Here is a 72089-nt window from a genome sequence, read left to right on the forward strand (position 1 = left end):
CACGGCTGGGCCACCCGTCAGGCTTGGGGCGGGCGACCCCGTCTGGCCACAGCGGCTGTAGCAGCCGTTTGCCTCCTGTCGGGGTCCCGCGGCGTCAAGGGCAAGAGGCGTTTTGTGAGGAGGCAAATAAAGCCAACCGCACAGAAACGGCTCGTTCTGTCTCACATCCTCTCTCGGGTGACCGGGTTTCCTCGGAACCCAGTGACCCTCCGTGTGTCTGCGGGCAGGTAGAGCCTGCCCCACGCGGCCCATCCTTCCCCTCCTCACAGCCGCGCGCTCCCCAACGCGCGCAGACCTGGACTCGCCGGTACCCAGCCGGCGCGCGGAAGGACACGCCCCCTCGCGGGAACACGCGGCCATCGCACGCACACTTCGCGCGCCTCCCTGCAAGCGAGCGCGCACGCGCACGTGGGGCGGGCCTCCTGCGCGGCACCCACTGAGCGCCCGGCCCTCTCACCCCACCCCTCTTCCCCCGCTGCTCAGGCTCCGCCTCCGCGACGGGACAGCCGAGAGGAGGCGACCGGAAGCCACTTTAAAGCAGAGCTCCCGGTGACAGGCGAGAGAGCTGGTTCGGCAGTGCGGTCGCGGCTTTCTGCACTCCCGGCGGCGGAATGGCCCGTGCGCTGCTCGTCGCGTCTCCGGCCTGCGACCCTTAGACGCCCAAGCCCGCTCTCCGCGCCAATCCTCCCGCGCGGACGCTACCAGCGAGCCGGCGGTGCGGCGGCGACTCGGCTCCTGCGGTCGCTTCTCTCAGGCTGCTCGATCAGGTGAAGGGCTCCGGGTGGGCTCTGAGGGGCGGGCGAGAGACCCTAGCTGGGATGGCGGGCGCGGACGGTGGCGCCGGCCTCGCAGCCTTTCGGGGGATCTAGGGTGATTGATATTTAGACTGTGCGTTTTCTTCCTGCCGAATTCATTCGGATCCAGTCAGTATCGGGATGGGATTGGCTTACACTTACTAATCACTTACGACCTCGGGCAGGTGTATAAATCGGAGGGAGACACTGAAGGGTTTAGTCGCGGTCGCCGGCGTCTCCGGGTTCCCACTTGGTCTGGGTGGGCGCGGGGGGCGCGTCTATGCGGCCTCCCCCGCCGGGCGGACCCCGAGCGCTCTGAGGCGGAGGAGCAGTTCGCAGATCGAGGGGCCGGGCACGGCAGCTGAGGGGAGCCTTCCGGCAGACCCGCATTCCGGCTGCAGCCCAGAAGTTTGCAGGCTGTTTTCAGATCAACTTTGAAGGCGCAGAAGTGTTCGCCTGTTTCCTCGCCGCCACCCCGGGAGCCGCCGACCGCGTTTCCCCTTGCACCTCTCGGCTCCTTTCTGCGAGCCTCCGAGACTGGCAGGACGATCCTGTCGGGAAGGTCTGTTGAGGAGGCGAGGAAGAAATTAACTGTGGAAGGCGCCGTGAGGGGCTTCTGGGATGGAGGGAAGCCTGGGCGGGGCGGGGGGCGCTCGTTGGGACCAGGCTGCAGCGAGGGTTCGGGGGCGCCCCGGTGCCTGCCGAGGGGCATTGAGGGGGTGGGATGCTCGGGAACGCCGGGAATTGGCCGAGCCGGGCGGCGCCTCAGCTGCGCTGCGCTGAGCTGAGCGGAGTTGGCCCGGCCCGGGGGGCGGAGCTGCGAAAACCGCCGCGGCCGGCAGGAGGCGTCTGTCGGACCCGGGCTCCGCGTCCCGGAGTCGCGTCGCGGCTGGTCGACGAGGAGTCCTGAGTTTGCAGATGGTGGTGTCCGCGCTCGGTGCCAGGGGCCGGGAGTCCCGGAGGACTGGGGACATCACGAGGCGAGGGGTGGAGCGGTAGGTCGCCTGCAGCGGGGGACCGGAGGAAGTGTCCTTCCAGTCTATTTTTCTGTTATGCAAACTAATTGAGGAACTAGGTTCTAGTGACTTCCCCACTCCAGCCACTCCTCAGTTCTCTTTCTTTCAGAGCCTGGCGGAGGGCAATAACAAGAAAAGTTATAGTGTGTGTGTATGTGTGTGTGTATATACACCTCCAGTGTCTCTTTTCCCTTGATTGGAGGTGAGAGGAATGGCGTGTGTGTGTGAGTGTGTGACCGCGCGCGTGCGCGCGTGCGCGCATAGACACGCGAGGGAAGACACAAGCGGATTTAGTGTGGTGGAGAGGGAATACCACAATCTGTGCCAATTGTGCCTTGAGGCAAGATCACCAAGTGATGAATAATAACGCCTGGCTTGGCTGCTTTCCAGTTGATTTATGTCTTATGTCAAGTCCCTCCTTGTGAAGCTTTCCCTAACAATGCCAGCTCACACTGAACTCTTTCTGCCTTTTTCTTTTGTACTTACCGTGTGCACTAACACCTGGTTATATACAGTTGAGCATTGAAGAACAGGGATTTGAACTTTCCAGGGTCGCCTATATGCGGAATTTGTACAGCGGAATTTGTACAGTACTATGAACATGTTTTCTCTTTCCTGCAATATTCTCAATAACATTTTCTTTAGCTTACTTTGTTGTAAGAATACAGTATATAATACATATAACACAGAACGTGTTAATCAACTGTTAATTCTGATCGGCAGTAGGCTGTTAGTAGTTAAGTTTTTCGAGAGGCAAAAGGTTAAAAGCGGATTTTTCCAGGGGTGAGTTCCCTGAACCGTCCCCACTCCGGCCTAGTTCAAGGGTTAACTGCACTGTGTTTTTGTTTATTTCTGAGTTTGTTCATTATGAATGTTCTATACATAGATTCATGAATCTCTCCAATGAGAACTTTAATACTTGTTATTCTGGGTAGTCAGTTTTATCATTCTGATGTTGACCTATAAAGGCTAACAGAACTACTCATTTAACAGGTGCATTTTCTTCAGTGATTCGGTTAAAAAATATTATAGAGCACCCACCGTGTGCATTGTACTCACATGGTACTGATCACTTGGGAGGAGTATTTGATGAAGTCATGGGCCCTAACATCAATGATCTCTTATTCTTTTGGTCAGTTGGCCAAGAGAGAAGATTAATTGCTCATCACCATCTCGTACAATGCTTAGTAAATATTTTCAGAATTGGTTAATGAATGTTAGACTGTGGAGAGAACTGTCATTTTACAAACTTTTCTTTGCTTTTTACTTTAGGTTTTAGTTTTCTGATTCTTTGAAAACAGCACTTTTTTTGGTCTCAGGAGTTCATTAGGAAACACACATTTGGTGTGTGTTTTTTATTCTTGTATTATTTTTCTATAACATGCCTTCATTTGTTTTAATAGATAAAATCATATATGTAACTTTTCTGAAGACAAGGATAAGGAGGCCCTTTCTAAATTATGAAGTTGTGTTTTGGTTTCTAAGACAGCGTGTAGTGTTTGCTGCTGATATAGCTTCTGTTGCTAAACAATCAACTGGTATTCCTCCAATATGGTAATGTTTGGGGGATTGTAAAAGTAGACCCTTAACATCCTTGGGGAATATATTGGAATTTAGAAACACTTCAACATGCTCCTGGCTTTCTCCTGTATAACATTTCAATTGAGAGCCCCTGTTTCTTGACTATATCCTCATGCTTTTAAATTCACTCACTATTTAACTTTGAATTTTATCCTTCATTTGGTGAACTTTTTTTAAAAAAAAAAAAAACAAAGAAACAGGTTTTGTCACCTCCTAGGATTGGTGATAAAGAAACAACTGTGAAGAGAACCACAAAGTAGATATGTGGTTTCCCTGTTGTCATCTGTTAGCCACACTTATTTTTACCCCTCACCCCCCCACCACACTCTAGACTTACAGTAAAAATTCATACCCCAGCAGAATTACCAATTGTATATTGTCCACAAATAAATGTCAAGAGCCTGTTGGAAGGTTTACCTTTACCTGCTCTGGGTTTTTGAATAGCCTTAGCTTCTTTGGAGCCTTAATTTCTCAATAAAATTTAAAATTAACTCATAAAGATGAAATATGGTATAAGACAAGTGACCTCATGGACTTAGTCACAGACTGACACAAAACATTTTGATGAATGAATGGGAACCAGTTGTTGTCAGCTTGTAAATGATCATCTTCTTTTCTTTCCTGGTAGGATTTTTAGACTCTGAGGAACAATTGGAGCTAATCCACACCATGGAAATGGAAACCACCGAACCTGAGCCAGACTGTGTAGTGCAGCCTCCCTCTCCTCCTGATGGTTTTTCATGCCAAATGAGACTGTCTGAGAAGATCACTCCATTGAAGACTTGTTTTAAGAAAAAGGAGCAAAAGAGATTGGGAACTGGAACCCTGAGGTCTTTGAGGCCCATTTTAAATACTTTGCTAGAATCTGGATCACTTGATGGTGTTTTCAGATCTAGAAACCAGAGTGCAGATGAGAGCAGCTTACATGAACCTATTGTGAAAAAACCCCTGGAAATCAGTCCATCATGTCCACCAGCAGAAAATAGTATGTCTGTTCTGATTCCTGATGGGACAAGTGTTGGGGGCCAAATACCAGAAGCCCATCCTTCCACTGATGCTCCAGAACAAGTGGTTCCAATCCAGGATCACAGCTTTCCACCTGAAACTCTTAGTGGGACGGTGGCAGATTCTACAGCAGGGCACTTCCAGACTGACCTTTTGCATTCAGTTTCAAGTGATGTTCCTGCTAGTCCTGACTGCATAGACAAAGTTATGGATTACATTCCAGGGGTTTTCCAAGACAATAGTTTTACAATCCAATACATTTTGGACACCAGTGATAAGTTGAGTACTGAGCTCTTTCAGGACAAAAGTGAAGAGGCTTCCCTTGACCTTGTGTTTGAGCTGGTAAACCAGCTACAGTACCATACTCACCAGGAGAACGGAATTGAAATTTGCATGGACTTTTTGCAAGGCACTTGTATTTATGGCAGGGATTGTTTGAAGCACCACACGGTCTTGCCATATCATTGGCAGATCAAGAGGACAACTACTCAAAAGTGGCAGAGTGTATCCACTGATTCCCAGGAGCACTTGGAAAGATTTTACTGTAATCCAGAGAATGATAGAATGAGAATGAAGTATGGGTATGTATTTATAACTACTTTAAAGCTGTTAAATTCTATAGAGAAGGTCAAGAGGCTAAATGCTTAGTAGGGTGGTTTCTTTAAGTAGTAATCTGACAGGTTTTATTCTTTTGGCTATTTACTACCCTGATTTTTCATGCTGGTTGAATGCAGACTATTTACCTAATCAGAAAATGAAGGTTTTATGATTTGACCAATTCATATGTCACCCTGTGCAATATGTATATGCCTGAGAAGTTGCATATACATTGAATACTGTGAATCAGATACTGTTAATTGCACAAGAGAGTTGGCTTTTGAAAGAAAGTCTAAGGTTAATCTTATAATAGCATAAATGATGAGTATCAAATTTGTCTGTTTTAAATATTTGCATATTGAGTAGCTTCTGTTTTTTAAAGGGAAATAGTATTGTTTGGAGATTATTATGGCACTCTTTCCATTTTGAATGGCACAATTTTTCTGGGAACTTCTTCCCAAACTTCTGAATCATGTCCAAACATGTTAACATTTCTTTTAGTTTCCTTAAGCCTTTTTACCGTTAAGTTTATTGTTCTATTTATCTTACAGATAAAATTTTTCTGCAATTCAGGCTGTTTTCTTAGACCTGAATAATGAGTTGAAGGGAAAAATTGTTAATAGATACGTTTATCATTTAAATAAAAAAGTTATCCTCAAGTTTTTGTATGCAAGGCATGTACATAAATAATCTACTTCTTTTAAGTGTGGATGCCCAAGCAGTAGTCACTTATAGGGAATTGAAATTTCCACATCTCAGTTTGTATTTAATTGAACATAAAAATGAAGAGGAAAATGATAGTTGCCACTTGTGAAGTTGCTAGTGTAATAATTGAGGTATAGTAAGCATTAATTTTTATTTCTAGTTGTTTCCCCTGTAGTATAGGAGTTAAAATATGTGATATTAATGGCTATTTGTCTATGACCAAGAGAGAGGGTTAAAATTATATGATAGGAGAAGAATACATCTGTCTGTGCTACCTGACTTGGGAGACAATGAGGGCGACCTGACAACTTCACAGATGATGAATGGCCTAATGATGATGAATGGCCTGATGCAGTATGGGAAGGCATGACCCATAGGAAGGAAAAATACGCTGGTATCGTAACCCACAAGTCCAAGAGAAACCCTTTTTCCCTCTTTTAATTATCTCTTTGAGAGAGCAAGCATGGGAATGGGTGTGGGGGGGTTGTGGGGGAAGAGGGAGAGAGAGTCTTCAGCAGACTCCATGCTGAGCAGGTAAGGTCTGGAACTCGTGACCCCACGATCATGACCTGAGCCTAAACCAGGAATAGAGCATTTAACCGACTGCACCAGCCAGATGCCCCCAAGAGAAACACTTTCTTCACAGTCCTCTTTGTCACTGTTCACAGATAACTTGAGTTACACTAACCCAGGTGTCTGTGTCTGGAGAGTTAGCAATCAAATGGTGTCAGTAAACCATTTCTAAGTTGTTTAATTTTGTTAGTCTTGATGTTAACCCGTGTTCAACATAGTACCCGGGCATTGCTGACATTGTAGAAACGAGTTTTGTGTTTTATTTTTTAAACTTGCTCCCTTTTAATATTAGGTAAGTGTTTTTCTCTTAATATTACATTATTTCGATTGTATAGTACACAGGATCTTTGTGTGTCTTTAGCAACTTAATTATCATGAAACTAGAACTCTGCATCTTGTGTTTCAAAAGGAATGCATGGAATAAGATAAGAGACAATATAAGATCCAGTTTTAAGGCATTATTATATAGGAGCCATTGGGATAAAAGTAAGATAATATCAAGAATGTAGCTTAAATCATGGGTAGCTCAGTTGGTTAAGGATCCAACTCTTGGTTTCAGCTTAGGTCAAGCTCTCATGGTTGTGGGATGGAGCCCCCACATTGCGCTCTGTACTCAGTGTGGAATCCACTTCAGAGTTTCTATTCCTCCCTCTTTCCCTCTCCATTCCTTTCCTCCCCTGCCCCCCAGTAAGTAAGTAAGTAAATAAGTAAATAAATAAATGAATAAATAAAATCTTATTTAAAAATGTAGCTTTCTAATCATTAATGTATTATTTTGATAATATCAGGTAGTCAAGATTCTGTCTTGCTTGGGTCACAAAATTCTTATGTCCTGTAATAAAACTAAGTACTTTTAATTTTTTTTTTTTTAAAGCAAGCATTGGAGAAGAGAAAGATGTTTTCCATTTTATCTCAAAAATCTTTTAAATAAGGTATTGTCCAAAATCTGTGTTGCCCATGAGCTAGCAATTCTAATTGTTATATCAGGGTAATTAATTTTATATATACTTTCAAAGCCACTGTAATCCTTCCATCTCCAGATTGCAAAACTGCAGAATAGTGGCCTCCCACTTCACTCTTATGAAGCAAATTTCCAGTCCGCTGAGTACTTCAGCATCTTGGTACATAAAGTTACTTTCTGAATTGGTCTGGAAGAAACTAGCTGGATTATTGTCCAACACATTATATTCTGTTGCCATGAGCAAGGCAAGACAGGTATTTCGATCTCAAAAGAACTCTTAGGTCAGCAGCATGTTGGGTATTTTATTCTTTAGTAAAATTACTAGGCTAAAGAATTAGGCCTAGATATAGGCCTATCAGTGTACGTTGTTGGATCAGTAATAAAGTAGTTTGGAGTGAGTGCTTGATTTCCAAATCTGTTTTAACGAAACTAATGTTCATTTGACACTTGAGAGGAAAAGTGTGAGTGAATTATTGTAATTACTAATGCTGCTGCCACATTGTTAGTGGTAGTGGTCCTGCTCTGATAAAAATAGCAAAAAGTATTAACAGTTAATTATTAGTAAAGTGAAGTTCTCAGAGACAACAGTAAGAAATACAAGATTGTAGATAGCTAAGTGTCAAAAATTAGGCTTTTGGGAAGTTGACCTGTGGTCATTGCAACCTGGTTTTCCTTGTATTCCAAAGCGATGTTGTGTTTCCTGGCAACAAGATGCAGATAACGGCATGTTGAGCCTTGCTGAGAGATTCACAAACAAGCTGGAGCAGCCCAGGTTCACATGGTTACCACATTATTTGGCTAAAGCTATTAATCTCTGTGGTCAGGCCTGTAAAGCTGGTCTATCTGTACTGATTGCACATAACCAGGAAGTGTGTGTTCAGCTGTGTATATGCCCAAGTCTGGCCCAGCAGTCTTTGGATTCAGAAATAATGAATGGCAATTGTTTATCCCATTTGTTTTCAACAGTTTATATGACTTGGAAAATGATTATATACCATATCCCTGTCACTTCATTGTGTGGAACTTGGGGAAAGTTCAAAGTTCTGGGTCTCTAGCAGAGACAGAAGTTCATAGTTTCAAACTGTACAGATAAAATCCTTTGTTTTGCAAATGTATTGGGTTTAACATCTAAATTAATCCAAATTAGATCTGCAATATTCATTTCACTCCCAAGAATGAAATTAGGAAGTTGAGCTACGTGAGTTCACAGGTCTCTTCCAACTCTTTAAGATTCTTGGGTACTAAAAACCTTAAAAAAAAATAAAAAAGGATTTCAATAGTAAATGCTTATTTGGTTCGTTGTAATGAAATAATTTTAATTATTCTTTGCAATTTTGTCTTTAGCCCAAAGTATGATACAATCCCACTGTCCTTTCTCACTCTGCCCTTATATATCTCCAGATGTTTATTGCTGACATCAACTGGAAACTAGTTGTATGTATGAACTCCCCATATTCAGATGCCAAGGCTTCTTTTGCTCACGGGATGGGCTTTGGAGAACTTCCAAATTCCAAATACACAGTTAAGAAAACAACATTGGATGTTGTGTTTTCGATTAAGAAAACATAGTCTCTGACAATTTAGGCAACTCATCCTTAGAAAATGATACTAAATGGCAGGACTAAGCAGTTTTGAAAGAGCTTTACTAACTGTGTAGAATACTGTTGTGGATAATTGAAATTGTGAAGGATATGCATATTTCTCTTGAGCAACTGAGATCACCACTGCTTTTCATATTACATTCATGTTAAAGTGTGCCTGAATACAGAACATTCTTCTAGTTATTACCACCCATGAAGGAAAGGCACTCTGCAAACTTCATTTGTAGGTAATCTGTAGGTGAAAATAAGTCCCAAGTTAAGTGATTATTTCTAATCCTGAATTCCTAAAAGAGGGGGAGGGTGAAGAAGAAAGTACAAACTAGATACCATAGTTAATTTTGCTTGGAGGCCAGTGTTCTTTTTCTCCTCTTTGGGAATTAAAGCTTATCAATCAATATGAGAGGGAGTTTTACTAGGCTATATGGTGTTACAGTCTTACTTTGGAGTTCTTTTGATTGTTAATTGCTCTTAGAAGGTTGTTGATTTTTTTTTTTTTAATCTATCCAAGAGACAATACCATTAGATGCCTTCACAGGAACTTAGTGAAAGAAGACAGAAGTGTTATTAATGATAATATAGAGCATATGCTGCTATTTTCTGTTTGACTTGCAGAGTGGATTATCTATAAAGTAGAGCAAGCTCCTGACTGAACTATACTGGAATAGTTAAATTAGCCAAGTTAGCTCTGGCCTGCACAGCTGTGATGATATAGGAACTAACTCATTATGTGTTATTGATAACACTGGAGAGAGGAGAACAGCTGAAACTTACTATGCCTTGTGACTTTTTGGTATTTCTTGAATATACACAGCTGGATGAGTTTGAATTTATTTTAAAAATTCCTGCCTAAGAGAAAGAGAGAGCTCCATAAGCAAGAACTGTGTTTGAAGTGACTTTCAAAATGTGTGCCTTCTGCTTTAGGATAAAGCAATCCAATGAATTATTTTTTGTACCTCTTTGTGCTCTATTTACATATGAAATAAAACTAATTGGCTTCTGTCTGTACTAATCCAGCGAAGTTACTGGATCTGTGTAGAGCTATCATGGGGATCAATAGCAATCATCCATTTATTCCCTTTCTGGGTGTTTTTTGTTTGTTTGTTTGTTTTTTGTCTTTTTGTCAATAAGCAGATTAGACTTTTTGAAGCAGCTGTCACCTGACTTCAGGTTGGGGTCAGTCTGTCTCTGAAGTATTTACTAGAATTAAAATGAACCTTCAAAATGTCAAAGATGTATAACTTTTAAATCAAATAGTTGAAGGAAATAGCTTAAGGTTACCTGGCCATCCCTAAAAATAATTACATGATACAGTATGCATTTTCTTGAGTTGACTCTAGAGTTTTTATGTTTTATTATAAATGGAAAAAATAAGTGTGCTCCATTCATCATTTAAGATTTCATTCTGTGCATATGGACATGCAAACACTACGATTTGATCAACTCTACTATGTTCCTATAAATCTGTTTCCTATTGTTACACTAGAATTTCTAGATTCTGGATTCACATTCTACCATAAAGCAGGTAAATTTATAAATTCCACCGGTGTATCTCTGATCTTAGTTGGTGATCCCTTAGTTTTATATTGGGCTTGGAGGCTCTTTCTAAAGGGTTAAACAGTACGTAGCTCATACAAACCTGGGATACTCAAGAAATGCTACTAAAATCCAGCCATTTGAGATTATGACTGATTTCCTCTGACCTCTTTTTTTCTTATCCTCTGATTGGAGACCACTAGATTTTGCATCCTTTGATTGTAATAATTTTTATCACATTAGAACCTGAGGTCCTCTTAATGTAGATCAGTAACCTTTAATAATTACTAGTGTCTTGTTTGAGAGTTGCGCTTTTCTTTTTGTGGCAGGAAAACTTCAGTATATGTATCATTTTTGCAAAGGAAAAAACATATTTTGAACTATAAGATGATTCTTGATTATTCCAGCACAACTTTATAAGGCTGGTTCTGGTAATTAGATACTGGTAAGTTTTACAAGAAATTCCCTTCATAAAAGCAGCAGAATTTCTCTTTTAAAATAAAACTGGGAGTCTTAAACTGAAGTGAAGTGAATATGAGTTATTTTATATCTTTTTGGAAGATAACAAAGTGCAGAGGGTTTAGTTATGTTCTGTTTCATTCTGGGTTTGAAATTTTTGAGTAATAGCCTAAGGTCTTCGGTTGAACCATACTTTGCAACACCATAAGCACAAACTATACTAAAGAATAAAATACTTCTGAAGTTTACCATTTCTAGGAGCAAACAAATTACATTTTAGATATGAAGAACCTCTTTAATAAAATGTATTATTATATTTATAGGTTACTTATGATAGTGCTTTCTAGGGGCCAGGAATTATACTGCACAGACTTGTGTCTGTTTAAAATCCCTGTAAGTGTTAAACCTAGTCCAGCCCAGTCCCTGACACTTGAACTATAAGCCTTGATAATTCCTTGTTAATGGGGGAATTAGAAATTGCAGTAAGTTCTGAAATACATTTTGAAATCTGGGGGAAAAAAGGATTTTGTGCATAATAAATTCCATTTATTCAACTTGCTAGTTTATAAGGTTTATATTTGATTTGTGCAAAATTATAGTTGCAGTCGTATGCTAACTATAGCCACTTCTGTGATCAATAACTTAAATTTTAGAAGTTGATGATATTAATGAACCTCTAATTGTGAAATTTAAACAATTTTCCTTGCTTACCTAACCTGTTACTGTTGCTAAGACAAGCATAGAAGGGAGTTAACTAAGCATTCCTATTTGCTGTGTCCACACAGCAAAATGGTGTCTGTCTCCTTGATCTTTCTCTGCTATATGCTGTATACTTTTAACACCCGCTTGGCCAGTAAAGAACCTTTACATGGTCATCACAATGAAAGGGTATGCTCTTAGTGAGAATGCCAGTGACTCTTCCCTTTCACATTTTACAGAAACCAGTGATTTGCAAGTATGTGTGCCACAGAATGTGCCAGGAGTATATTAGAATCTCCCATGACTAAGTTATTTGAGAAGGAGTTCAGGAAATTTATACTATTTATGCAAATGGATGTCCTTTATTTTGGCTCTATTGCTTCTAGGAAGGATTTGTTAATTCTCTTTATGTGAAACATAGCACTTCTCATATGACTGGAAAATATGTTTAGGGCAAGCTTAGAGGAATTTCTCTTTGTTAACAATTTTTTTTCTTTTGGGGGGTGCCTGGGTGGCTCAGTCAGTTAAGTGTCTGCTTTTGACTCAGGTCATGATCTCAGGGGCCTGGGGTCAAGCCCAGCATCAGGCTCTCTGCTCAGTGGGGAGCTTGCTTCTCCTTCTCCCTCTGCTCTGCTGCTCCCCCTGCTTGTTCATTCTCTCTCTTTTTCTCTGTGTCAAATAAATAAATAAAATTTTAAAAAAAAATTTTCTTTTTGGACTGAGATTTTTTTTTTTAACTGTCCCTTCTCATTTAACATATAGCCATAGAGTTTGGGTGACCTTTGCTTGAAATTTTTATCAGCACTGAAGAGTGGGGGAAGAATGGCAGGGATAGAGGCCCAAGGGTGAATTTGCTTGCACTGTGTATGCTCTCAGGATCTTGCCTGCACCTTGTGATCTTCACAGCTCCTGCAGCTGATCAGGGCGTAGAGAGGGCAAACGGCACAAAATACTCTAAATAATTTCCTGCTGCGGTTGGTCTTTGGTTTCTGACTGCCACCTGGCTTTGCTCTTTCATTTCATTTCCAGGCGTTGAGAGAATAAAAATAAGCACAGGAGAAATAGATTTGCCTTCTGAGGTAATAAAAAGAAAGATATCCTTGAATGGGGGTAGAATTTATGAAACACAAGGCACTTTGCTTGCTTAAGACGTTTGATTGTCCAAATGCTGCCACACATCAGAAGCCTTGTATAAAGGATTCTACAATTGATTTGTTACCAAAAATTTAGGCTATCTTAACTATTGATAAAACTGAATCTGTCAGAGAAACAGATTGGCTTCATAGATTCCTCTCCCCTAGAAAAAGTTACTGGTTTAAAGCCATATTGAAAGGTTTTGTGGTCACAGTTTATGATATGTACACAAGAAAAAAGGTATCTCCTAATATGTTTTCTGTAGGAAGCCTTTTTTTTTTTTTTTTTTTTTTTTTTCTTTAAGAAATTTGCTTAAAACTCTCAGGAAGTGTTGAATTCTCTGTATGGTTAGTCTGCATATATTCAAATCTCTAGTCTTGAGAGCTTCTTAGTCATCTCTGGGTTTCATAATAAGCCATCGAAGTGTATATTTTTAATTTGCTCATTTCAATTAGTTTATCTGTACTAAGTGGGGAAAAAGATAAGGCTAAGTTGAGAAAATTCTGAATAAAACCCTTTTATAAAGAGTTTGTAGTTTCAAAAGTTGATCTATAAATTAATAGCCTGTATTTTCTCCTGGTGGTTATTAGAAGATTTATTTTATGATAGTTGTTTATAATTATAATTTCATTTATGTGTAAATGAGTTCTGAGTTATTTGTGGTTATTTGAAAGCAATTATTTTAAGGTAATTTGAGCATTTACATACAATTGATTTTGTAATCAAGGAGGAAAACTGTATAAGCAAATATATTTTAGCCCTCTTCCAATGCTGTTTAATTCTATATTCACAAAATTTAATCAATCAGTATGGTGCCCTGAGTACATGGCAGTTTATATTGGCTACTTTGAGGTAAGATAGAAACTTCACAGTTCTAAAAATATTTCACTTAACAAATGGGATATTCACTCATCTTCATAAAAGGCAGTAACTGCATAATTTAAGGCAGTATAAGGTATGATACACATTTAAAAAAAAATCTGTTGTGTGCTTTCTATCCCAGCTATTGTAGAAATTAAGTTTCAGTTCCTCTTCAGGCCATGGTTGAGAAGTATGTCTCACTTAAGTTACCTTCTAGGAGCCTCAGGACATGTGACTGAACTTGGCTAAAAGTTAAGGCTGTATGACATTTCTGATGTCTTCAGAGTGCAAAATTTAATCCCATGCCTCTGTAAATAGATAGCAGTGAGATTTTCTGATCTCTTAGGTGTAATTTTTATTTATGAAAGATTTTTAGGCTTACCACATCTTATTAGAAGGTTCTTTTGTGTTCTTTCCTTTGATCTGGTAGTTTTGTAGTAAAAGCAAACAAAAAGCCCAACATAACAAAATTTAGTAGGTTCTTTTCCTCAAGTAGATATTATAATTTGCTTTTAGTGGTTGCATAGGGCAGAGGGGACTTCAGTGTATGGTATTTTTTAGGGTTTAGGAAGAACTTAGGTGTACTCAAATGTGTCTTGGTATAAAGGTTTTTGAGAATAAACTATGTTATGTGTTTGTTTAGTTCTTCTCATGCTTTTGGGGAATATAGAATTACAAAAGCTTAAAAATGATATTCGTTCATGTAGGGAATCTGCCTTCCTTTTGTCTCCTCTTATTTATCCTCTCATTTTTATTTCACAGTGTTCATTTCTATAATGACTTTAAGACTACAGTTAGGGGGTGCCTGGGTGGCTCAGTGGGTGAAGCCTCTGCTTTCGGCTCAGGTCATGATCTCAGGGTCCTGGGATCAAGTCTCGCATCGGGCTCTCTGCTCAGCGGGGAGCCTGCTTCCCCCTCTCTTTCTGCCTGCTTCTCTTCCTAGTTGTAATCTCTCTCTCTCTCTCTCTCTCTGTCAAATAAATGAATAAATAAAAATTTTTTAAAAGTAAGACCACAGTTAGATGTCTCACAATTTGTAAATTAGCCATGGCATTTAACACACAACACAGATCAATGTGATGCTAGACAGCATCCACTCACTAACTTGGTCCCTTCCCATTCACCTGTTTCCAAGATGTCTCAGGAGGCACCAAGGGAGCAGTCAGAATTTTGTCTTAAAATGATCACCGTTTTAAGAATTGATTCCTGGAAACTCATTGTATCTTAAAGTGAAGAATATTTTTGCAGGGGGCCTGGGTGGCTCAGTGGGTTAAGCCTCTACCTTCAGCGCAGGTCATGATCTCAGGGTCCTGGGATGGAGCCCCGCATCAGCTCTCTGTTCAGTGGGGAGCCTGCTCCCCCCCACCCACCGCCTGCCTCTCTGCCTACTTGTGATCTCACTCTCTGTCAAATAAATAAATAAAATCTTAAAAAATATATATATATTTGCCTACCCAAAATTGTTTGAGATATTTAGAACGATGAGCTAAATCCATGATCCAAGTTTGATGTTAATTGTTTTACAGAGTGAGCTAAGCCTCAGCAATCCTGTCTTGATTTGGTCAGGGTCTCTTTAGAGGTGGACCGATTTAATTGTCAACATTTGATTCTTAGCCCACGCACAACTACTGAGGGTCATATGTGTAATAATGGAAACTTCTAATTTTGATCTGTAGGCATGTCTGTATTTATAGCTACTTCTGGATACAAAGAGGGAAAATCCAGTTGGTACTAAGACCCATGTCATAGTGTAGAAGTTAAATATAGAATTTTAACCTCTGCTACATATTGAAAGATGTTGCTTATAGAAAATTTTTTATTGCCCCAGTAACTCTGTATTTGAGTCGGTATTAGCAAAAATCTTAATAACAGAATGAATGACAGTTTACTATGCTTCTGAAGCATAAAGTTAGAATACGTAGTCCTCTGAAGTTAAATAACTACACTGCTCTCACAAAATACGTTGGTATTTTATATGCCATGGCTTGATTCTCATCATCTTGTAACATATTTGAAGGGATATATAAACTGCTAGATACTCCAACATTGCTAAATGAGTTCTGGAAACATCAAAGCCAGGTATCAAAAGCCAGCTATATTTTGTGTGCCTGTGAAATTTCTTTAGCAGCAGCAAACATGTCCCATCTGTCATGCCTGTCTCAAGTCCATAGCAGAAGAGCTTAAATACTCTATATACTTCATTTGATCTTTATCCTACTATTGTTAATGACCCTCAGTTTTGGGAGAAATTTTCACTCTACATCACAGTAATAAAATGAGAGGACCTATTAATTGTGTCTAGTTAGTCGGCTGATTAGAGCAGGTGTGAATTAGTTTGACATCACAGATTTATCCTTGTAGGAAAATAGTTAACTCTTAGAGGATGGAAGACAAATTTCTGAAATCTAGCCCCTCTGGTTAAAACTGCTCAGAGTAGGGTCAAAAAATTTAATTGACCATTGCTAAAGACTGACTTCTGTATTTTAGTTCCATCATCTTCCCACTTAAACGTGTTCCACCTCCTATAATTCCTGTCTCCTATAATGGCACCTTACCCAGTCATCCAGATCAGAAAAATGGGACACATCCTAGACTCTACATTCCCTTCGGCCTCACATGTAATCCCTATCTTGTGCAGTCAGATTTTGACTCTTTAATAACTTTCAGAGTCTCCCTGCTATTGCCTCCTTAGTTCTCTATCATCATTTGTCTTGAATAGTTCTAATAGTTACAGATGGCTAAGTCTAAGAATAATAAGTAATAATAATAATGAAAAACATGCTGATAAATATTTAGCAAGTAAGTGCCTGTCTCCACCCTTTCCCTCCTTTTCCCCACTGTGTCCTACCTAAGATAAACAAATCAGTCCTCCACACCATCATTGTTGGAGTAGCTTTTTAAAAGGCGAGTCTGAACTTTCTTGAAAACAGCCCAGTGATTCCTACTGCCCACAGAATCAAGTCCTGACCTCTTAACCCAGCATACAAAGCTTTTCATTATCTGGCCCCAGCCAACATATCCAGTCCAGTCTTATCTCTTATCATCCCCCTCACACACATAACACTCTGACCTCTCACATGAACTGTATGTACTGCCCACTCTTGGGTCTCTTGTGCCTTGTTTGGTTGGCTTCAGCACATGTCAGTCACTCTGCATGTGATGTCCTGCCTCCCATTGTCTGCGTGGTGGCCTGCCAGACTTGATTCTCATTTCATCTACTCTAGGATACCTCCCATGAATACCTTTCCTGACCCCATTTCCAGTAGAGGTAGGCCCTCTGCCTTTGAATTGTTCCCAGAGCACCTTTGTGCCATATTTCACACCATACCACTGGGTTTGCTTGTGTGTGTGTGTGTCTCTCTCTCTCTCTCAACTTACTGACTCTGGCCCATTTCATCTTATCCCCAGCACACAGTCCAGTGCTTAGTCAGTGTGTCTACTTAGGATTTTTTTGTTTTTCACATTTCTTTATTGGTTTCAAACAACTTATAAATACAGAAAAATTGTCTAAAATGGTTATATTCCTTACTGGGCTCCCAAATGCATAATCCCAAGAACTATTTATCTAACAAAGAGATCATGTTCTTACTAATTTCTGTTTCATTAAACTTAAAAATAGTTTTGGGTTTTCATTATGGTTCTGTTATTTACATCATGGTCCCCGCTTACTTTCTTTTGTATTTGAAGTGTACACAGAAGAAATGATGGTTGTGGGACATTTCTTTCTGACTTAGGTAGGTGTAGGTGCTCCATGCATAGATAATAAATAATTGAAAAATGTCTTACTTGGTATGTCAAGTTATTTGTTGAGTAGGGGGAGAATCATTGTTATAAAGCATCTAAATTATGAGAATGGGTGTTATTTTCAGAATTTTAGATTAGTTTTGTATCTGGATTCTTACATCGGTATGTGTGGTAGTGTGTTTGTTGGTGAAGCATACAGAAGCAGAATTGTTAATATTTCAGCAGTCCTAGTTCATTCTTTTGTAGCAAAAATCATCAATCTGTTTATAAGATTTTTTTCCTGATTCATCTTGATAGGGTTATATCTTGGGGAAGTCAGTACTGATTAATTTAGCCACATGATATATTTAGTTAAATCTAAATCCTATATAGTGGCCATCTCCCATACTCTCTCTTTTCTGGCCATCCCTCAGTGGGGGATGTCTTTAGGCCTTATAGAGTTCTCATCTACCAGGATTATTGCACCCTGCTTTACAGAGCTTCCCTCTACCTCCGAATCTCTAGCATTGTCTGTTTTGCTCAATCTTCACACATCCAGTATTTACTGCTTCGACCCTTTATCACCTCAATACTCTAAATTTGTACTCTTAAATTTGAGGCTCTGAGATCCTGGGCTTACTTCCTCAGTTCATGGCCTGACATCTTTCATGTTGCCTATTTTACGCTAGTTCACGTGTCCTTATCTGCTTTGTACCCCTGTTTAATAGAGTTCCTTTTCCAGCTACTTGCATTTCTCCTGTCCCTCCCTGTCCCTACCCTTCTTCAACAAGCAAAATGCTTGAATTATTTTTTTCTTGTTCTTTTACACAATCCTGGTATTTATTTTCTTTCTTTACCGGTATTTTTTCCTATTATTTAAACTATTCCTAAAATCCTTTCTCTTAGAAAAAGCTATGTTTGATACAGTAAAGCCTCTTAACTTTTCCTGACTTGATCCATTCCTAGACACCAGTAACCACCTCTTGTTCCATAATGCTGCATGCTAATTCTTTATCCTCTCATTCCCAGGATGTACTTGCGACTGATGAGTTTAGTAGGCAGATTGTACGGACTCTGGTTTTATGTTTTGTTAGTTATTTCTCTCTTGAAGCCCCTGTAAGCCAGGAACTACATCTGTTTAATTCTTTGTGTATTGCCTAATACAGCCCACCATCACCATTACCACACATACATGACTCATAAATGCTTTCTCATAATAGGAGACAATGGTTTGATAAAGAAGAGTGGTGTATGTTGAACATTTGGCATCTGTATCGCATGCATTTTTTACTGATGCAGATGGAGGAGAAAAGAAATTCTTGGCTTTGGATTTTTTAAGCATTCCCTGTTTAAGGGAGAGCAGGTGGTAAAATTAATCTTATAAAAAGATAATTTAATGTTTTTCAAATTTGTTGTTTTGTCTCTGCAAAGTCTAGAAAAGCATATTGAAAATCAAATAGAGCTAAAACAGTACTTTGATACATCAATCCAAAGAACAGTTGATTGTAGTAAATTAGGATTTGTCATAGAAATTTCATAATATCCAATGGACTGAAATGCATAGAGGATGTGGCAAAAGCTGCAGTTTTAGATGTCTTTCTCATGCAAATCATTATCTATGAAGTCTTAATAATACAGGCTTAAACAGAAATTGCTAGAGTGGTGTCCAGAATAAAATCTGGTACTTTAACAACAAAAAGCATTGGCTGTTTATAATGCATATTAACATAATAACTGCTGTTCTACGAATTCCTTAAAGAAAATACTGAGGATTTAACTCATAATTGGGAACACTTACTGGGAAGTGAACTTAAAGCAAGAAAATCTGTTTAGATCTGGAAATTATGTTAAGAGGGAGAAACAGGTTAATATCTCTTGGCTCGATATCAGATTCTCCTAAAATTAAGTGAAAAACGTTTAAGCAACTTGATGTGAGGTTTAGTTTAGGTATAGGAGTTCCGGTTTTCAGCATTTGTTCTACTTTTTTAAAGAGTTTTCCAGAAACACTTTTTCCTTTTGAATTAAGTCCCCTTATTTAACATAAATAATTTTAAACCAAGAAGTGTCCAAATGTAACTTTAAACTACATTTTATTGTCTTATTTCCATTTCACACTTAATTAAAAGTATATGGTACTTTTAAGATCATATCCTCCTTCCTTCTTCCTTCCATCCTTCCTTCCTTCCTGTCTGTTCTCCTAAGCAGGGAATTAGGGTTTGGGGAAATGCCTTAGGAATTTTTAAAGGAACATACTGCTTTTATTAAGTTACATGCTTCATTGGCACCATTAGTTGGATATATGACTTGAGGTGGTTTTTTTCCCCCCCCCAAATAGAATCTGTTTAAAAAATTATGAACATGAGGATAGAGGATGGTAGATTTGCCAGGGGTGTTTATTGAGAAATGTTAATAGGCATACATGGAAAAAAAGGAAGAGAGCGTTGTGACAATTTTGGAAGGATACTTTATAGCCCTCATCATGGTGCTTCAGTATTTACCTAGTATATTAAAGGGGCTGAAGAGTGGCTGCAATAAGTAAATTGTTTAATTTTGTGTAACCAAGTTTTTTTCAAACATTTGACCACAAAATGCTTTTTACACAGAATACCTATTAACAGTCCTTGAAACAAGTGTTCCTAGAGCAGAATTTGGAAAGTGTTGTACTAACCAACAAAACCCCTAGGTCAAAATTAATACCTTTTCAAAATTCTAATTTACAACAAGGAAATAAGTTGAATATTGGGAATATTTGTTCCAACACCTGGATTCACATGAACCAGTCATTTTGAGTACACTATATCTGGAGTATCCTGTGTATTATAGACCTCCATTTAGAAATCTGTGGTGGATGGGCTCCTGGGTGGCTTAGTTGGCAAAGCGTTTGTAGGTCATGATTTCAGGATCCTGGGATCAAGCCCATATCAGGCTCCCTACTGCAGGGAGCCTGCTTCTCCTTCTCTCCCCTGCCCCTGCTCATGCTGTCTCTCACTATCCCTCTCAAATAAATAAGTAAAATGTTTTTAAAAAAGAAAGAAAGAAAGAAAGAACTCCATTATGAAAAGGGTAGAAAGATGAAGGAATGTGTCTGGAAACTTTGTCACTCTGCTGATATCTATGATGTTACTTTATGATGTATTTTATTTTTCATATGTTCTTAGGGATATCTTGAAAAATACACAAAAAGAACAATACAATGAACATTTTTCCAGTTATTTAAAATAATGGTTAAGATATTTCAAACACTAGATGAAGTTCCATTAGAAAAGAGATTTTAAATGGACCACCCATTAGAATTCCTTAAATGATATTGATTCATATAATGGGATTTTCCCCCCAAAGTATTGAGATATTTATGAAGTGCTGATTCAGCAGCAGCAGACAAGAGATAACAAAATGACAAAAATATTCTCACAGCCAAACTTCATAATAATCCAAACTATCTTGCTCTTCATGTTTTGCCAACTTCTCCCCCTCCAACCCCCGGGACAAAAGATAGTATTGATATTGGGTAAAATAGCAATACTGGTCTCATCTGGGGTTTGGTGGGTTTTTTTGTTTTTCTTTTTTTCTCTTTTCATCAGGCAATATTGTGTATTTTGTGTTGATAAGTAAACTGATAACTCTGGGAAAAAAGGCAAGCTTTAAGAGAAGTTTCTTTTGTTTCTCTGTCAGCTTCATCTTCAAACTGACTCCCTGATTGGCTGAAACCCGGGTTTGGGGGAGGGTGGGATTATGTTGATTGGTTTAGGTCTGTGATACTGTGATACTGTGGGATAAACATCAGTCAGTGTGGTACCATAACTCCATGGCCTGGAACCTTTGGTCTTGTTAAGAAAAGGCATGTAGGAGGGGCGCCTGGGTGGCTCTGTGGGTTAAAGCCTCTGCCTTCGGCTCAGGTCATGATCCCAGAGTTCTGGGATCGAGCCCCGAATGGAGCCCCGCATTGGGCTCTCTGCTCAGCAGGGAGCCTGCTTCCCTTCCTCTCTGCCTGCCTCTCTGCCTATTTGTGGTCTGTCTGCCAAATAAATAAATAAAATCTTAAAAAAAAAAAAAAAGGCATGTAGGAAATGGAGAAACAACCAGTAGTGTCCTTTTTACTCCAAATAAGTTTTGAAAATTCTACAGCATGCTATACTACATATTTTTAATGTCTGATGAGATGTTTAGATATTTCTATTTTGCAAATATATTAACAGTTCTTTTTTTGGGGGGGTCTTTTTAGAGGACAAGAATTTTGGGCAGATTTGAATGCCATGAATGTGTATGAAACAACTGAATTTGACCAACTACGAAGGCTGTCCACACCACCCTCTAGCAATGTAAACTCTATTTACCACACAGTCTGGAAGTTCTTCTGTAGGGACCACTTTGGATGGAGAGAGTATCCTGAGGTATTTACAGGTTCTTTTCCCCAAAAGTGCATTTAAATTTGTCTTATCTTTCACTGTCCTTTCCTTCTAATCCTTTACAACAGTGACTAAACAGAACAACAAATATAAGAGCTTACTGATACAAAATGGAGTCTGTTGATATAATTAACATTATTCTCAATTTTTCTGAGGATGTATTTCTTTTCACTGATCTGGAATCCATAAATACCACTGTTATCAGAGAGGTAAAATGCTTTCCTCAGTATCATAATACTGTAGAGACCAATATTTACATGGTAAGTACTCAGACATAGTGCTCCTTTAGAATAATTTTAATGAGATGAGCACTAGTATATTTCTAGCTGTTTCTGGCTCCTTGGCTCATGTTCACTGAATCATGTGTTATACTTAGCATCTCGGAAGTCTAATGGGAAACAAGCACTCTTAAGCCCCTGGAAGAAATACTTGAAAATGTTTATTGAGCTGTGGTCAGGCAAATCAGTCATTTAAAATTGTGTCATATGTGTACATGGATCCTTAGTGTGAGATGGTAAGAATAGCTTCTAAATCAAATCACAAAGTAAGGTTTTAAAATGATGATGGGTTTACTTTGCCTCTTAATGAGAATTCAGAGTCAAATTTTAAAACAATGAAATGGACTTTAGAGATTAATTTTACATTCCAAAGATCTGACTTCTTTGATTTGATTAAATTCATTTCCAGCATTACAAAAAGGGATAACTGACTTCTTTACCCTTTGGAATTTTCTTTTAAGGCAATAGCAAAAGAAAACTACCTAAGTATAATATTAATTGGTTAATAATACATAATGGAATTAAGATTTCTGAGACTCTTTTAAGTAATCACTAGTATCTAATACCTTCCAAGGAGAATAAAAGACTATTTAAAATGTATTCTCAGAATACATGTCCCTGTGTTTTTCCTCTGAAAGATTTCTTGGATTTGGAACTTAACTAGTTTCTTTGAACTATATACACTACTATCTTTGATCCTCTTCTGAAAATTCCCTTAAGAAATATAAACAAATTTCTAGGACATTGTTAAAGCCTCAAAATAGAGTTGATCCCTGGGCCTCACATGTTTCATAATAGAAATCCATGCTCTTCTGAAGAAGGAGCATCTTTCTATTCTGTTTCTTTCCCCCCTTGCCCCTCCCCAAAAATCCTGAGTGTAAAGGGAATTAATTTGACTCTCTGCACTTTATTGAACCTTTTCTGATGTTAACATCAAGGTTAACTATTTTTGCCTTTAGTTACAGTAACATTTTTTCATATTTCCTAGTGATTGTTTTTTTCTAACTTCTTTTTCCTTTACCTTCTATTTTCTACTCCAGTCTGTTATTCGACTGATTGAAGAAGCCAACTCTCGAGGTCTGAAAGAGGTCCGATTTATGATGTGGAACAACCACTACATTCTTCACAACTCATTCTTCAGGAGAGAAATAAAAAGGAGACCCCTCTTCCGCTCCTGTTTTACACTGCTTCCGTATTTACAGTAAGTGTCAGTGGAAAGCCTTATCTTTACTCTCATTTTATGTAAATATACAACTGAATGACAAAGAGTAAAAGATTTTAAATTAAGAGGCCAACTTGGTTAATACTTCTAGAATGTGAAATTTTGAGTTATTCTATGGGTTTAATTCTTCAGAATAGAGTTCAGATAAGCTACAATTAACCTAACTAAAAGAGTGATTATCCAGTTGATTTTTTTGAACTGAAAAGCAAAGAGAAGTAACATTTTTGTACAACAAAAAGTAATTATATCGGGGATAAGGCAGTTTTTTGCATTTGCTTCCTGAAAGATTGAGTTTCCTGATGATAACCATCCATGTAATGGTGCTGCTTCCCAGAACAGGTAAACTGCAAGGTCAAGCAGGGAGAGCCCTTCAAGGTGGCATTCTCCAGTTCTTCTTCCTTGAGTGAATTTTAATAGGAAAGATTCTTCTCAAAGAATCTGCATTCTCATTTTCTATGTAAGGCCCACCTTCCTGTAATATTCCCTAAAATTACCTGTCATACTTCTAGGTTGAAACTGATTTTAACCTTCTGAATTGTAGGTGAGCTCTTCCATTTTCTCAAGTCCTCTTCCCCACCCCAGATAGCCCATCAGTATATCTCCATAGATGCAAAAAGGTGGAGCCTGTTACCAGTAGCATGGCCATCTTTGAAAATTAGGAACTCTAGGGAAATCTTTGTGTACTCTCATCGGATATACCATATTTAGAGGCTGCTTTTTAGAAATAATGCTAGATTTACTTGGTTTTATGAACTGGGGAGGTCTAGAGTAATACTGGTTTTTCTCTTCTACTTATCTTAGAGATGCTGTTTTTATATTCTGACTAGTTTGTTTGTTTGTTTGTTTTTCAGTCTCAAACTGTATTTTTCCCAGATCATTATGACAGAATTTTAATGATTCTAATTATGAGATTGCAAAAGGAACATTAAAAACAAAATACAAATGAATAAAAATCCCTGAAATGCTCAGTATCCAAAAGCAATTTTTAGTAAGGCTGGTTAAGAAATATATGCTGGCTTTGGGTAAATGTGTGCTTTCTTCCTAGTCCAAGTGTGAAAAATTTTACCTTGTAGGGTTTTTTTTTTTATTAGAAACTAATAAAAATGCCATTTCTGTGATTTCACTAGCACAGCTGGAGATAGTGTCAGCGTCCAGTAGTTAGGAACATATTGTCCTCCTAGTGAGATGGTAGAACTCATTAGTGAGACCAGCAGCTTGGCATGCTGAGCCAATCAAGCAAGATGGAGCTTCTGAGTGAGAGTAAGAATGCTCATTCGAGTGCTGCATTGATGGGGGACTTTTACAAAATGGTGAACATTGATTTGTTTCAACCCTAAGACAAGTAATTATGAAATAATCCCTCCCCCTCTTTTAAAATTTAGGCTTATTTTGTAAAAGTACGAACTATGAAAATACTATAAGCAGTATTAGAATTAGTGCCACAAATTTGGCACCTTACTATAAGGTAAACCTATAATGTAGGCTTATAAGAGAACAAAGAAAGTCAGTCTGTTATTTCTTCCTTTTTCTTTCTAAAATCTCCTGTTTAGTCTTTTTGTCTAAAACAGCGTTAATCAGGTATAAAGTAAGAGCTTAGCAAATCAAAGAGATTACGCAGACACTTCAATGAGAAAAGAGCAGAGAAACAAGCAGCAAGTTCACCAGGATGGAATGGGTAAATGCAGCCCTTCAGTTCCTATCTGCCCTAGAGTCTGGGGCCCTGAGGCACTCAGACTGGCCTAGTGGAGAGTAGAGAGGGATTAGTTTTAAAAAGCAGGCTACAAAACAGATTCCAGAGAGACTATGATTTTAATCTTAGCCAGGAAGAAAGTTTTGTTTTTAAATGTTAGTAAATGTAGAGGGTCAGATTAAAACGTAAGTGTCAAAAAAGGCTATAGTAATCATGAAATAAGAGATGCCTAGAAATTGGGAATGCCAGAATAAGGGAGCTGAGGAGAGGGGCTGGCTGACTTAATCTATGAATTTTGACTCCTCCTAAGTGAGAATTTCCCTGGTGCTTTTAATTCCTTCCAGTTTCATTGAGCTATAACTCACCTACAACTCTGTCAGTTTAGGTAGGGTGTACAGCTAATAATTTGACATACATATATTGCAAAATGATTACCACAATGGAGTTTAGTTAACATCTATCACTCATAGTTACAAAGAAAGTATTATTTCCTGGTGCTTGCTGCTTTTCAGTGAGGTTGATAAAAAAGCTTATTCTTTAATATTCTTAGAATATTTAAGCTGAGGCTGCATAAGCAAACAAATCTCAAATTTAGAGGTGTAGGAGTTCATTTCAGCCAAAAGGACATCTATCCTGTGCAGTCACTCAGTGGTCATGGGAAAGCCTGATAGGGTTTTACTTCTCCCCCCAGAAAAGATAAAATGAATTAATTTTTACTTTGTCACTGAAAGTGGGTTAGGAAACATCTTCTGAAATGGCAAGGAGAGGGAAGGAGAGTGTAAAAGATGACCTTGAATTCTGAAAATCCATTCTTCAGAGGTCCTTGAGTGCAAGTTCTAGACCCTTCAACTTTGCCTCTTTGGAGAAGGCTGGTACAGCACTGTGAAGCACATGGTATGTCATTGGAATACCCATGAGCTAAACACAAACTCAGCAGCCTCAGAAAATAAAGCCACATTTATAACTGTGCTTGTAATATGTATTTCTAATTCATGGCAAGTGTAGTGTGTAGAAGTTCATCAGACAGCTGTCTATATGCATTTTAATGTTTTAGCCCAATTAAGATACTGGCTTATTAAAAGTAAGCATCTATAGATGGGAATGTATGATAATTATGAATATTAAATCTAATCTTAATGTTTTAGGATGGTTAGGATTTACTTATACAGGCTCATCTTCAAGTATCTATGAATCTTTTTTGGTCAGTGCCAGGATTTCAGTACGGCTGTGACAGCAGCCTAAAACCTGTTTTGGGTAAAGTGGTTGGGAGAATTTTTATTTTCCTTCCCCAACTCAGAAAACTCTTTGGCAGACGCCTGGGGAACTTAGTAGGTTAAGCCTGTGTCTTTGGCTCAGATCATGATCCCAGGGTCCTGGGATTGAGTCAACACATCAGACTCCTTGCTCAGCAGGGAGCCTGCTTCTCCCTCTGCCTGCAACCCCCCCTGCTTGTGCAAGTGCGCGCGCCCTCTCTCTCGCTCTTTCTGACAAATAAATAAAATCTTTAAAAAAAAAAAAAAAGAGAGAGAGAGAGAGAGAAACCTCTTTTGGTAACTTCAATTCCTAATAAACCTGGAAATCTGGTAGGCTGGAATTTACTCTTTTTGCAGAGCAGGACTAGAAGGAACAGCTAAAAATAGGGAACTTACACTCTGTGTTTCCTGCCATTTCTCCAGAATAGTGATGGCTTTTGAAGGAGTTACCTTTCAGAATCTGATTAAAGCAGTGGGGCCTCTCTTCAGAAGAATGTGCCCGTGAATGAAGGCTCCAGAGGAGTCTTTCGGGGCTTTATGAAAACGCCTCAGAGAACAAGAACTATTATGCCTCTTCCAGGAAGGTTAGAGAAGCCAGTGCCCCCTTTAAATTGACCCCTGAACTGTATGGATTCTGTAAGTCCTGGTTCCTCTCAGAACTCCTGTCTCTGTCTCCCAAGGGATCTTGAGGCATGCTAAATCGTAGGCACAACCACTTGAAGGGGGGCAGGTGTTAGAGAAGGCAGTTGTGCCTCTATAGCTTTTTAACTTCTTATCAAGCCATCTCTTAAAAGTCAAAAGACTGTGTGAGATGGAGGTGGTGGTAGTGGGAGTCAGGCAAACCTGCATTGCAGCCCTAATATACATCCATCACTTTCAAACCTTGAGGGGAAAGAGAAAGAGAGAGAGAGAGAGAGAGTGTGTGTGTGTGTGTGTATGAATTGTGAAGTATATAGCAGTGGAAAGAGTATGCATCTAGAAACTATGTAGATAGGCCTGGATTTAAATCCTGTCTCTGTTCTTTGCTACTATGCTAGCAGTTTCTTTATTTGAAAAGTACAGATATCCAAGCCTTATTGCTGGGTTGTTAGGACAGTAACTGATAATGTATGTAAAATGCCTGTCCATAGTATGTGCTTACTGTAAGGCAGCTTGATTAATGAGGAGGGTAATGGTAAGATATGCTCTTGCAGATGAGATGCACAGTCACTTACGGTTGTAACTTCTGTGTTACAAAACTCTTTTTGAAAATTTTTAGTTTAATCCATTTCACAGACTTACTGCTTCCTTGTGACCATCACTCTATGCTGAAGAGTGTTACGGTACCCTGGCCCTGAATCTGGGTCTCAGGGCCAGGAATTTCTCTCTCTGATCTTCCTTTTTGTTCTGTTTTGAAAATGGCCAAGAAATATAATTTAAATTTAAGCATTTAATTGAACATTAAATGCTTAATGTTCAGCTGCTACTTAATAGAAAGTCACCTGTCAAAGTGACTAAAACTAAATTTAAAGGTTCAAGGATACACATTCTGTTGTCTGAAGCTTAAAGTAATTCGTTTCATCTTAAGCACACCTAAGGCTATAAAATTTGGATACAATTGACGACCTTGTTATTAACACATGACATTGAAAGATGAAGCAAATGCCAAATGTCAGCTTTCAGTGCCTACTCCAGTGATTTTTGTTTGTGTTATACAGAAAGTATAAGCTTTTTAATTTTTTTTTTAAAGATTTAGAGAGAAAGAGAGCCATGTGTATGTATGCATGCAGGAGTGTGAGGCAGAAAGCAGAGGGAGAGAATCTTCAGGAAGACTCCCCCTGAGCATGGAGCCTCCATAACCCATAAGATCATGACATGAGCCTAAACCAAGAGTTGGACACTTAACCACTTGAGCCACGCAGGCACCTCTAAGCTTTTTTATTTTTAATATTTCATGTCATCTTCCTGTAAGCTCCTTCTTTCCTGCCTGCCTTTGTCTCCCCATCAATCTGCTCCCCGCCACCTATAGAGCCTTTAGTCATGGTAAATTTTCTGCTTAGTACAGCAAAGTTTGAAGAATACATATATTATCACTGCTCTCTTAGAGTTTCTTTAACTGTATAGGCAAAAGAGGAGTCTACAGTTCAAAGTGAAGATATTTATAAATTGTCCCTTGCTTGCCTGCCTGCCTGTAGCAGTACATTCCAGAGTTTTCTCCACAAGGAGGAGGCTGGGAAGAAACTAATAATAGGTTAACTGTGTATAGGCAATGTCACTTGGAGACTTTTTTTTTAAATACATAGCATATTCTATATTGTTTTTTAAAACAAGCACTTAAACTATACAAATTACAATTTTAGGTACTGCTTTAGAGTGCTATAATATGAGATGTACTTAAATGTTTTACATTGACATTTCTTCCTCTCCCTTCCAGGACACTTGGTGGTGTTCCCACACAGGCTCCTCCGCCTCTTGAAGCAACTTCATCATCACAGATCATCTGCCCTGATGGGGTCACCTCAGCAAACTTTTACCCTGAAACTTGGATTTATATGCATCCATCTCAGGACTTCATCCAAGTGCCTGTTTCTGTAGAGGACAAAAGTTATCGAATCATCTATAATCTTTTTCATAAGACTGTGCCTGAGTTTAAATATAGAATTTTGCAAATACTGAGAGTCCAAAACCAGTTTCTTTGGGAGAAATATAAAAGGTGAGTCAGCAGTACGACAAATTTAAGAGCTTTTCTTAACCCACTGAGCCACCCAGGCGCCCTAAGAGCTTTTCTTAATGTACTAATGATAGATGCAGAACATAATAGTAAAGACTTTCACAAAATCTATTATGTTTGTATTTTTTCATGTATTAACTCATACATACTCTTCATAACAGACCATGTAAGTTCAGTAACTTGCCACAGGACCTACAGCTAATCAGATAGATATGTGCTGGAGTTTGAACTTTGGCAGTCTAGCACCAGAGGCTTTGCTTTTAATTACTTGACTATGCTGCCTCTCAAATCAACAAAAAGCAAATGTAGTACAAAAGGAATACATGCAGGTTTGAGTAATCTCAGAATTAAGAGATACTCAGGTTGGTGGAATTCGACAAAGAAGTTATCCTGAGAAAGTAAGGTTGTGAACTAGATTTGAAATGGAAGAGATAGCAAGTGAATAAGTGTTGGGGTGGCGGGGGGGAAAGGGGCTCTTCTTGCCTGCAGTGGAAAAGATCATTTTAAACTTTTAATATGATCTCTGATGGCATTTTGCCCTTGAAAGCTACTTTAACATTTCCTCGTCATTGAAACCATAATGAGTTTATGACTACATCTTGCCTGTTAAATTGATCTATACCTTCCTTCTTCTGAATTCCCTGTCCACTCTTTTCATTAGGAAAAAGGAATATATGAACAGGAAAATGTTTGGCCGTGACAGGATAATCAATGAGAGACATTTATTTCATGGAACATCCCAGGATGTGGTAGATGGAATCTGCAAGCACAACTTTGACCCTCGAGTCTGTGGAAAGCATGCTACAATGTTTGGACAAGGCAGTTATTTTGCAAAGAAGGCAAGCTATTCTCATAACTTTTCTAAGAAGTCCTCCAAAGGAGTCCATTTCATGTTTCTGGCCAAAGTGCTAACTGGCAGATACACGATGGGCAGTCATGGCATGAGAAGACCCCCTCCTGTCAATCCAGGCAGTGTTACCAGTGACCTGTATGACTCTTGTGTGGATAATTTCTTTGAGCCTCAGATTTTTGTCATTTTTAATGATGATCAGAGTTACCCTTATTTTGTTATCCAATATGAAGAAGTCAGTAACACTGTTTCCATTTGAAAAATCTTGGTACTGCTAAATTATTTGATACGAACTCAATCCAGCATTTGTAGCAGGTTTTGGATAGGTGGGACAGAGTGGGGAACAGCATTGGACATTAATAGGGCACTTTTAAGACCCATTTTTTAAGTGCTAGAAAGTGAAAAATTTTTTAAAGAAAAACACGAGTTTTAAAATGACCACTTATTCTTTAATTATTTACTAATTGTTGTTAGTGTACTCAGTGTGGAAAAGACTACAGATTGCCTACTCTTTTTATTCACACTTGTACATATAGGCAGCAATGGTATTAGAAGCATTTTTTTTTTTTTTTTTTATTTATTTGATAGAGAGAAATCACAAGTAGACGGAGAGGCAGACAGAGAGAGAGAGGGGAAGCAGGCTCCCTGCTGAGCAGAGAGCCCGATGCGGGACTCGACCCCAGGACCCTGAGATCATGACCTGAGCCGAAGGCAGTGGCTCAACCCACTGAGCCACCCAGGTGCCCCTAGAAGCATTTTTAAAAAGAAACTGAACAGCCTAACCAATTAAATGTGACTTAAGCCTGGTAGAAGTTTGGCCAAATGAAATGGAGGCTGTGAGCAAAGTGAGGATTCTGTTATTTAAAATGATAAAACAACTGGAGCTAATACTACCATACTTATTCCCTGTCCAAAGCATCACTTACGGTGTAGGATAAGTTCATGAAATTCTGGTGGGTGGAAGGAAGTTTTTATCCTAGCAGCAGAACTGAAATATATCACCCAAGCAGAGAGCATTGGTGACTTTAACTGTTCTGCAGAATTTACCTGAGGATTCAGAGGAAGTAAAAAAAAAAGGAACCATTTGAAAAATTTTTGTCGCCAGGAAGATTTTTCACTAACTGGTTATATGAAACATGATTCTTATGTTGTTAAAACTGCAGCCTTAGAAAACTCAGCCTCTTCCATTATCATCTACCCCAATCTGAAGGAGCTGGGCAGCTAATTTGGTTAAAGTCAGTCTTGAGGATTAGTAGTATTACTTTTAGAGTTTCCGACGTAGGCCCCGACTGAAGGTTTTAGAGAAAGGAAGTACATCTATAATTGAATTGTTAAGGCTTATTACCGTGCTTCGCACAAAGTAGACTCTCCAAAGTATTTGTTGGCTTGGAAATACTGTTAAAGGTGGTTATCCCACCCTTTGCCTGCTTTGCCAGATGCAGCTGGGTTCCCCGGCTGACTCTATTTTACACTACTTAATGGAAACACAAACTTGGAAATTGTGCCACTGACCCAGCTGGAGCAGTGTTCGGTGTGTATGCTAATACCTCAGTTCAGAGAGGTAGCAGCTAGGTATACTTTGCCTTAAGCAAAGCCAATACCCGGATTTACAAAAGTGGTAGTGGTCGTTCACAAAAGAATTCACTGTGGAATTCTTTCAGATACCAAGCTCTCCTAGTATGTTTGTGGCTATTTCATTTACACAAAACTTTTCAGGAACTCCTGTGTTGTTTGAAGCAAGATATATCTATCCTGATGTCTCAGTGAATCAGTCTGTTTAAGCACTTATCAGGGCTTCCACACAATTATTTATTTTGCCCTAGTTGATCTCGTTGTTTGCTGCCATTGGCATGAAACAGCCAACTGTGGCTGTTACAGTTGTACTTTCAGTCAATTATAACTTTGTAAACCAGTGATTCCCAATCTTTTTCAAGTTAAGACACCTTACCATTGCTTATTTGATTTTATGAAACTTGTTCCTTTTTTTTCTCCTTAAAGGAAAATAAAGCTTTATGACATATTTATTTTTTTAATAAAACTAAGCAAAAATAAAAGTTCCGGTAATTCTTTAAAACTTTTGTTGTTTTGGTTCCATTTAAGATAAGTGAATTCAGCACATAGTGGATGATCTGTCCTTAAATGCTTGTTGACTGGTTGAGTGAATATGTGACTGAGCGACTGAACAGACCCAATCAGAGCCTGCTGCTTAAACTTTTGTGCTCCAGGAGTCAGCAGAAACTATATTAGGTAGCAGTCACATGTAAGTTTCACAAGAGAAGACTGAATATTTTATTTTGCAGGTAAATATTTGAGGAAAAGGGAAAAGTTGTCATATCAGCAAACAGCTATAGTGAAAAATGAGCAGATTGTCCCCATCAACAGGTGCTGATGGAAACATGCGAAGGAATTTTAGAGATCTTGTCAGCACTTGAGCACCTTAGCTTTCAGCCAACTTAAAGTGATCTGATTTGGAAATGTGAGCATCTCTGACAGTACTTTCCCTCCAGTGTAATCATTTTTAAATTCCTGTATAGTACTGTATATTGTTTTAACTAAGCAAGAGCTGTGGAGTCAGCCTAAATTTTGTAATGGTTTCATGGCTTTAAAAACATACTGAAAAGCATTCAGTACATCTTTCTCCCTAGTGACACAACTGTAATTTAATTTACATCATTTCAGAAAGCTGGAGCTTAACTCTTTTAAACTATGGTTAAGATTGCTAGGGAGAGGCTGCAAACTCCTTGAGATATTCCGTTGTCATACAGTCTTGTAGACAGGAAGGCTTTTTTTATATGTGCAGAGTTTAGAAATACTGGATCCTTTATAATTATAAATTCTAAAACCCAACTCTGTGCTTTTTGCAACAAACCTGTTTATTTGGTAAATGATTATTGAGATATTGAAGAGAATCATGAGGGCCCTGTTCTTTAAAGAAGAATTTTTATTATGCTAGGTCTGAGACTGAAAAAGAATGTGTTCAACACCCAAACAGTGCTGTACAGTCAATTTAAATCAGAGGGGTTTTTCTTTCTTCATTTAAGGAAGGTAAGATGACTACAAAATGTTCCTGGTTTTTCTTACTTGGGATCAAATAATCAAAATGTATTTAGAAAATTCTGTATGATACTTCTAAAATCAAATCCATATTGTTTATGTTGTTGCTGTTGTGTGTGTGTGTGTTTAAATAACTTAAGCTCTTCAATTCTACCATAATTTTGGAAAAATCACCTTTTTTATGGTTAGTTTTCTCATATTTGAAACAAGTTTTTTTTGTTTTGTTTCATGGAGGTTTTTTTTTTGTTTTTTTTTTTTGAGAGACTACAAATAAGAAAAATCCAACTTTGAGATCCTATAATGCAAAAATGTTTTGTAAAGTCCTGTACTAAACTGATAGTGTTTTCATCTTCAAATTAAAAGCCAGATACAGGTGTGCCTGAATGGCTCAATTAGTTAATTACCTGCCTTTGGCTCAGGTCACCATCCCAGGGTTCCTGGGACTATTCCCTGCATCAGGCTCCTTGCTCAGGTTGGGGAGTCTGCTTTCCCTCTACACCTCCCCACTCCCATCCTCACTTGTGCTTTCTCTCAAATAAAATCTTTTTTTTTTTTTTTTTTAAGATTTTATTTATTTGACAGAGAGAGAGAAAGCCAGAGAGGGAACACAAGCAGGGGAAGTGGGAGAGGGAGAAGCAGACTCCCCACTGAGCATGGAGCCCAAAGTGGGGCTCGAGCCCAGGATCCTGGGATCTTGACTTGAGCCGAAGGCAGATGCTTAACTAAGTAAGCCACACAGGTGTGTTTTCTTTAGATACCTTTTCTTTAGAGAAGAGAGTGTTGGGTTTTAAAATCTGACGTACCCAGTTAATTGATTTAGGAACTTAGTGCAGGTAAGTTAAAGAAATGAAACAGTGCTTTATACCTTTTGCTAACTTTTCTCATAAGCTATCATGATAGAAAAATTTCCAGTTGAAAGGTTTCATCAGCATTATTAGTTGGTCTTATTTGATATGTTATTATTTAATTCGTGTATCTTCTGGGAGCCTGTCAGATGGAGCTCTTCTAAAGCTTCAGTCTCAGGTGAATGGAAATGTTTGTGTGTTAGAAGTGTCCCATGGACACTTTGCTAAATTTTCCAAGCTAGAGCAGAAGTGTCCAACCACTCTAAGAATATCGGAATTTCATGAACTTAATGTCCGTTAAGCACCTAATGATTAATAAAAGGAAAAATGATCAAAAGTTTCTATGAATTCAGTAGTCTTTTAATGAAAATTTGTGTACTTATCCCAGCCATATCTGCGTTTGATATGTAGGTTATACTTAGTCTACCGACAACATTCGGTGCTCAAATGAATTAATGGGCTACTTACAATAACTCCCATATGCCTCTAGATAGAGCTTATAGCCAACAGGCTGGAAGCCACTGGGCTAAACTATTTCTATATTCAAGTTTTATGACTGTATATATCTCCTTAATTGTATCTCAACTTTAAAAAGCCTTAATCAAATCAGACCACTGAGGGGCTCAAACTAGTGTTCAGTATCCTCTAACCCTTCTAATGCCTAATAAGTTTTAGGTGCCGAATTATCATTTGGCAGGCCCTCTGTTTAAATGCATCAGCTGCACTTCTATAATGCTTCTCGCAGTGCAGTGAGGACTGCATGCAATATATGTGAGTGACAAACACACTAAACAGCTGCTTCTCAGCTCCATGATAACAAGGAACTCTTCAATGCTCATCAGTTTATAAATCGGTTTTGAGCAGCAGTGATGGGTTTGGGGCATTAACCCACACTTTTCTGATAAGGCCCTACTTGAAGGTCTGTATTTCCTAGTATCTTTGTCGAGAATTTAAGTCCTAATTCCCAAGCTGAGTGCAATGAAATGTCCCACTTAGGAGAAGCAACGGTAAATCTAATTAGCACTGGTCTCAAGGTTCTAAGCTAAATGAACCCAGTAACTACAACTTTAGTTCCAACCACTCATAAATGTAACTTTTTCTTTAAGATTTTTTTTTGTTTGAGAGAGAACACAGGCAGGGAGAGTGGCAGGCAGAGGAAGAGGGAGAAGTAGCTCCTGGCTGAGCAGGGAGTACCATGCAGGGCTCGATCCCAGGACTCTGGGATCATGACCTGAGCTGAAGGCAGAGGCTTAACTGAGCCACCCAGGTGCCCCAATGTGACTTATTTCTAAATGCAAGTTTCTACCCATATGACTTACATTCTTCTAAAAATACAAGTTCATAGTCTTACTTTCATAGTTAACTTTGTAGACATATACAAGTCAGTGCTAGACAGGAGCGGGAATGCAGATTTTGTGAATCATGGTTATTCAATTTTGTGATGAATTGCTGTCATATATCAGAAAGCAATGACTTAGAAGCCTAAGAAAGTTACTCTACTCAATCTTAGTGTGTGGCTTGTGGACTAACTGAGATAAAAAAAATGTAAAGCAGTTAGCCCAGTGCCTAGCTCATAGTATACAATAAAATTTTGCCAGTGGTAGTAGTACAGTAGGCCAAGTAATAGCCCCCTAGGAACCTGTGACTGTGTTACATTATATAGCAGAAGAGGCTTTGCAGTTGTGATTCAATTAAGGATTTTGAGATGGGGAGATTATCTTAGGGAGCCCAATATAATCACAAGGGTTCTTACAAGAAGAAAGCAGAAGATAAGAGATGGGGATAGGCTATGCTGCTCCTTTTGAAGATGAAGAATGAGACCATAAGCCAAGAACTGCTGGCAATTTCTACAAGCCAGAAAAGGTAAGGAAATTGTCTTCCTGGGAGCTCCCAGAAGTACTGCAGCTCTGCTGACATCTTGATTTTAGGACTTCTAACCACCAGAACTGTAAGATAAGAAATTTGTTTTAAGCCATCAATGTGTGGCATTTTGTAATAACAATAAGAAAGTAATACAAGTAGTAAATATAATAGAAATCTTAAAGAATTATCAAGAACCTCATAATTTAGAAAAGAGCACTACAAATAAGAAAAATTCCCACGTTTGTTGGAAATTTTAAAAGGTTGTGTGAAATTCCAGGAGAGTAAACCACCAGTGGCTTTCTGAGAGTGGTATATACACACACTAAAGACAAACCTCACTTAAAATAAGGCTTCTTCTAAAGAGGTATTTACTGAATAAAGACAAGCACTATAGTGAATCAGATAGCCCAGTCGTCTTGAAAGGGAGAAAGCAAACTGCTTTAAAGAATTGGTGAAAAGAGGGAGGGATGGCAAGTTTTAGTACCAAGATTTTCTAAAAATGGGTTTTGTAAATTCAAGTCTCCTTTGAATGGTCTTTTGTTCATATAGGAAAAGAGCACACAATTATTTATTTTGTTGACTAGCTTCTAGTCTGGTAATTCTTCCTTGAAAGGACACTGTGCTCCATGATCTAGAGGGGCTTCCTTTGCCAAAAACAGGGTTTTTGTTTTTGTTGTTTTCCCCACCTCTTTTTGTTAAGGAATATCAGAAACTCTTGTCTTTGTAAAAGATTTCGTTGAAGTCTCAAATCTTAGTAAGAGTAACTCCACTCCTAAGTGTCTTCTTTTCCTTTATTCAGGAACTACTTATCAAAAGCCTGCATTGAAATTTACTTTAAAGGAGGGGACATCTAGTTAGTCAGCTTTGCTTTTCTTTTCTCTGTTGTACATTCTTCCAAAGAGTCTTGTGGAGAAGGTCAGGTTAATCAGATTGTTTGGTAAAAATGCATAAGGGTATCTTAAATCATAATGAATATAAGGAATTCTTTGTCATAACAAATTCAGAACAGGTTATTTCAACACTGCTTAATTCAAAAGTGCAGCATTTCCAAGGATTCTGTATAATTCCCTTGGTTCTCCCCTCATTGTTACTGCTCTGACCTCAAACACTACATCTCATTTGCAACATCCAAAAGTAGGAGAGGATGATCTTCATCTAGTGCCTTTTTTTTTTAATTTCAAAAGTTGGAAAAACCTTACAAAAGCACCCCAGTGTTCTGCCATGTTTGTATTATTGTTCTGGGTTGTATCATGTCCATCCCTAAACCAATCCTGGCAAGGAAGACAGAATCACTGTGAATGATTTGGACTAATCAACATTCACACCATAGGGCAAGTGAGTGATCCATTAAGCAAGTTGTCACCTGTATCTGAACAAATTACTAGTGAGGGGCAGCCTGGGTGGCTCAGTGGGTTAAAGCCTCGGCCTTCGGCTCAGGTCATGATCCCAGGGTCCTGGGATCAAGTCCTACATCAGGCTCTCTGCTCAGCAGGGAGCCTGCTTCCCCTTCTCTCTCTGCCTGCCTCTCTGCCTACTTGTGATCTCTGTCTGTCAAATAAATAAATAAAATCTTTAAAAAAAATTATTAGTGAGATAATTTATTCTTTTTTTTAAACTGGTCTTCAAAATCTGATGTATATTTTACTTTTTTCTTTTTTTTTTGATGTGTGGCCAGTCTTTTTCCCAAGATTATCTCACATTATTCTATTAATTTTCTTTCTTTCTTTCTTTTTTTAAATAAACTCTACTTCTAATGTGGGCCTTGAACTACAACCCTGAGATCAAGAGTCATATGCTATATTGACAGGCAGCCAGGCACCTGCCCCTCTTTCTTAATTTTCTTAATTCTGTACATTTTATTTATTTATAATTTAAATTCAATTAATTAACATGTAATGTATTATTTGTTTCAGAGGTAGAGGTCTGTGATTCATCAGTCATATAATACCCAGTGCTCCTTATAACCCTAGTAAAAAATTTTAAAAGTATGAACTACAAAAATAAAATACAGGTAAGCAGAATATAATGAAAGCAATAAATTAACTGCCCACCTTATCCCTCAGCATCAAAGCCAATCCCCTGTCTTTAATGGAACTGCTATGAAAGTCTGGGTTCTCAGAATTTGGAAGGGAAGTGGGATTGGCAAGGGGCAGCATCAGAAAGGGACTCATCCTTCAGTTTTGCTAGGATCTCACAGGCTTTAGCTTATGATGGATGTTGAGATAAGCTTACTCAGATGAGAAATTTAAACCATTATGAGCAAGCACACTAAACTAGCTTTCTGCATTAATGCAGAAAAACATCTGATGGCATTTAGGCATTACCAGGCAGTAATCTGACAAAAACCCAGAAAACCCAGTTATGGGTATGCCCAATTCTACCTTGGATCAGTCACTCTACTTTCCCGCAATATCTTTGAGGTGGTATTTGTCCAAAGGAAGCAAAGCAAATAAACTCTTATTGGTTGGGGTCTTGGCTCCAGTCTCTAATACTGTAAACTAGACTGAAGGTTGGAAGGTCTATTATCAGTGAGAACTAAACGGTTTCGGATCCAGCAGGCTATGTAGGAGCCATGCCTCAACTCTTCCCTACTTCTGATGCCCTACCTGGGGTATGAGGCTTTACTTCTGTGACTCAATGAAAGGCCAGTTCAACTCACTTTCCTGCCAGCTCCTGGGAAAGAAAATTACTCATTATTTAAAGCAAAGGTTGATGAACGTTTTGTATAAAGAGGCTGACAGTAAATATGATAGACTTGGTGGGTCATACAAAATCTCATAGCTACTCTACTCAGCCACTATAGCACAAAAGCAGCCATAGACTCTATGTAAGTGAATGGCATGGCTGTTCCAATATGACCTTACTTCTGGCCTGCTGCCACCTATGCTATGTACCATTTTTGTTCAATCTAAATATTTGAACCAAAGTTAGCCAGGTACTGAATCAAATATTTGTTTCTAGTTCCTACTATAATTGTGCTCCTAATTACAGGGAAGTCTTATTATTACTTCCTAAAATCTGATTTCCCTCCCTGTCCTATATGAGGCCATATTCAACTCAAAAGGAAAACTGAAAGCCTTTAAGAAGGCTATGCCTTTGTGCTGATATTATTTGTGAAGGCATGCTGTAATGCTTCTATTTTCTCTGAGGGCAGCGGTGGTTATCCTGAGACCATTTTGAAAAGGGTTCCACCACTGATATACCCACCAGTTGAAAGGCAGTCTTCTCCTTTCTGTTCTGGTTTAACAGAAGCCTCCCATTCAGAGGGCAAAGTAGACAAGAGACCAACTGGCTCCAAGAGTAGCAGATAGTCTCTTATTGGAACGCCGGGTGGTAGAAAACTTCTCTGACTTTGGGGTTTTCTGCCATAGGATGACCAAGGGCATAAAGAAGCCCCTAAAGTCAAGGGGGTCACATAATTTTTACCCCTCTTTTTCAGGTTAGTGTTGTCAGGATTGTGGTAGCTCCACCCCCACCCCAGGGAAATAGAGAAGGGAGTTTTTCTGGAGATACAGGGAAACAATAGGATGGAAAGGGTAGAAACAATATTACCAGACTGCAACCGTATTTTTGACAAGACTCAGGATCAGCCCCAAGTCTGAAGAGACCAACGTCAGAGCCTGCAGTTGGGCTGTATGGAAGCTAGAGATCAGGACTGGGACATGAGTTTTGTTCTATCCTTCCCAGAAATGGGGGAAAGGGGATACTTGATAAGCAAAAAAAAAAAAAAAGTGGGAAGAGATAGCTGACAGACATGCCTATAGGCTTTCCAAACAAAGGGAATATAATATAATATAATATAATATATAATATATAAAATATATATAATATAAATAATATAATATAATATAATATATAAGTTGTGGCAACTTTTCACAGAATTACCATGGAGCCTCAGGAAAGCCAATAAGGAGATAGTAATGTCTACAGTGGCGGTGATCACGATCACTGGGGTGATTATGGTGGTCCTTCATGTTGATGGTGACTGTGATGCTGGGCGTGGTAGCAATGGCGATACAGTGGTGATGCAGAAGAAACATGGTGAGGGTGTTGGTAGTAATAGTGATGGTGATATTCATGGTCAAGGTGGCCATGTACATCATGATGGTGGTGGTGGTGATGATAGTATTTTTGCTGTTTGTGCTGGTGGTGGTGGAAAGGAAAGAAATCAAGACTTCTAGGACCTGAGCTGAAAAGAAAGTGGGGATAATACATTTTTATTGCCCAACTCCACTATAAAAATTCCTAGAAGGGAAGTACACAATTTTTTTTTAAAGATTTTATTTATTTATTTGACAGAGATCACAAGTAGGCAGGGTCAGGCAGAGAGAGAGAGGAGGAAGCAGGCTCCCTGCTGAGCTGAGAGCCCGACGTGGGACTTGATCCAAGGATCCCGGGATCATGACCTGAGCCGAAGGCAGAGGCCTTAACCCACTGAGCCACCCAGGCGCCCCGGAAGTACACAATTTTTGACCTTGATCCCTGCCTCAGATAAATGGAGTCTGGAAAGACTGTTATCAGTCTGATAAATGGAGTTAGGAAAGAAAAGCAACAAACTCATGCAAAAGTTAGAGACCTGAGGTGAATGGGTTTTTATTTCAATGGGCTTCTTAATTTTGAAAATAAAGTGGGTTTCTTTCTTTTCTTTTTTCTTTTCTTTTCTTTCTTTTTTTAATCTACCTCAGTGTTGATGGAAAGCATCAGGGCTGTCTTACTGTACGATTCCAGGGAGCATCCACTCATCAATGTGACTGGTACTCTTGGAGGACTTCAATGCCCAAAGGGAAGCCTTAAGGCCTGGGCCTAACAGAGAGCCTGAGGAACTAGGGCTGGACCCTGAAGGAAGTGCTAAGAAGGCAGAAAGTTCTCAAAAAGAAAAAAATAGGGCCAACAATAAAGAGGCCAGATCTAAGGCTGGACAGAATCAGTAGGACATTCCCAGCAGTGAGCAGTACATAAATTTAGGAAAGGCATAGTTTGATACCTGCATTTTTTTTTAAGATATTTATTTATTTGAGAGAGAGCATGAGATGGGAAAAGGTCAGAGGGAGAAGCAAACTCCCCATGGAGCTGGGAGCCCGATGTGGGACTCGATCCTGGGACTCTGGGATCATGACCCGAGCCGAAAGCAGTCGTCCAACCAACTGAGCCACCCAGGCCTCCCTGATACTTGCATTTTGAGTTGTTTCCTATTCTGAACTCTCTTTACCTTGTGTTCTCCACAAGTTTTAAGTAAAGTCTTACAACAGCCTTGGGTCTTAAAGACTGCTCAAAGAAGCTGCTCTTAGAGTCATGTAAAGAAGGAACAGGACAGAGCCTCCAGGTGATAAACAACCAAGCCAAGGAGAGAGACATCAGGCAACCACTACTGGTTGTCACTACCAAAAAAAATGTAAGTCTCCTCTGTAGAAATTCAGGGGAATATATACTGAGCTTCTCATAAATAAGTGAGGTAGGAGGAGCGGAGTTATTTTGTTGGGTTATTAAAGAAGGCTGAAGAACTTGCAGATATTTAGGTACAGTAATATTTACTCATGTTTATTGAACACTCACTGATAATTACTGAACATTTACTATATGTTAGACTCTGTATTTAAGTGCCTGATGGGCCTTATCTCAATTTACAGTTGAGGAAATAAAGCCCATAACAAAAAATTATTTTGATCAAGAGAATGTAGACAGCAAGTGGCAGAGTCCTATTTAAATCTGTCTGCTAAATTCCAAATTTACAGTCAAAATCCGTCATCTCCAATTTTTTTTTTTTAGATTTTATTTATTTATTTGACAGACAGAGATCACAAGTAGGCAGAGAGGCAGGCAGAGAGAGGAGGAAGCAGGCTCCCTGCTGAGCAGAGAGCCCGATGTGGGGCTCGATTCAAGGACCCTGAGATCATGACCTGAGCCGAAGGCAGAGGCTTTAACCCACTGAGCCACCCAGGCGCCCCATCTCCAAATTGTTTAATTTTTACATTCCAATCATTAAAAACTTGGGGGGCATACCCTATTGTATGTTTATTTATTTATTCATAAATTACATATATCTCCTTTTCTGCTAATAAACTATATATATAACACAGACATGAAAATAGAAATAAAACAAGAAAAAGATGACATAAATAATGTAAAACAAAAGATAGAAAACTTTAAATACAAGAAATGTAATGTTTTTATATTTATTAAATGTATACAAATGTTTTTGCTTTCACTAAAAAAGTACTAATAATAATAGTTGAAAAAAGTGTATCACAAAGGCACTTACAGCCAATAGATGTCCATAATGACCATACTTCAGCTAGTGAATATTCCTATTTCCAGATGTCAGTTATTCTTGCAAACTAATACAAAAATACCACATTTTTATATATTGCATATATTTATACATACTGTATTTTTATATCTTGATCATACAACTTCAAATTCCATTGAAACTTTCATTTAGATGGTGTTTAAACAAGAAAATTCTACTTCTATTTCTGAGTATGCATAGGTGAATATTTTTATGTGATATTTACATTTTCTTAAAGAACAGAATAATATAAAATGGAAACATATAAAAATATTCTTTTCCAAAATGCTCTTTCACAGGTTTCTTGTGAAATGTGTATTTCTCTCTCCTTGAAAAGTGGAAGTTTCACTTGAAAATATAGTTGAAATGTGTGGAGGTTTTTGGTTTGTGTGTGTGTGTGTGTGTGTGTGTGTGTGTGCATGTTTTCCAAAATATCTTCTAGGTCACTAGAATCAACTACTTGTCATCAAAAAACAAGGTCAGCAACTTTGAAACATTTGAGTTTTGTAAAATTAAAAATGTATAACTGATCTTTAATTGCACCTTCCTTTGAAGAACTTTGTCATGAGGTAACCAGTGAATCTAGGTGCAATATAAAGATTTTTATGACCACAACCCATCTCACAAATTTTAACAAAAAACAAACTATTTGGGACAAGTTTTGGCAAGTATTTTCTGTAAAGGGCTTGCTTGCAAATATTTTAGGTTTTTCAGGCCATGTGGTCTCTGTTGCAACTATTCAGCTCTGCCCTTGTTGTCTAAAAGCAGCCATAGACAATATGTAAACCAAGGAGTGTGACTGTATAAATAACACTTTATTTACAAAAAGAGGCATCAGACTGGATTTGACTGCGGCCATAGTTTGCCAACCCTCGACTTAGGATGTTATCATCTTCAAACCCACTCAACCAAGCACAGATAATTTGTGATGTGTTGCAATACTCTGAAAGGGAAAAGAAGACAGATGCCTCCCTCTACTCAGGAAACCCCTTACTCTTGCCCAAGGGTACCAAGCCTACTGCATGTGACAGGTGCCTGTCCAATGGACAGGTCTCTTAGGGTACCAGTGTCAGAAAAGTGAAAAGTTGGAGGCCCTTAAGATTTTTCTTTAAAATTCTTTCGATAAAATGGATATAAGTGGTTATTTCAATATTTTTGTCCATCTCAATTGATCATTGTTTTTACCTCACTTTTGAGATGACTTCAAGCTTCTGCACATCCATCCACAAAAGTAGGTCATTGGGATAAGAATGGGAGGTGAAATGAATGACAGGGCTGTATGGGATCTTTACCGTCTCTAACACTAGGCCTTTTTCAGATGGGGGAGGCACCAATGCAATGACATGGTTGCTTCAAGGATGAAGGTCTAGAAGTACAGAGATGAAATAAGGGAAGAAGAAATAGAACAGGGCCTGTGGCCTTTGGAAAGACTTCCTAATGGCCATCTAGACCAAGTCTGTCGTGCCTTTGCCACACTACATTATTATTAGTTATTTAAAGGTAGACTAAGCTGTGAGCACTTTGTGTATCTTTGTATCTTCAGTACCTTTTTCAGAAACCAGGTGTTGTGAACACCCAATAAGAATGTTCAGTGAGTGAGTGAATGCAGATGTGCAGAAGACAAGCCACAAGATTCTTGGTCCTGTTCTTAAGGCATAAGATTAATTTAAGATTAGCTAAGACAGACACATAAACATATAAGGCAGGATATGTCTCCAAAGTGTCACTGGGCATCACAGCCCCAACCCAAGTGAGAGAAGGAGGAAATCACTGTGACTCAGAATGGGACATTTCCCCATCACCAGAAGACAGGTTACAAGAAGATATGTAAGGTGAGGCACCAGGTTTTTATTTTATTTTATATTATTTTATTTTAGACACACAGAGAGAACATGAATGGAAAAGAGGGGCAGAGAGAGGAAGAGCAAGAAGCACATTTTCTACTGAGCAGGGAGACCTATGTGGGGCTCAATCCCAGGACCCTGGGATCATGACCTGACCTGAAGGCAGCTGTTGAACCGACTGAGCCCTGAGGCACCAGGTTTTTATTTTTTTTTATTTTTATTTATTTTTAAGATTTTATTTATTTATTTGACAAACAGATCACAAGTAAGCAGAGAGGCAGGCAGAGTGAGAGAGGGGGAAGCAGGCTCCCCACCAAGCAGGGAGCCCAATGTGGGGCTCCATGTGAGGCTTGATCCCAGGACGCCAGGATCATGACCTGAGCTGAAGGCAGAGGCTTTAACCAACTGAACCACCCAGGTGCCCCAAGGCACCAGGTTTTTAAATTGTCTTTTCGCAGATAGCCAGCGTAGCAATAATTTTGTTTGTTGTTCAATATAGACAGCAGGACTGGGAAATTTTGGTAAAACACAATCTACCTAATGCCAAATTATGTGGTTTGTTTAGACCTACTAAACTGGAAAATGTCAAATTCCTTCTCCTTTGGTGCCACATGAATGTTACCTGCAACAATGAGGTGCAAAAATCCCAAACCACATCAAGACATCAGCCAGCATGGCTTCCCCTGAAGACAAGGATTAATCTTATCTTCTGTATGTCATATATGTGAGCTACTGTCAGTTTCTGAACAAAGTGTTATTAAATCTGGACATTATTTGTCAATGAAGATTACCTTTGGTCACATTAAGCTTGGCGGTCCTTTATATAGATCTGCTGGCTTGCTCTCTCTCTTGCTCTCTTTTCTTCTTCCTCTCCCTCTCTCAGCTCAGCTTTCTGAAATTTTCTGCTGAATCAACATATTCACTTCTCTTTGGGGCAGGGAAATAGACCGCACAGTTGGAAAGAGAGTGAATAGAGGTGTGAGTAGAATGTGTAAGTAGAAAATTAGTTTTTAAATGGTAAAGGACTCTGCTCAGAGAAAGAAAACATAAATTCAAGCCCCAGCTTTCTGGAGAGCTTTATCCAAGTTACTTAAGGTCCCAGTTTCCTCATCTGTAAAGTGAGTGACTTAGATCTCTACTGCCCCTTCCAACTCTATGATTCTACAACAAATTAACAAATAATAAATCTATAGCTTCAATCATTAGTACTAAGACCTTGACCTGAGAGACATATATATGTTTCATGAGGAAACTCATCTGATTCCAAGCAGAGTGACTCCCTAGAAGAATCTCACAAATGGAAGGTGGAAAATCCACATTGAAATCCAAGATTATTCCCACGTGTGACTCTGATCTCCAAAGATATATTTGCTGCCTATAATAGAGGAGCCCTTCCCTGGGACAGAGCCACTTTCAGTCTTCATTCTGGAGTCCCATCTGAATCATTCTCTCTCTTCCTCTCTCTCCATCTCCATTTGCCAGGTCCCACACGACAACGCTTTCCCTCCCTCCCCCAAGAACACCAGAGAAAGCCTGTCCTCAAGAGCCACAAAAGCCTTCCCTGAAACCTGATCGTGAGGGCGGGGGACCCTGATCCTTGGTTAGGCAGCCCTCTGCAGTGACCCAGTTTTTAATAACTTCCTCCCCAGTGATCAGGTTCTGCGCAAAGATAGCAGGGCTGCTGCGGGGAGGGGCCAGCTGCAGTATTGACTCTGTTCTTTCTCTCCTGGGGCTCCTGCTGCCATCAAGACCAATGGCTTGCAAGCCAGTGTTCAGAAACACCTTTCAGCCTCAGCCCGCTTCACAGACGGGAAGGCTCTGCCAAGAACTGGTGACCGTCACTGCTTGAGTGGTGCTTTCAAAGCTGCTGTCCACGTGTTGATGGTGAGCTGTTTCTGTCCTGTTTGCGCCTCCCTGGTCAGGTTGTGCTCTCTGACTCAGCTTCACATGCAACTGTTCTCTGGGTGTTACCAGGGCTTTTTCTAATGAGCCATTTCTCCTTTCTGCAGCCCCACCGAGACTCAAACCACAGGCCACTCTACCAAGTCCCCGGGCCCTGCCCCTGCCTGCATTCTCACATCCACCTTGTAGCTGATGGAAGTTTTGCCTACAAGCTAGTTAGCTCCTCGTGATTTGACTTGCTACATATTTAATGCATTTTTAAAATAGATACTGAATGTCATTTCCATGGCTATTTCAGATTATTGATGGCACGTTTTCTTTTAAATAAAACTTTTATATGTATAAATGATTTATTTAACATGGGGCAGATTTTATTCCCAGGAGAGTAGAGGTTCTAAGTCTTATTTGCTGTTCTTCTCTGGCACAGCGTAGTAGGAAACCGCAGAAACTGTGCTTGGAATACAGACATCTGAAAAACATTTGATTTTCATCATATTTCTTAAAATTTTACTAGTAGCTGAAGACTCTTATCAGTCCATAATCATAAATGGACCAGAACATGAAATAGCTGTGAGAGCTAAGAAAAACATTCTAGTTGGAACAAGTTCATTCTTAGAAAACAACGTCTGTTCTAACTTGGAGGAAAATTAAAATATCTATAGACACTGGGAAATATTTTTAAAGACAAATCGTATTTTTTTCGGTTCTCTCTCTGAACACCAGTCAGGTCAGTTGTTCAGATATTTGAATGGATTCGAAATGAGTGCATGAGTCCTCTTTCCAAAAGGATGTTTGTCGCAAAAGAAAATGCCTTTTCTGAAACAATTCCTACACTCAGTCTCCTAGAGCCCCAACCAAGTCCAAGCTGGGAAGTGTCCTAACATCGAGCCCACCAGCAAGTTGACAGCACAACTGACTTTAGGAGCTTTGGCACTTTGAACATTTAAAATTCATTCTGGCTAGAACTGTGATGTAGAAGGACACATGGAAAGAATTTTATGTGAATATTAGGTATTTGCTTATACTGTGAAGCTTTGATGCTCAAAACATGGTTATTAATTAGCTAAGACATGCAATACATAAAAAATGCAAATGTCCACAAAAGAATATAGAGTCTCCCTGATTCTCCTCTAATACCGGCTAAGGCAAAAACTATCAATTTCTTGTATCCCTCTCCAAAGATAATATGTATGTGTATAGACATTTTAAAAGGTGGTAGTATATTGAACACATGGTTTGTGCGCCTTGCTTTTCTTCACTTAGTTTGCCTTGGAGCTCAACATCATTCTTTTTAATGACTGCAAAACATTCTTTGCTATGGATATTCTAGAATTTGCTGATGAACTTTTGGGTTGTTTGCAGTCTTTTAAATTATAAGCTGTGCTGTGTGTGAAATCCTTACACACACACACACACACAAACATATGTGTATTCATGCATAAGTGCCATTATTCCTATAGACAAAAGTCCTAGAAGTGGGGTTGTTGGGCCAAAGGACAGTGCATTTTAAACTTTGGTAGATACTGCAATGTTGACCTCTTCAGACACAACCAATTTACCATCATTCCCTGTATATCTCCTCCCACTCAAAAACCAAAAACTATGAGAGGACAATGCTTTCCTGATCACTCTCTGCTCTGAGTATTTGTCTTCATGGAATTGCTTTAAAAATAGAGAGGTATTGGGGTGCCTGGGTGGCTTAGTCAGTTGGGTATCTAATTCTTGATTCCAGCTCAGGTCATGATCTTGGGGTTGTGGGATTGAGCCCTGCACTGGGCAACTGGCTTGGTGGGGAGTCTGCTTGAGATTCTCTCCCTCTGCTCTCCTCTCCTGCTTGCACATGAGCATTCAGGTGTGTGCTCTCTTTCTCAAATAAATAAAATCTTTAAAAAAAAAAAAAAAGAGAGAGAGAAGTAGATCAGACCGAACATGACACGATTAACATAAAATATTATCATTCAGGTCTCAACTAAACTGCTATTCCCTAAGCAAACCTTCCCTGACCAACCAGCACACACATCCCCAGTCACTCTCCAGTGTTCTTTGTGTTGTCTTCCTACCACTTGTCACTATCAGAAAGGACTTCTTCGTTTATTTGTTTACTTTTCCCCCTACCCTGCTGCCCTCCACTAGAAGATGAACCTCAGGAGAGCAGGTAACATGACCATCTATGTTGTTTACCCAGGACTTTGAACAGTACTGGCATGGAATCAGCACCCCATACATGTGTGTTGACAGAAACTCTGGGTAAAAAGGTACCCATGGATGTGAGTTTGCTCTGGAGTAACTTTCCAGAGCCCTCCAAGAAATGTGGGGGTTGGGGGTGGTGGTAGCGTGGCTCAGATGAGTTTCTAACCCATTCTGGAAATGGTACAGCCTTTGGAGAAAAAAATAAGGCTCGCACCATTCAGGGAAAACAAACGGGGCTGGTGGGAACTAACTTGTCCTTTGACATGGGACTGAAGAAAATTGATCGCATTGTTCTTGGTTCTGGGCAAAATATGAGTCAAAGTGGAATACAAATTAATATTTGTAAAGTATTTGAAGACTATCAAGCACGATTGCTATGAGTCTTAGAGAACATAAAGATATTCCTTAATGAAAAATAAAGCAGAGGTCTTTGACTTTTAGTTTATAAAGCACTGTTTTCAGGAAGTTCTGGAAGGCGGTATCTGATGTTGAGGTGATTCACTGAATACAGGTAGTAATAAATGAGTGTTTGCTAAAGGGGTGTTTCAGAATCCTCTAAGGTTCTTTGGCTGGGTCCTGGGTGTGTGGCTGCAGGTTTGGCTGAGCTTAATTAATTAGATTCAGCCGCGAGGAAAACTTTGGTAATGAGTCTTGGTATAAACATTTCTCGCCACCCATTTACTGGCATGACACCAGAAAGACATGAAAATGTCACTGGAGCTTTCTAGACGTTATATATTCCGGAAGATACAGGCGATGCATGTGACTTTTCCCACTGGAAAATCTTTCTCAGTCTTGATTAATTAAATACATTAAGTAGGTTCGTGTTCGTTGCCAAAGAAAGAGTGGGCATTTCTCAGAATTCTTAGAGAAATCTGCCACTCCGTTTCTCATATACAGTGGCATCTAGTGTTTTGCACATCAGTGCCATGCCAGGCAGGTGGATTTTGGGGTTGAGACCCCCACATACCCCATTACACTCACTTCTCCAATGCCTTCAATGAACAATTAATGTTTTCTCAAGCTGAAAGTGCTGTTTCAAAGACAAGTCTAGCTGGCCCCCACTTCTGGCAGGGTGGCTGTGTGTGAACACCCCCACAGAGCAGTCTCCCAGTCACCCCAGGCAGGCATGGGCCTTCAGATCGGCAGATGCCCAAGGAAGCAGCCACTGGAGAGCGGTCTGTCCCAATGAAGGCAGCCTCCGGTGGCCACTCTCTACTTCTTCCTCTGCAGACTCACCACCTCCAGGGAACTCATTCTTGGTCGCCTTTCATAGCGTTCCCTCCTCTGATCTCAGCAAGCCCAGGGACCTAGTGAACTTCTGACTCTGTGGAAGAATGTGGCAGTACAGGGTTATCCCGTGTGGGACAGAACCAGCAGCACAAGGTTCAGGAGAAATTTCCCGAGTCTGCCAAGTGGTTTCTTTTCAGGCCCAGGCTCTACAGGTGCCTACTCCCAAAGATTGTAACACCTAGCAAAATGGCCTGCTGGTTACACAGTAGCCTCTGAGGGCTAGCAGAGCCCCTGCTAGCCTGAGCATTTGAACCAGTGCCCTCTCCAAAGTCAGAAGAAAGTATAATGCCAAGTTGGGCATGACTTGAGATAATCAGAGTTTCTTTGATGCTTAGGATTGCTAAGATATAAGGACCAAAATTGTTCCGAAGAGCTGAAGATGTGCTTCCTTTTCACAGTATGTATTTGCCAGACTGTCTGTGAAATAGCCTTCAAAGAAAAAAATGAACCACATATCTGTGTATATAAAAATGTACAAGGTTTTTTTAAAAAGGTAATTTACGATTCTCTGTCACGTTTCTGTACAGGTCATCACTCATCCATCTGCCTACTTTAGATTTTCCACCCAGGAAATAAGGGTTTTCCCACAAATAACTTCGGTTGCCTAGTGGGAAGGCAGAGAGAAACACGTGCTTTCTAGCAAGTGGCATGGGGAGGAATGGAATGATTCCAATTCACAGGACCCACTGAGATTGTTTCTGAAACAAAATGCCCTCGAATTAGGAGAGCTTCCCCACACAAAGGCTTAATTTGCCAGGCCTGGCTCAGTGTTTTAACAGTGTATTCCCCTAAAATGAATACCTAATAAGAACCTGTGTATCTGCTCGGTTTTCCAGAGCTGAAGTCACAATCGTGAGGACTTGGCCTTCTCTGTAAACCCTCTACATCACTGTTCTGCCCAGGAGCTCTGCCAGGATGACCAGCGTGCCTAGGACTGACACAAATCTACAGTAGGAAAGCCAGTTTGCGATTTTGTCTTAGTTAGCTCAGACTGTCATAACAGAATGCCACAGATCAGGTGGCTCGAATAACAGACATATATTTTCTCACTGTTCTGGAGGCTGGAAGTCTGAGATTAGGGTGCCAAGATGGCCAGATTCTGGGGAGAACCATCTCTCTGATTTGAAGATAGTCGCCTTGTCACTGTATCAGGGAGATAAATTGAGACAGAGGAGAGAGAACACAGGGCACCTCTCCAGATACTCTCCTACTGGGGGTAAGGGGCTTCAGTGTATGAATTTGGGTGGGACATAATTCAGTTTAGAGCAGGCATTAAAACAGAGGGAGCTTAAACAAACCATTTTACTCCTAATACTTGTGTAGCTGTATAGGCTAAAATAATCTGTAGCATAGAGGCCGTTCTAGATGTGGTCTTCTGTGATTTCTTCAGGGAAGCTCAACGAAAAGCTTTTTTAAATGGCCTTTATTACTGAGATGGGTAAGAAGTACAGGCCAAACAAAGGCACACCAGGCAGGCAGGGCCCAACTGTTAGCATGGAAGGCTCTCAGAACGCAGTCAAAATTCAGTCACCATTTAGCTCGGATTTATTGAGCCCCTGCTATAAGCCAGGCACAGGTCTAGGCACTGGGGATACTACTGCAGCCAAGAAAACATCAACATTCCCTGCCCACAGGGAGTTTCCATTTACATATCACACCAAAGGGCTGGCCCTCAATAATTCAGATACAAATTTTAGAAAGCTAAGGAGTGAGCAAACAGTGCAACATTTGCATATGGACGCCCTTCAGAGCTGTTTGCCTTCATCAAGCTTTGAGATACACCAAGAGCATATGCTGCTCAGAGGAGCTGGAGCTGCCCAGGGTGGGAGCAGAGGAACACGTACCTATCCACCCCCGCCCCCAATCCCATCCTCTTTGGCTCTGTGGCTGATCTGCTTGCGGTGTGGCCTTGGACCAGAAGCTTCTACCTTGTGCCCATTTCTTCACTGACAAAGAAGACAGCTGGGCATGTGTGTGCGTCCCCCACCAGCTGGTGTTTGGGAAGACCACTTTCAGATGTTAAGGAAAAGTAAATGAAGTCAATGAGCTTTGCAACTCACCCCTGCTCAGTGAACTTGCTCCCTGCCTTTCTGGAGATCCGTGTGTAAACACGGGACTGTGTAATTAACCTGGTGTCAACACCAGCTGTACAAAGGCATCAGAGGGGGACCAGGTGGCCCAGGAGAGAGATATCCGGGCAGACCTTGGGAGAGAAGGAGCCCTTTCCTCTGGCTTCTCATTCCAATTCCTTCAAGGGAGGAATGTCCTACCAAAAGTGGGCAGGCGGCTTCCAGGACCTGGTGAGTTTCATTTACAGGGAAGAGAACAAAAGGTGGCCCCTGCAGGAGCCTTTATTTTCCAAGAAGCCTTGGCCAGCCAGTGGCTGTGGGCACTTGTCCAGATATTTAAGGTGCAAGATGCCATTGCCTGAATTACCACCACGGGATTCTTTGATATGGTGATGACCATTGTGCTGAGTGGGGCCTGGGAGATGCCCCAGGTTTGGTCCTATGGCTGCTGACAGAATTGGGGGAGGGGTGGAAGTGAATTGAGTGAATGGTTGAATTTGTATCCCCCATTTTGTCTGGTGTTTTTTTTTTTTTTCACTTGGGGTAAGAATATTATGATGAGATGATTTATTATGAGGAAAGCAACATTAAAAAGGGAAGGCATGAGAGAAAGTCAGGTTGTCATTATAGTAACAAAAACCGCAAAGGTGAACTCAGTATGAAGTTAAGACAAAATGCTTCAAAGACTGTCAGAACAAGCTTTGGCTTTGCTAAGAGATTCTCCGAGACTTTTCCACAATTTAAAGGAAAACTTTTTTAGCCGTCTTGTTATTCCTCCTCACCTCAGACTGAACGAAAAGCTTATCCCAAGGAAGTAAACAGTTCTAGCAAATGAGGAAATGATTTTGGTTTAAACTAATATAAAATAGGAGCTGGACTTCTTGATAATTTGTAACTTGTGGCCCACTGCCCACCCTTCCTTCCTTCCCTCCTCCTTTCCTTTCTTTTTTTCTTCCTTTCCCCCCCTCCCTGCTCTTAGCCATGATTAACAGTTTTGAGTCCTTTAAGTAAACCATGACACCTTTCTGACCTTTCTGTCCTCTGAGGTGTTCCAAGTGCGTCACATGCCCAGTGTGACTGAAAAGTAACAAGACAGAGTTCCAGATCTGGCTCTGGAGATAAGTCTCATCACTTTGTAGTCACAGGGCATTGTTGGGGGGTGGGGAGAGGTTATCAACCTTCAGGGAGGGAGCTGGGCGGGCAGGCAAGTGACCTGGCAGGAATGCGAGTATGTGAATATGCGACAGGCAGTGCTCTGGGTTAAGTTCGCAATAAGCCACACTCCCACTGTGGAAAAGCCATCCTTCTAGAAGGTTAGGGAGGTGTGGGTGATGAGCCGGGGATCAGGAGCTTTGCAGCCTTCTTCAGATGTCTGACTGCATGTGTGAAATTTCCTTGGAGGTTTCCTGGAGAATTCCTGAGGTGAGCGGTGTCAGAACAAGAGAACCAAACACGGCTTCCATACTTTTGATGTGGTTTGAAAAGGTGGGGCCAAGAAAAAATTCTTGAGACATCTTTGGTGGAAAAAGGTGCTATAATTAAACCACAGGGACAAGACCCATGGGCAGAAAGAGCTGCACTGGGCTCATGAGGAGTAACTGGGTTATATAAGATTTTCTATCCTATGGAGGGGAAGGTGATGTTAGGGCTCCAGGAAATTAGTCTCTAGGTTTCTGGAGATTGCTTTTTTCTTGTAAATCATTAAGACAGTTGCAAACTGATGGAGACTCCTGTCCTACAAGACTGTGATCTCTATCAGTTAACCATTTGTTTTTCCCTTTCCTTTGTTCTTGGGCAGCTAGGAGTGCCTGAGAAATGTCACACAGATCCCACAATGTTGGGGTGGGTGGGGGGTGGGGAGGAGGTTGCTGAATGTCAGCTTGTGCTTTGCCCTCAGCTGGCCTTCTGCTCCCTCACCGCTTTGAGTGTCTGTGTCTTCTTTTCATGGGCCCCAGAGTTACCGCGACCTCAGTGGGGCCTCAGGGCTCCGGCAACCCCCATCCCTGCAGCCCAAGCCCCAGGGAACCATCTTCGGCCCTGGATTCATAGAAGCCCTGGTTGGTGCTGAATTCTGATTTCTACCTTGAAGTAAGCAGAGCTGAGTTCTGAGCTCCGCTGCTGGTTTGTTTCTTCCTTCCTATTCATATTTTGTTTGGGCTTGGAGTCTGGTTTATTCTGCTGATCTGCTTCCCATTCAATAATTAACTTATGAATAAAGAAACATTAGGAGCTGTGAGTTCTCACTGGGGGCGTCAGTACGTCACACTGAGGATTCAAGAACGATGAGCCTTAGAAACCAACGGCAAGGACCACATGTCCCCTGGCAGATGTGAGGACTGCCACAGGTTGTTGGGAGGAGAGAAGTCCCAAATGTCCTTCATACTCTCAAATAGCAGACCTTTCAGTCAGCACGCCAGGCCCAGGACTCCAGCCTCCTCGGTGTTTTTGTTCTTTACCCTGATGAAGAGCTGCTCTGACACAGTTTTCTGCATAGAACATACAGTCTGGGTGGAGGGATGGGCTGGACCTGCAGCCACTCTATGGGTTTCGCAGTTTAGAAACATATTTGTCTTAGTTGGAGTTAACTCTACAATACCACTGACAGCGTTCAGTGTGGTCCAGGACGCAGGCCTCTCTGTGGACATGGCTGTGGGCCTAGGGGCCTGAGTTGTGATGATGCATTTTGTATGGTCAGAACTATAATGGGTTTTTCTGGTGTCTGTTATCTAGCGTATGTTTTCTAGCTTATGTTAACATCCGTCATCCCCCTCCTCCCATTCATTCAGAGAGTACTGGCTCTCAGAAGGTTTAAAATACCAAGCACAGGTTACCTTGGGAATCATTACATTTCTTACCACTTAAAAAACAGAACAGAATTACAAGAAGGCAGGTCAACATGCTGATCCTTGTAAAGGCAAGGTAATAGGTATAAGAAGAGTTATTATATTAGTTTATGTACTTTAAAAAATTATTTATTTATTTATTTTTCAGGGAGATAGAGAAAGAAAGAGAACGAGCACACAAAGGGAGAGTGGCAGGCAGAAGGAGAAGCAGGATCCCTGCTGAGTAGGGAGCCCGATGAAGGACTTGATCCCAGGACCCTAGACCATGACCTGAGCCGAAGGCAGATGCTTAACCATCTGAGCCACCCAGGCATCCCTATTTTATGCACTTTTATATATGTTTGAAAGCATTTCTTTCTTTCTTCCTTTCTTTTTAAAGATTTTTAATTATTTTTTTAAAGTAATCGCTACATCCAATACGGGGCTTGAACCCATAACCCTGAGGTCAAGAGTTGCATGGTCTACAGACTGAGCCAGCCAGGTGCTCCTGTGTGAAAGCATTTAAGTAAATTTTTTCAAAAGGATTCTGAACACCCATTTGAAATGATCAAAGACGTCTGACATGTGCAAATTTTGACTCAACACTCATGAGAACTATCATTAACTGAGCATGTAGCCTTGTATCAGAGAACCTTATGCCAGGCCTCTATGTTCATGATTTCCATGTGCATAACAACCCATCAAAAGCCGAACAATTAATCCGATTTACAAGCTTGACTCAAGGAGGCTCTAGCCACTTGTTGAGTAACAGAACCAAAAAATCAAACACAGATCTCCTTCCCTAAGAAGCACAATTTCTACAATTCCACGGGACCTTCAACTCTGTGTAGGTATAGAGTACAGTGATCCCCAAGCTCAGCTAGTCTCAAAAATGACCCAGAACACCAACTTTTAGATTCTTCCACCAGGTCAGGAATAAGTCTGGGGAAGGTCATGTTTTATGCACACGCCCCTACCCCAGAGATTCTCATGAGGAGGAGAATTTAGGACGTTCTACCCTGCCCCTAAAAGGAAACTGGTTCCTTTAAAGTGTCCCCCTCTTTAAAGGTTATCTTTTAAAATGTATGGTTTCATGTCAGTATAAAGCATTACAACACATTACTAATTCTTTCCCTTTGAATTCATTTATTACATAGCCTTGTTTGTTCCCTGTTGGGAGAGAATGTCCTTAGAGCAGGGACATCTGGGGCAGGGGAGTCGCTAAGAGGTGGTAAAAGGTTGCAGACAAGGAGGGTGGGGAAATTCAGTGTTCTTTCCTTCACAATTCCATCGAGCACCAGCCAACACCACACCCCTATGGGTGTCTGTTTGCTCTTCATGCACTGTAAAACCTAAACATAAAAGGAAATATCTTTGAAAGAGAATATTGTCCCCAGTTACAGCAGAGGGTTTGAATCCAGTAACCAGTTGTATTTTTCAAAGGACAGTTTTGATATTTGGATCTTCTTCCTTGATGTCTCTTCCTTGTCTTGTGCAAGAAGTGTTTCTAAATGGATACAAGGGTCGGTTCTAGGCTGGGAAGAACAATGGGCATATTAGGATTGCCAAGGGTCAGAAACTGAAGCATTTCACATCATAGGTCTGCGTTCCAGGAAACTGAAATTCCTGAGCTCTTTGGAGATACTGGCATACAAAGAGGCACAGATGATTCCAGCTTCATTTTAGGCCTCGGGGGATTGCATTTGGTCGTGAAAATCTGCAAGATGGAACACACACACATACCCTATCTGTGAAAACCACATAATCTCAGTGACTCCGGCAGTCTTTAAAAACATTTATACTTCCCAATACCACATCCACCCCCACTAAGAAGGATCCAGAAGGGCCTCTTAATTCGCCCTGTGAGAGAAGAAAACACACAGTGGATTTTTTCCCCCGTTTGTTTGCTTGTCAAGGTTAAGAAAACATTGAAGCCAATGGCTTCTTCTCTCAACCGGCTAAACCAAGGGCAGGAGACCAAATGAGAGCGGGATCCTCAGTAATTCCTGCATCTGACCTCAAGTCCAGAGCCGATGACCTTCTTCAAAGGAAGAATGCTTTGAATGTGTCCTGTGTAATCTCGAGACAGGGGATGAGGGCAGCTGAGGTCTGTGGGCACCGGGAGTGGGAGTGGATCTTGTGTCCTTCCAGCCAGGATGCCAGGTGGGCCAGAGAAATGTAGCTGGAGGAATGAGACCCGCCATGGAGTTGCGGGGCCCATTATTAGCAATCACCCTAGAAAGAGACTGCATTGTCCAGCACTGTCCCAGACTTCCGCGTTTGGAGCCCTGACAGGGAACTCTGAAGACAGTTCCAACAGACAACCCCCTCAAAACCATTTCTAATGTTACAGAATCTAAGACCCAGAAGGCACCCCAGAGCCACCTTATTGCGCTTGGCCGTAGGATAAGACAGACCTGGAAAGTAGCACTGCAGTTACCCTTCTATGCCCTAAGAAGTCTCTGGTAGGTCGCTTTTGAGAGAGGCATTTCTAAATGATGCTCCCTACTAACCTGTTTTATTTAATACGGGTCATCAAGCATATGACTTTTTCTTAATACGTGGCCATCACCCCAAAGCTTCTGTTTTCCCATCTGTGAAGTGGGCCAAACAATAGCCCCGACCATATGGAACCGCATGTTCATATGCTCAGTTAAAATCAATATACCTTCATATGAGCGGTTCAGTGTGCAGCTGTGTGAGCTGAGTGCTTAGTCTGATCCGCAGAAACCTTCCCCCATCCAGAAACACAGTCTGTATTTTGAAGGGTTGAATACATCATAAATCAGCCATCCAGGGTCTAGATGAGCAGGCTGTTACTGTATTTATTACACTGCACTTGTACGAGATCCTATTTCTCTTTAATAAAGCAATTTTTTTAATTTATTTTTTTAAAAGACTTTTTATTTATTCATTTGGCAGACAGAGATCACAAGCAAGCAGAGAGGCAGGCAGAGAGAGAGGAGGAAGCAGGCTCCCTGCCGAGCAGAGAGCCCGATGTGGGGCTCGATTCCAGGACCCTGGGATATGACCTGAGCTGAAGGCAGAGGCTTTAACTCACTGAGCCACCCAGGTGCCCCTAATAAAGCAATTTTAATCACGCATCTGTAAGGTCTTGCTGGGCCGCTACTCTTTTCCCACCTGCGGGCAAAGAGACATACTAGAGCACACTGCAAGTGAAGTACCGGGATCGATGTTAACCAAAGCTGTGGCTCCTGGAAGCCCCGTCCAGATTCAGAGATATCAGAGGTTTACCCAACCGCGAGAACTCTCTATCCTTGGCTGTGCGAAATAAATCTCCCAGAGGAATGTCCACGTCTGTCTGGTTCTATAAGAAGGGTGATGGAAAACAACGACGTGTTTCTGGATCGGAAGTTTGGCCTTGTCGGTCTTGAGAAGCGGGTGAGCGTACTGTGATATAATTTTGTTTATGGAAGCAGTCAGACAGGGATGTGTTTTGTACTGAACTGTGGTTGACTTTGCCAGCCCAACAGGTTATAGACCCTGGGGACGCCACTGAAGCGCCTCCACCCAGCAACATCAAGACCTTTCAGTTATCTGTGCTAGTAGACAAATTCTCTTTGATTTGCTTTTTCTTGAGACAATTTAAAGTAGATTTTGGTCAGTTGCCACTGACAGATTTCCAGTCACACATTCTGATAATATGTAGCCCATGGTTCTGTGTGACTATGTGGCGGCCAGCCTCCATGATGGCCCCAATAAACTTTGCCTCCTAGTATTTCCTGGTATTCACCGAGTAGAACTCCCTCCCACACCAAATTGGGGCTGGTCTGTGTGACTACAGAATACAGCAGAAGTACAAGTCTGTGTGACTTCAAAGCCTTGAATCTCTCATTCGGGGCCAAGCCAGCCACCATGTTGTGAGGACACTCAGGAAGCCCTTGTGAAGTCCGCGTTGAGAGCACTCAGGCCTCCCACGAATAGCCGACACCAGTGAGCCAGGTGTGTGAGTGAAATACCTTGGAAGTGGGCCCCAGCCCCAGATACGCCTTTGAATGATCACCCCCACCCCCCAGACCCCCACTGGTATCTGGACTGCAACCCCACGAGAGACCCTAAGCTAGAGACACCCTATCAATTTCGGCCCAAATTCCTAACCCACTGTGAGAAACTGTAAGGGATAATAAATAGCTATTGTTGTCTGAAGCCTGTAAGTTTTGGAGGAATTAATCACACAGCATCAGGTAAATCCCAGGCCTCACACTACTCCTCTCCCAGAGACAAAAACAAAATACTATAACGCATACGTTCCAGGCTCTTGTCCTTCAAATCTCACACCGTTTTTGAGAGTTCCCAGAAGGGAAGTAATTGGTATAAGTAATTGGAAGTAATTGGCACCTGCCACCAGGTGCTCTCACTGCCCCTTGAGTGCCACCATCATCTCCCTGGGGACCAGTGTCTATGCCAGGCTGTCCCTGGGAACAAAGGCCTCCCTCAAATTCCTAATGCAGAACTCAGGCATCAGGGGCATGTATGAGTTCGGGGCTTACCATGTCTTTTATAGTCCTAGGACTGCTTCCTGTCCTCTCTCTGTGATGTCACTTCAACCTTTACCTTGCCCATGAAGTTTGGAATTTGTCATTTTGACCATACCAGGTGATAGCCTGGAAGTCTAGCTTGGCCATTTTCTCTGCCATCATTGGAACAAACAGCTTTTTTCTCTGAAGCGGAGCAACCTAATAGAATTTTCTGCTACAAGGCTGTATCTTCACTTCAACACAGAAGCCACAGAAGCCTAGGATTACTTAGCACTTGAAATGTGACTCGTGTAATATAAGAATTGAAATTTTAATTAGATTTAAAGCATCACAGATGACTCGTGACTTCTGTATTGGACAGCACAGCTTTGGAAGCAATGGTTGCCAAGCAAAAAACTTTTCATCTTGAGCCTAGAGGTTGCCCTGAGATAAAGGTGACTGTAGAGCAAGGCTTTAGCTCCAGTATCGTACCCAATTTGAATGGAAGTTTGACTTTCAGCCCCTCCTCTCATCCTTCCCTCAGGACTCAGACAGGAGCCTAGGATTGACTAGTTCCACCATCTTCCTTCCAGAGGTGCCCACACTCAACTGAATCCTGGCGACAGGGGTCGTCCTCTTTCCAATGGATACTCTGTTACAAGGAGATCTGGCATCTTAGGGTGGGAGAGGATCTGGAAGGTTCTCTAGTCCAAGCTTCCATAGGCCTCTCACTGCTTATGATTCCATAGTCGTTCACTGAACAGTCTCAACTCAGCAGGGTCGAACATGAAACGGTTTTCATTTTTCTAATCACTACCTGCAAATTTGATTTGTTCCTAGCCAAACAAAACAAACCAGCAAATGAAAAATGAAAAGCTATTCCCTTAGCACATCTCAGGCAGATTCCATTACTCTCTTGTCACTTGCAGTCCAGTTAAAAACCTCATTCCCAGACTGAATTCAGAATTCTCTATCAGGCTCCTTCTCTTGCTGAGTTTTAAGACCCTCCAGGCTGCTGGGGTAGGAAGGGACAGGGAAGAAGGGACACACTGTTCCCTCATGTGGGCGAGCTAGCTTGGTGAGGCCTCTTGGGCTCCCTCGCAGTTCTTGCTATTGGTTTCCTTTGCCAGGGGGCACCCCTCCAGGAAAATCCTGGCAAGACAGCTCAAGACCAGCCATCTTTCCCGGTACGGCCCCCCAGCCCTGCCACCATCTCCCGCTCAGGTAGGCGAGGGGGAGATCTGCAGGCCCACAGCCTAAGCAGATGTCTACCGGGCGCTTGAGATGCCACCCTCCCGGTGGCCCCTCCCCCACTTCTTCGTCTTGGGACAGGAATGGACGGTGAGGCACAGGGAGAGAGCCACTTCTTCCTGTGATCCCCACCCAAGGTGGCTGGCCTAGATGACCCCTTCTGCTTCCTCTCTCTCTGCCCCCTTTTATGGAGCAGGGAGGTGATGGTGGTGGCTGTCGGTCATTGTGGACCTAAGACGTTGCCTCGTAGAAAGCCCAGGGAAGTGCCGGGCAGGGCAGCAAGCAGATCTGGCTTTTGGTTTCTAAAAACTCTCTTGAATGTTCCGCATTTAGCACCTCTTCTTTTCAGTTGGGTCTCTAAATGCCAGTTCCAGGGTAACAGGAAAACTCTTATTCTACCGTCCCCTTCCCGGGTTTTGTCTGCTTTAGGTTGTCTCGAGCGGGAAGTGTGGAGCTGCGCGGGCCTGCTCCGGGGCCTGGGTGAACTGCCGGCAGAAGGACTGTAGACAGCGCTGGCCCCAGTGGGTCCGGGCTGACGCCCAGCCCTGTGGGCAGTAGCTCCCTGGCTTTTCAGTTGTCCCCCCTGTTCCGGTGTCCGCGTGGTGAGCAGTGGCTGCTGTGCCCCCGCAAGGCCAGGCAGAGAGCTCCCAGCACACTGGCCCCGGCCAGAGTGCTGCGCTCCTTGCTAGTTTCTGTGGACTAGGTGGGCAGTGGGGGACGTTCCAGCCTTGAGCGATCTAATCCTTTGGGATCGGAATGCCACTTCTGGACACATGGTAGGCTGAGGAACCAGTGGGGGTTGAATTTCCTCCACACAGAAGCAAACCCTAAAGGGCGGCGGCTGGGGGCAGGGCTGGGAGCAGGTCATTCTGCTGGGACCGTGGCCATGGGCGCCGGTCGGAGCTGGTGAGTTCACAAGGGTTTGTGGGTGTGGGTGATCGTCGGTATCACACTCAGTCAGCCAGGGACCCGCACACGTTATCCAGTGGAACACTAAGCTGTGATGTTTTTCCCAACTTGTATGCTCAGGTTCTTGCGCTCAGATCCCAACGGAGGCCCGGGACTGATGGTTCAGGACTTGGGACAACCTCATTCTGCCTCCCTTTGACCTCAATCACCATCCTGTCCCAGATTAGGGAAGCCTGTCCCCACCCTGTCCAGGAGGAAACAACTCCTCTTCCGTTTTTTCCATCTCGTTCCTTCTCCATTCTCTCTTTCCTTTTTAAAGCCCCAATAGTAGGAACAACTCACTCCATACCTACCATTCTTAGGGAGGCTCACTGCATTGATTCCGAGGTGGTTTTCTGAGCCAGCCTATATTTTGAAGTATCTGGCACAGGTCTCCTAGAGAACAGAAAAGGAAAAAACAAAATACAAATTAAATCTCCAGGACACGGCTCTGACAGAGACCCTGCTCGCCATGCACACACGAGTAAGAGAAAGGAAAAAACACCACTGCTCTTAAAGCATCACCCTCAAGCTGACTGTTGGCAGTCTTTTCACAGGCTGAATATGTCCCTGTTCTCAATACCATCTGTTCTCACACACCTGCGACCTTTAAATAGGCCAAGCGTTCCTGCGGCAATAGGTAACAGGAACGATTTCTATAAGCAACAGATCCCATCAGGGAAACGTGGTTTCTTTAGACTCCCTGGATCCGGAACTTATTTATAATGTAAATGGAAAACATTCCAAATGAATTCTTGGTAAAAGATATAAAACATGGCTGCCTTGTGTCTTTACTAGAAAGAGGATATGGAGCTGAAAGCTGGGTCAGCCATTTTTTTTTCCTCTCAACTGAATTTTTTTTCCTTGCTGTCTGGCTAACTTCAGGAAGACTTTCTTATTTCTTAAAAAAATATCCTCTGGGTTCTTAAAGATGAGAAGTTTTCACTCACTGCCCTCAAGGTTATATTTGAGTTAGAATTCTGGTGGCATTTTAGATGGTTCATTTTCTCAACAGAGAAAATGGGTCATTTTCACAACAGAGCCATGAAACAGTAATGTCCCATTTTATGTATGAGCACACTGAGGCATGGGAATTTCAGAAAATTTCTCCAAGGTTAAATAGTCACCGAGTACCCTAAGATTTCTGGTCATCATGCTCTCTCAAATATTTAAGCAGTTATCCCACTGTTGACTTTCCGACTAGCTGAGATGTTTTCCTTTGGTTCTTGATGCCAACTCTTTGATCAATGTTATCATTTTAAGTTCTCTTGGAAAGGCTTAGATTAATAAGTACATTAACTGGAAGTATCTTGATTTTTTTTATGGTGACTTAAGGAAATATTGAAGTAAAATGTGGTCAGAATTTTGTCTTGACTTTTTATGTTTTGTTTTAGCATTTATCCTGCTGGCAAATCGTATTTCTCAATGCTTCTGTTTTCAATGGGAGACCTGTAGCCTGCTGGAGTAAACATTTTAAGTTACTTACCAGAGAGAATCCCCTTCTCAATGTTTATCTTCCATATAAATGGATTTTCTTTTATGTGGAGTTTCCCCGTGTCTGATTAACCCTTTGTGTGTTCTTGAATTCTTTTCCTGTTTGGCTGTCTTTGTTTTCCATAAAGCCACCCAGATTTTCCCTCTTGTCTAAGAGGTGCATAGCGCACTGGCTCTCTCCCTGTTTATTTTTCGTACTTCTTTTCTTTTTCTTTAATCTGGAGTGTGTGCCCTACAAAAGGAACGGGGGATTTAGGAAACTGCACTTTTGGCTTTGGTCACAGCAACACTAAACAACCTCCAGAGATTAAATGTTTGTGCTCCCAACTGCTCCAAGTTCTCAAACATTCAATCCAGCAGTGTGGGTGGGGGCTTTGTCATGCTTCCTACAGGAGTAGGAAGCTAAGTGGGTCCTGGTGCCTGTGGGGGGGGGCAGCCCTGGGCAGCCTTGCAGGCCATCTGCTCCCTCAGAAACTAGTAGGAATCTTTTCTTTCCAGAAGCTTCTTTGTGTGACTACTGGGACATGGCACCTGAGGAATGTGGATGACTTGTCTACCTGCTGTCCTTTGACCCATGCTGGGAGTGCTCGCCACCACCTGACTTCTCAGAGTCCACATTTCACTCTTTTAAATAAATGAGATACCTTAAAAATCACCAAACTGCCCTTCTCTTTTAGGCTGTGGAAGGTCCAGACTCTAGCCTGGAGCGATAGGGGATGGTCTAAAACCATGTGGACCACCTGGAAGGTACGGAGGCTTTGACAAGGTAAATGCAAGCTAGCAGCACCCTCCCCTTGCATCTGGAGAGACAGGGAGAAGACACATTTCAGGATTGAGAAGAATCTAGAACCCGTCAAGACCAGCGGTCCACAAAGCTGGTCTCTGCACGGGGAGACACTGCTGTTGTCAAAGGACCATAGAAGGAAGTGCCGGAAGTAGGGAAGGGGACTTGCAGAAAAATGTATTTCTAGTCTCCAGGCTTATGAACCACTGCGAGGGTAACCCTCTCCCAATCCTCTATCAGAGGAAGCCCTGTACAGATGTGTGACTTTCCCCACATCGATGACTATTTAGTGACAGAACTAGAATATACATTCCCTCAAATTATTACTCCATTATTCCTCCTAATACAGCACAGAAATAATGTACCACAACTGTGCTTGGGGTGGGGCAGGGGGAGGGAAAGCATTCTGCCACCATAATAGTAAGAGCTAAAGTACCAAGCAAAAGCTCAAGGTAAAAAGGGAAGGGACAGCGCGGGAGGGGGAGGTCCAAGACAGGTCACAGGGAGCCCTGTTTGTGTGCAAACCTGAAAGCATATAGAGGCCAGGAGTGGCACACAGATCAGACTAATCCGATCCAGATCTGGGAACTTAGTGCCCTGAACATGTAGGTTTATAGCTCCTGCTTCCTCCTCCCTCCCTTGCTAGTCCTGGAGCATAAGGTTAGAGAAATTCAATGGGAAGGTTTAGAGACCCAGACCCAGAAGACCATTACAACTCTTGTGCTCCCAACACAGAAGTGAGGGGAGGAATGTACGATGCAGTTGTGTTTTGTGTTTAGGAAAGAAAAAACAAAGGGGAAAAAAGAAAAAAAGCCTGTGTGGTCCTGAAGGAAAGAACATCTTAGGTCACATATTAGGAAAAACTTGCTAACACTCAGAGCCATTCCTCTGAGGATCTGGGAACTTCCTTCCCTGCCATGTTCTGATCATGACTTTTTTTTTTTTTTTCCACAGCAGTGCAGCAACAAGACAGAAACTACCATTCGCGAGATAAATTCAGGTCAGTCTTTGGGGAGGTCTTGCTTCTGCGCTTTAAGAAATGTGTTCAGCCACTACAGCAGGCCAGCAGCATGACTGGCCTTTTCCCCAGTTTTAGTTAGCCCCAGCATTACGGCTAATCAGGAGCAGGATCCTTTTTTAACTCTTCAGATGGTGCCAGGGAGAATTTCTCTGTGTATTCATGAGTGGAGGAACAGCATCTCTGGCATGGAGCAGTCTGGCAGGCTGGAATTTCTGGATGGCTTTTCCCACTGTAGGGATTCAAGCAAACCATTGTCATTCTTCCCTCTCTAGCAGGAGAAAGAAAAACCCCAACTCTTAGAGATTTTGTTCTGGCTCAAGGACATGGGTTTTCTTTCCTGGAAACAGGGACTGGCTCAGTGAGACGCCCCCACACTTGTGCTTCGTGTTGCCAACGCGCCTGTTCTGGCAAGCTACAGAGGAAGGAGGCTGCTGGAGAGAAGGGGTCTTGACGTCTCCCCAGAAGGACACAAAACCTTCGTTATTTAATAGTTCTTCAGCATCTGAGAAATTTTATACCAGGGAAAAGGCTTCGAAAACTTCATGTGGAGTATTTTAAGAATTATAAGTAGAAATCAGATCACATTAAATAGTGCATGTCTAAGCCAAGTACAAGTTAAATTGCCTAATGGGCTACATAGGGCAACAGGGTAGTTGTGGATCTGCACTGTGTGTGTCTGTAACTGGCAGCATGTGGACTGGGGGAGCCAATTTCCTGTGTCCCCTGGCCCCAGGCTTCACAAGCACCCCAGCTCCAGGACACTCCGAAGGCTCCTCTGTAAAGCCCTGCCTGTGACAGCAGTGCCTGAGGCAAAAGTCACATTGACTCAGAGAAGAGGCCAAACCATGGTGTGACACAGAACTCCGTGCCTTCCAGGACCTGGCAACAATCATTTCGTCTCTGTGGTTTCTCCTAGGAGGCATCATTGGTCATCAGACCACCTAGAGTAGCAGTTCTCTGAGGGTGGGCTGCAGAGCCTTGGGAAGCCCAGCCCTATTGCAGGTGGCCCAGGAGTCAAAGCCATTTTCATGATAATATTAAGATGCTCTTTGGCTCTTTTCATCTTACTGGCATTTGCATTGATGACCTAGAAGTGATGGTGGAGGATGGGGAGGGAACACCAGTGTCTTAGTGCAAATCAAGCCAATGGCACCAAACCATCCCAGTAGGCACTGCATTCTTCGCTGCCTCATCTCTGCGGTCCAAAGACACCCCTGCTCATTTCCTTTAAGAATGTCCTTGAGGGGGGCACCTGGGTGGCTCAGTGGGTTAAAGCCTCTGCCTTCGGCTCAAGCCATGATCCCAGGGTCCTGGGATTGAGCCCCGCATCAGGCTCTCTGCTCAGCGGGGAGCCTGCTTACTCCTCCTTCTCTCTCTGCCTGCCTCTATGCCTACTTGTAATCTGTCTGTCAAATACATAAATAAATATTTTTATAAATAAATAAATAAATAAAAGAATGTCCTTGAGGGACCATAGAAAATACTCATTTTATTAAGTCTCGACCTCTAGGTACCGGTCTTTTTAACGATCTATATCCCAAAATGAGAAAGACACGTTGAAAAAATCTGCTGTATTCCAAAGTACCATGTTTGTCCCGAGAGAAAGCACTCGTGACACTGAGTTACCAACTAAACTGGCCGCTTTTGTGGAGCACTGCTTTTACCTGAAGGAAGGGCCAAGAGACACATGACAGTTATTTTGGCTTGGATATTTGGCAGACATTTTCTCAAAAGTTGGCAAGTGAGCCCACCACTTCAAAGAAAATAACTGACAGTATTTGTTGTCAGTTGTAGAAATGAAGGCTTTAAAAAAAAATTAAAACTTTGGAAAATTTATATCAACTATCCTGAGCTTCACAGCTTTGCCAGTAAAGACTTCACTGATGACACCGATGGTGATATTGACAAATGCAATTTATGATACTGTATGAGTAATATCTCAGCATTGGGAGGGTTTGCATAAGTCAGTGAATCAACATTTTCTAAATGACCAATACCTGATGTGACTAAATTATGCATGAGTAAAGTCACTTCAAAGTATAAGCAGACCCATGGATTCTAATGCAACCGAGATGAAACTTTTATTCATTTGGGTTCAGGTTCCACATTGCAACTAACTTTTAAGAAACTACCACTTGTGCAGTTTTGGTATAGCGTCAAAGAATATGCACAATTTTCCGAAAAGGCTCATAAGATAGCCCCCTCTTTTCCAATGATAGATCTGTGTGAAGTCAGATTTTCTTTGTGTACTTCAACCAAAACAACATATCACAACAGATTGAATGCAGAAGCAGAGAGATTCCAGCTGTCTTCTATTAAGCCAGATGTTAAAGAGATTTGCAAAAATGTAAAGCAATGTCATTCTTCTCACTACTTTGTTTTGTTTGGGAAAATATAATTATTTTTCATGAAAATATTTTATGTTAGCATGAAATGGGCTAATCAATGTTATTTTTAAATTAAACACCTTAAATTTTTCAGTTTTAATTTTTAATGTATTAAATAGCAATAGATATCACCTAAGTACATAAAAACACTTATGATCCTCTATCATTTTTAAGAATGTAAAGGGGTCCTGAGTCTAAAAAGTTGAGAACTGATGATATACTGAAATTTCATGTAATAAAGCCATTTAAACTCGAAAGTGTGATAGAGTGGATAGAACATATGCTTTTGAGTCAAACCCAGGTTCAAATTCTGACTTTACCACTTACTAGATATTTGGCTTAACTGGGCACTGGGTTGCTTCAAGTTTCCATTTCCTCATCTGTAAAATAGGAATATCGACACTTAACTTACAGATTGTTTGAGGGTTAGGATAATACTTATAATGTACTTAGCACATATTGGACTTAGCCTCACAGTAGGCACTCAAATATTGGTTGACTGAATATAGTAAGATGTTCAGTATATTGATGACAACTTTCGGTTGCAAAGAACAGAAATCGCTTAAACAGTAATAGACAAACTAAGAAACAAACAAACAAACTTCCGTAACAAGAAGTCCAGAGAAAGAAGAGCTCAACAATGTCCCAAGACCCAGGTCCTTCCCATCTCCGCTCTGATCCCTCAGTGTTGGCTTTCTTCATCGGTCAGGTAGCAGATGGCAGCTGTAGTTCCAAGGCACGACATCAAGGCAGAACAATACCTCGAAAAGGAGAGATTTGTTTCTCTCCCTTGTGGCTTTCTCTTCGAAAAGAGAAAACTTTTTCTAGACTGCTCCCCAACATACTTACGCTCATATTTGATTAACCTGAATTTGGCCACATGTCCATTCCTGAACGAACCCCTGCTGGGGGCGGGATGGAATGGGATGTCCCTTTGACCAATCAGGCCTAGATCTCGGGCTGGAGGTGGGGGTCAAGCTTCCTCGAGGTATAGGCTTGGTGGGTGAAGTGCTGATCCTGAACAAAATCAAGGCCTTGTTGTGTAGGGAAAAGGGGTAACAGAAGGAGTCATTAGGCAATCACACAAGGTCTATGAGACACAGTAAATGGAAGTCTAGAGCAGTGGGTCTCAGTTGCCACTCAGCCAACTGGTTACATGGGAATCAGCCGGAAGCTTGTTTAAAATTACAGTTCAGACTGTACTATGCATATGAAGTACCCAGGGATCTTATTAAAATGCAAATTCTGCATTTGTAACAAGTTCTCAGATAATGTAGCCACTACAGGTCGAGGAAGCCCACTTTGATAAAGATGTAGATCTGCCACCCCCACATTACTGACTCAGTCTCCTGGGTGACCCTGGTTTGAGCATTGGGTTCGATGTGATAGGATATCAACTATGTGCAAGACCGGCACGCGTGCTTCCACTCATCCATTAATTTACTCATTCAGTGAGCACTCACAGAAACCTATGCCCTGCTGAGCCCTGTGCTGATTGCTGAAACCTCAGGCCATATTTGTTGGTGAGGGAGAGGAGGCGGGCCTATAAACCAATGTCTTTAACGTTATACGGGAAATGCTCTAAGAAAGCGAGGCACCAAGTGTCCTGTGACTGAAGGGAAAGGTGGTGAAGGTGGGGTGACAATTAGGGACGTTGCACAGAGGAAGACATTTGAGCTGGGCTTTTTTGGGTACCCAAAGGGAGACAATATGTGTGCCTGAAAGTATGGAAATACGCATGAGCCAAGTACATTCAGGGCACAATGAAAAGGTCTCTGCCTCATGTACAGGCTGAGATGGAGATGAAGGAAGGTAAAGGTCAAAAGGGTTGGCCGGGACTCCATTATGAGAGACCCTGAATGCCACGTTAAATCCCTCGGCAGCTGTTCTCAAGTTTGCACTTTAGAATCACCTGGGCGCCTGGGTGGCTCAGTGGTTTAAGCCTCTGCCTTCAGGTCAGGTCATGATCCCAGGGTCCTGGGATCGAGCCCCGAATCGTTCTCTGCTCAGCAGAGAGCCTGCTGCACACCCCTGCCCCCCGCCTCTCTGCCCACTTGTGATCTCTCTCTCCCTGTGAAATAAATAAAATCTTAAAAAGGAAAAAAAAAAAAAAAAAAGAGTCACCTGAAGAGCTGGTAAAAGTCCGGATGCCCAGGCCAAGCACTAGGTCCATTATTCATACTCTCTTGGGGCGGGGGGAAGGTGTGGAGCCAGGCATCAGTACGTTTGAGAGCACTGATGCAACGTGCCGCCAAACTGAGAGAACCACAGGCAGGCAAGAGCCCAGTGCCTGCCCAACCTGTTTGCATAGAACACGCTTTTCAGCGTGGACAGAGCCTATCCTTCCTAAGTGCACTTTTCATTTCAATTTGATATTCAAAATCAGAATTATTAAAAGGCCTTTATGCCATAGAGGCCATGTGACGGGCATTGGAATGGAGCCCCCCCTCCTTGGCCAGAGGCCTGTGGGGTGCAGGCAGATGAAGCCTGCCCTTTGTTCTCCTGTCTGCATCTGTGAAAGCCAATCCCTGAGAAGCTGCGGCCCCCTGCGGCTGAGGGCACCCCTTCCACCCACAGCCTGGACCACGGGGATCTTTGACCAGATAAGTCTGCAGAGTGTGTGCCCAATGAGAATGCATCCCCCAACCTCCCCCTCAGTTTTACTGACTGAATACCTATTCGGGAATTTGAGCATATTTTTCCTTGATAAGATGAAAAGATGAAGTCTCCACATTTCAAAGCTGACAGAAGAATGTTTTTATAGACACTTCCCAATATGAATTTGGAATGCCTGCTCCTGGTTTTGATCTCCGGATTCCGCTGCTAAAATGTTATAGTTAATAAAAGTTGTCCCTTCTTCCATTTATCACCCTTAAAGTCCCTGAAATAAAGTCTTTAAAGTGTCTAAATGTTGCTATGAAACTTTTGTAGTTGTTCCCTCAAGTTGCAGAATTTCAGGAGTGTTTTGAATTAAAAAATATTTAAAACTATTCCATGTATAAAACATAAACACAGCAAGAAAAAAAATAGCACTCCAAACTTGTTTACCAACCAGCTCAATTCCCCAGTTTGTAGTCAATAAAACATTGGGCCATCTTCAGCGGAATGGAACAAGCCTTCCTGGGGGAGACTGTGTAGCGGCCACTGATGTCTGGCCCCCACCTGCAGGCTCCTGGGGGCACCCGCCTAGCTTGGGGCTGACTTTGGTTTGGCGGTCACGACTGCTTTGACTGTGTCTTGTTTTACAATTCCCCACCCAACACACGGGAGGTGAAGTGCTCCTTTATTTTCAGAATTAAACTGCCTTCTAGGAAGCCTGGGATCCCGTTGGGTTCTTCTCAGACAGGTCCTCAGATGGGGGCTTCTCCCCAGTGACTCACAGGCCTCCCCTGCAGAGTTTTCAAATATTTCACCCAGCCTCTTCCTTTCCTGATAGCCATGGCTTTCTCCACGACCAAATGCTGTGTAATCACCTTGAAAAGAAATAGAAAACAAACAGTTATCTGCGGCTCAGACTCCGAGAACAGGCTTCTGTGGGAATTACAGGCTTTCATTCTGGCCCTGCAGATGTGACTCGGAATCCCGGCCGTAGCTAATGCAGAATGGGAGCTGGCCTCCGTGTGTGCAGCCCGTGCCAGTGTGTGGGTGGCCCAGGGTAAAGCTGGTCCCTCCTGGGTAGGCCTTGCCTGGGGTCTGCGTCCCTGAGCAGGAGGCCCTGCTGTGCCTGACCACTTACGCCCAGAATATGTAATTAGTAAACAAAACTTCAACAGCCCCCACGCCTAGCCTGCATTCCCATCTCCCCAGTTGTGCAGTAATCGGCCCCCATTCCTGCGGCTGAGGCCACTTCCCCCCAGAGTGCCCGGCTCTCCCAAGGCCCTACCCAGAGACAAACAAGCTGGCCTTTGATGACAGGAAGGGAGTGGAGTTTTAATCTTGGTTCTGGGGGATGTTCCCTCCCTCTTTGTGGACCAGGAGTTGCTTTCAAAATACTAGGATTTTTTTTTTTTTTTTTTTTTTTTTACCTTACAGGGTTATTGTGTGCTATAATTAATTTAGCCAAGGCTCTTAGAAAGCAGTAAATGCTGAGTGGCCTTATTAGTCCTCATTTTAAAAAGCACTTTAACATCCCCCGGCAGCAGGTCTGATGAGAAGTGCTACTTATCCTAAGGCTCCTGGCCCTTCCTTCTTCTTAACTGATTCTCACAGGGCTTTTTTGTTCCTCTGATGAATATGCACGGGGTCCAAATGAATCATAGAAAAATTCAGCAGCAGCGAGCTGAATTTTATCTTCAAAGGAGATTCCTTCCAGTTTCTAATGAAGGATAAAGAAGACATAATTTCCTGGGAACTAGGAGGGAGACACATCGCCTGCGTTTTGGAGGGGATAGGACAAGGGTTTGGGTTTAAAGTTTAATTAGAAAATGTCTGCCTAAAAGGAAAGCCCATTTTGAAGCTTGCTTACAGCCTGGGGGATCTCTTCTCTCGGCTTCCCTTTCCCCCTTCCTCATCTCCTCCCCACCAGCCCCACCCCACCACACCGCCCAGCACCCCCCACCGCGCCACACTCTACCAGCGTGGAAGGCCGCCCAGGCCAAGGGATGAGTCTTTACAAGACACATTGGCACATCCTGGGTGGTGCAGAAAGGCAGGGATTACAAAGACGGGATGGGTTGGCAGTACGACGAGCCTCGCCCCAGCCCAGTGGATTCCACATTCTTACCCCAGGGGAGCACCCCCAGTTGCCTCAAGGCCCTAGGCCAGTAGCTCCAGGGCTCAGCAAGTGCCCTGGGAGCCCAAGGGTTTCTGGAAGCCTGTCCAGCTGTCCCTGCTGCGGCTCTGTCGCTGAGCCTGTAGCAGGCTGTGCCAAAGTTGTACTCTGTTTGACAGTTTTAAAATCGCTCTTTACATGTGCTTTTAATTTTTATTTAACAAAGGAATAAATACTTTGTAATTAAAGGCCAGTTGGTGATTAGTTTTATTGATGGCTAGCAAACACAGGGAAGAGCTGATAGAAATCTTTATGAGCTCCACGAGGCCCAGCTGCTTGCCGGCAATCCCTCTTCTCCCGAGCGAGGGTGTTTTCTCTGGGGCAGCCTGTCTCTCACTTTCCCCCAACTTTGTTTTGGTCTGGTAATTCTACCCTGTTTACACAATTGCTCATCCTTTATCCTCCTGTTTTTGATTACCAACTGGTGTTTATTTTAAATGTAGTTATTGGCCAATTAAATAGAAATTAACTACATTTAGAGACAGGGTTCCTGATGATTGGATTAGTGGCTCTTTCTCCTTTGGCGAATAGCCACTCTTCTTCAGGCCCTTCCGAGAGAACAGAAATCCCAAAGGCGAAGTCCAGCACCCTTTCTTTGCCAGGAGTCCTTGGGTTAGCTACCTGCGAGACCCAGGGATGCAGGAAGTAGGGATGGGGTGCCCCGGTTGCCTGTTAGGACCTGGAGCAAGCTGGGCGCCGGAACCAGAGCAGTTTCCTGTTGTGATTTGGTTAAACCATTTCTGATGCAAGACAGACTCTCCTACCAGAAGGTCAGGTTTACTTCATTGAAGAAAAGGAAAATGACCCCATCTTCTGCTTGTCTTTGTTGTTTAGGACAGCTGGAACACATCTTCCTTCCCACCCAAACACTGAACACTTCTCCATTGGGTGAAGGAGAGGTTGGCTGGGTTCCTGGGCTGGGCGGAGCCCGTGGGCTAAATCAGTGAGCTCCAGGCAAGAGCGGAGCCCAGGCTTCCTACTTTCAAATCAGACCCATTGTGCTAATCACCTGGATAATCTGATATGGCTATCCTTTATTCTAAAATGAGCATGAGAAGCACATCTGTGACAGAAGTCATTCATCCAAGCCTTTTTCAGTGTCAACATGTGCGTCTGTGGGTTGCATAGACATACAT

General features: G+C 41.6%; 1 protein-coding gene across 3 annotated transcripts; it reads left to right on the forward strand.

Annotated features, from left to right (window-relative positions):
* The first annotated feature begins 501 nt into the window (after positions 1–501).
* Positions 502–30213, forward strand: LOC101679266 (TCDD inducible poly(ADP-ribose) polymerase). Of its 3 annotated transcripts, XM_045088550.1 has the most exons (7): positions 502–767; positions 3214–3276; positions 4020–4977; positions 21465–21633; positions 22967–23127; positions 28505–28783; positions 29463–30213. In XM_045088550.1, the coding sequence occupies exons 3-7, from the start codon at positions 4061–4063 to the stop codon at positions 29908–29910; spliced, it is 1974 nt and encodes a 657-aa protein (XP_044944485.1). In that variant the 5' UTR covers positions 502–767; positions 3214–3276; positions 4020–4060; the 3' UTR covers positions 29911–30213. The 3 variants fall into 3 exon arrangements, with proteins under 3 accessions (XP_044944485.1, XP_004755676.1, XP_044944486.1); XM_004755619.3 differs by lacking the exon at positions 3214–3276; XM_045088551.1 differs by lacking the exons at positions 502–767; positions 3214–3276 and adding an exon at positions 1653–1789.
* Positions 30214–72089: the final 41876 nt, after the last annotated feature.

The sequence above is a fragment of the Mustela putorius genome, unplaced genomic scaffold (genome assembly GCF_011764305.1).
Source record: "Mustela putorius furo isolate JIRA1106 unplaced genomic scaffold, ASM1176430v1.1 tig00003834_pilon_pilon_pilon, whole genome shotgun sequence".
In the NCBI taxonomy this organism is placed as follows: Eukaryota; Metazoa; Chordata; class Mammalia; order Carnivora; family Mustelidae; genus Mustela; species Mustela putorius.

Excerpts from the sequence above, each read along its gene's own strand:
- LOC101679266 (XM_045088550.1), top strand. The coding sequence starts at position 4,061 with ATGGAAATGGAAACCACCGAACCTGAGCCAGACTGTGTAGTGCAGCCT. Across the intron at positions 21,634-22,966 it reads GATGGAGAGAGTATCCTGAG|TCTGTTATTCGACTGATTGA; the intron begins GTATTTACAGGT and ends TTTCTACTCCAG. Across the intron at positions 23,128-28,504 it reads ACACTGCTTCCGTATTTACA|GACACTTGGTGGTGTTCCCA; the intron begins GTAAGTGTCAGT and ends TCTCCCTTCCAG.